Here is a 72,089-nt window from a genome sequence, read left to right as displayed (position 1 = left end):
ATATAACTGAAAGTAAAATGGAGTAGGCACTATAGAAATATTATCCATAAAGATATTTTGTTGTAGAAGCACATATGGTTCAAATATGTCATTATAAAAATAAAGCAAGGTCATGCGACATATTTGCACAATGTTTGACCATGAGAAATAGTGAGGCAAATGTAACTTTTGACATGTGGCTCCAAGTATCAAAATTGGGTGCAAGAGTGAAAATAAATGACAAACTATAAGTATAATTCCTCATAAAATGGAGGAGATTAACATGTAATTTTATTGTGAATTATGAAGTCCAAAATGTCTTCATATTGACCAATGATAACTAAAATGTTGTAAAGACAAAAGGTCACAATGAATGACATCTCAAGAAATAATAAGGTAATTAACTATTTGACAATTAATGGCAATGATTCAACCAACTAGATCAATGTAAACCATAAAACTAGCAATTGCACCTTGGTGTGCAATGGGTATGTCGAAAATATATTGAAAATTAATTTCCAAAATATGTATAAAGAGGAGGGTGGTTGTTAGAAAATAGTGGCATTAGACTTTGTAAATACTTATAATTCAATTAAGATTTATGTTTTGAGGGCGACTATTAATTACCTATTTGGTTTTATTAATGTCTTAGTCTTAGTTTATTACAATAAAGTACATTTCATTTTCATTTGTCTTATATTGATTTTTCCTTCTTTCAACTTCTCTAAAACTTAAAATATATATAATCAAATGGCTTATTTTCTCAAATCATTTAGAAAAAAGTGTCATTTGGTTGAATGAATTTTATGAGTATGATCCATTTGCTTATAGATTTGTTTGTATCAAATTTTGACATAAGAGGTTGAGTAGATTTGTTGATTTACTAATCAAAAATACATCTAGGAATGGTTATGACTTAAAATGTGATGCTAATGCTATCATTTTTGTTGTCATTGATGTCAACATATCATATGCATAGATGTAGATTGGATATTTTTGGTGATATATCAACATATATATTTTACTTGTTTCCCTATGATATGAGGGTTCTAAGTTGTAGTTTGCATGCAATGACACATCCAATGTGCCTAGTTTTTAAAGCACTGTTGTGCATATCTTATGATGATGCAATTCGATAAGACATGTTTCCTTGAGGCATTTTGTCAAATAGCTCCTATACCTTACTTATAAATCCATGTTTTGAATATATGTCTATCAAATCACTCATAGCTAGAACATCTAAGAGAAAGTCAATCCATTATGCTTTGATGGCCAATCATATCCTGCTAAAAATCCCTAATATGGATACAAGCTACAAGAATGTTAGCAAAGGTGAATTGATGATCTTGTCTTAGGAAACTCTATCATTTTTCTTGGTGAGTTTATGAAGAGAATGAAGGGGCAAGGGTTTTTCATTGGCTACACAACACAAATTAGGGCTATATTTCATCCCTCTCTGGGAGGGTTTCTTACTCATACTGGGTAGAACTGCATAATTGAGAGCATGAGCTTGGGGTACCCATGATATGTTGACCTTACTTGCAGAGTAGCCCATAAGAAGGAGATTTGTTGATGACATTTGGAAGGTCAATAGTGAGATGAAGGAAAATGTTTTAAGAGGAGAGGAAGGCATTTGTGAGATATTTTACTCCCTTTGATGTTGGTGTCAACTTAAAATATAGTTGTAGTTGTCTCTGTCTTGCACACATGTATGCAATAAAAATTGAGTTGATCTATATGGAGTGCCAACCTATAAATTTATCCAATAAAAAGTATGTTGACAACCCCGTATATGTCACATGTCTTAATCCATGTGTAGGAATTTATTACGCTGTAAAAAATATTGCTATGGGTCAAGTTTGGATGTAGAGTATTTCAAAGCCCACTCTCACAAAGGGAAAAAAGATTAAAAAGTGATTCGTCGAATATTGGTGGCTTTGTACATTTTAATCATCTTGTAATCCTATATACAAGTCTCAACCATTAATTTTACATTTTAGCTCCTCCCTTCCATATACTAAAGCATAATAAGTTACCCATAAAAGCTACATGAATGGGTCCATTAGACTATGCTTTGTTACTCTAGGTAAAGACTACAAAATGTGCTACACTAGGAGTATTAGGTGAAATATTGGAGTATACCCATATTTAACATGTTGTTGGAAAGGTTGTAATCTTCTTGTAAACAATTCCCATAAATATCATAAATTTGTGACCTTACAACCATTTCCAATATACGAATACATAGCTCTCCATGTTAAGGTATCCCTTTGAAACTTGAATTTCGAACCAAAAAGAAATATTTAGGTGATTCAAGATTAAAGAATCACATGATTGATTAATTTTAGAAGAGACTCAAGCATTTAGAACCTTCTCAAGATTTTAAATTCAATTATAATAGTAATGTCCCATTAAAAACTTAAACAAATTATACAATTAAGGGGTCTCACAAATATTAATACCAACACTTCTTAGGTATAAGTAACTCAGATATTGTAATTTTCTAATACTAACTTTTTAAATATTATTTCTATCGATTCTATTCCTTGATCTTCAAAAGTCATGATTATTCCCTCTTCTTTTGATTATGCACATGACCTTTCTTATATTTCTCTAAACCTTAAACACCATTTTGCTAGCCATAGAAAAACTCATCTTCATTAATTACAATGTCATATACCAAAAGAAACATGGGGTTAAAAAATGATGTTGCGACATTCAAATCTAATATATAAACTTTGCAATATCATACACCAAAAACTTGAGCTACTTTAGTGCCTCTTCCTAACTAAATTCATAAGCAAATGAATACAATATGAAAGAAAATGGTCTGGGATAACATGTTAGGATAACCTTGAATAAAACAAACTATGGTAAGATTGCAATTTAGACAATCTCTAAGGGTGCGGTCCCATGAGGGGGGCTACAAGATCTATTTTTATGGAGTGAGAGGTCCTATGAAGCCAAAAAGGGATTTGCTACAGGATTAATTAGCAACCCCTACATTTTAGAGTACAGATTCGAGCGGGTGGAAAAGGTGGGGGGCTAGAAATTGCTCCACATGCTTAGGCTTTTCTTTTGCCACTTGTCAATCATATACCGATGTTTATTTCTTTATCAATAATTTTTAAAAACATTTTTATTTATTTAGTAGGTGAATGAAATATGTTAAATAAAAACAATTCATGAGTCCACCCGCTTCGATAAATTATGGGGCTTAAACTTTTTAAGAATAAAGGTGTGGTTCCATGGAAGGGGGCTTCCTAAAAACATTTAGCAAGTGTTCTATAGATTTTTTAGGATTATTTTAAAATGGGAGGTCCTATTAATTTTGTAGTGAAGTTATTTTAAAAATGTTTAAACCCCATAATTTATGGAAGTAGTGGTCTCATGAATTATTTTTATTTAACATATTTCATTCACCTACTAAATAAATAAAAATGTTTAAAACTTTACTGATAAAGAAATAGAAATTGATATATGATTGACAAGTGGCAGAAGAAAAACCTAAGCTGGTGGAGCAATTTCTAACCCCCCCCCACCTTTTCCATTCGCTCGAATCTGCACTCTAAAAAGTAGGGGTTGCTATTTTTTAGGAGAAGATTCCAAATAATCCTATAGCAAATCCATTTTTAGCTTCATGGGACCACCCACTCCATAAAAATATATCTTGTAGCTCCCGTCATAGGAACACACCCTAATTCCACTACAAAATTCATGGTGCCTCCCACTTGAAAATAATCCTAAAAAATCTCTAGAGTGCCTGTTGAATTTTTTTAGGAAGCCCCCCTCCATGGGACCGCACCCTAATAGTGAGTTTGGATCATCTGCAAGACCACAAAGTTTATTCAAATTTGATTTACTAGAGTTAGGCTTTCTATCCAAGATTCATCATATGGAATTAAAAAAAAAATATTTGAGGTTCCTATTTCAGTAGTCAATGAACTTAAAAAGACATTCTAAGCCAACAATCAAAGCATTCCACGAGGACATTTTGTCAAACAGTTCAAGTGTCTTTGTTATGCTTCCACATTTTAGAAATATTAAAATGGCAATAGTCTATCGAAGAATTCTTTGAGCCATTTTGTTAAATAATTCACCTACCTTGTCAAAGTTTACACATTTTGTAGACAAATATAACCGACCGCTACAACAAGTGAAAAAATTCCTTTCTAGCATTTGACGATGTCTGTTCATCACACACTAAGCTTCATTCCTAGGCTAAAAGTGCTAAACTGTCAAAGTTGACTTATATTTTTCAAGCTTAATTTCTTCCTTAGTGTGTGATGTTTAAGGGTGGTGATCCATACACTCTCCTTAAGCTCCCTTTTTTCAATAGAATGAGAAAATAATGCAAATTGTATTTGCTTGATATTTTGAGTCAAGGATGGAATAGATCCACTCACAGAGGAAATTGTTGTAATTGTCTTACACATCCCTCCACAAACATCAACCACTTATCTCAGACATGTTGGAATAGATTAATTTCAACATGTGGACATATCATATCACAGATCAAATCCACCATCCAATCTAACAAATTTGATCTATTGACCTAGCTGAGAATTATTGCATACTTATCTTCTCATCTACCATGTAGACCAAGGCTTCAATGTTGATCTTCTCACATTGGTTATAAATATAGTGAAATGGAAACTAGATGTCACTCCTAGTTGAGTCTAATCCATAAAGCTATAAGAGGTTGTTCAAAACAACAATATGTAATGGTGTATGCATTTGTGAAGAGTTGAAGCTCTGTCTAAAGTTTATGTAATGTAATGTGATGTTCAAGTCAATAAAATATATTTCTATGCAGTTGCACATTGGGTTATTTGTTTTTCTACTTTAGTTTTTAATGTCTCTTCCTCCTACAAAACATCAAGTCTCTCTTCTCAACTAAGAAATACCTTCGGCGTAATAAGAAGGAAAGAAAAATATTGGTAGCCCTAAACACAAAGATTTGGTGATGATAAACATTGGCACAAAGATTTGGTGATGATAAACATTGGTTTCAAACCGTTATGCATACAAAATTCACATGTAGTCTATTATTGAGTAAGTTCATATCAATGTTTTGAAAAGTGGACTATAGAAAAATGAAAACAAAAAATCACAAAACATGTCCAATAGATAGAAGTGACAAATCCAATATTCTACAAAATACCCGACAAGAAAAACTTTGGAAGGTTATAAGAAATGGTTGCAAGCTAAATAGTTCACAAAACATTGATTGAACATGTCAAAAATTTATTCATGTTTCAATAGCTGAATAGCTCATGCTAAATGGTCCACAAAATATCAAGTGAAAACTTAAAAGATTTCTCTCTAATTTTAATATTTAGGCTACATAGTCAGCAAAACAGATAATTTAGAAGATCCCATTGAAATTCAAAGAGCTCAGGATATGCAGTCCACAAAATATCAATTGAGAATTTCATAAGCCTCTCAAATTTCAACAATAAAGATTCTTCTAAGCCTGAGATAAGACTCGATATATTATGTATCAATCTATGTTGTTAGAAACAAGAAATGATAAATGACAACGACAACATGACAAAAATAAAAATATAGATAAAAATATGACATATTTTAAAATATTTTATCTATGATAATTTCTTAAAATTTAGCATTATATAAAATATAAACTTTTTTTACATCAGTTTAAAAAAAATCTAAATACTAAATTTCTATCTATTTTAAATTAAATCTGATAATAATAAATTTACTTTTAATAAATAAAAACAATAAAGTTGTTGAAAATTAATCATAATGAATTTCGAACTAAATGTGAAACTCAACTCAACGCCCTGTTGATCTATATGGATGTGCATAAATTTGAAATTTTAATTGACCTCCCTCCATTTGTAAAATTTGAAATTTTTAAGAAGCATGTGCATTTTGTAATTGAATCGGATATTAAACAATGTTGAGTAGAAATTAATGTGTAATTGATTATACCAATAGTTGTAATTTGAATTATTCAAACTGTATGACTGCCCAAAACGGGCTTTTCCCTCGTTGAAACGTGCAAGGGCATTAAGCAATCACGTTTGACAACTAAGGGGAGGTCCCCATGCTACGCTTAATTTGGCTAGCATCGGCTGCTACACATTTTAGGGAATATTTTGTTGAGCAGACGTCCCCATAAAACTACTGAGTTTGCTTGTTTTTGCTACTTATTTTTCTGCTTATCATTTTTAGATATGATTTTGGAAGGAGAGAATTGAAGGGAATATAAAACTGGAGGGAAGAAAAATTGTGGAGACACTTGAATCTTTTTTTAGTATGCAGTTGTTGTTTAACTTCAGCCTTTCCCATTTTCCAATGGCTTAGTTTCAATAGTTAAGCAACAGTTGCACCATTATAATTGGAAGAGATTCCGAATTATCGTTTTGTGCTAAATTAAATATTTTATGGACACACTTTTATGCTTATTTTTAAGCACAAAATAGAGTTAAGCAGCTGCATGGGGACATGGGGTAAGATATCAATAGTCTCTCACTCAAATATGCTAGTACTCATGGTTAAATGTCCTACTAGTCTTTACAAAATGTTCTAATAGTGGTACACAAATGAGCCAATCACCAACCACAAAAGCTAAAAAATAGTCGATTATTAGTACATGTGTGGACAGATACTAGTGCACCTTTTTATTTTGTGGACTGTAGTTGGACCCTGGAGGGTATCTATGACAAAAATAATAGTTATCAAAGCCCCACACCCACCCAACAATTCATTTTTGGGTGAAACTAGTTCCCTTAAGGCACATGCACACATGCACCATTCAAACCTGAGGTGGTCTTGAACCCAAGACCATAGAATAACCCAAGATTTCAAGCTCGACCAATACACAAGATGGATTGGACTATTTGCCCAATTAATGATATTAAAGTATGGAGAAGTAGGACTCGAATCTTATGTAATTTGTTATATTTGCTTATATTTTGGTCCAAAAATTGTATTTCGATGTTTGGGATTGCCTCTAAAAGTTTGTTGTGATTGACATCTCTACATATGAAGTAATCTCTCCGCCTCATTGGTCTGAGACGTTTTGGTCTCTAGCAATTTTTGTAGATGGGCATTTGTACCTGGAAACTAGTGCTTGGGATTTTCAATGTTTGCATATGCAGAATGTCTCTACCCATTCTTTGGTATATCTTCTAGTTCCAAGTTCCAAATCGTATTTAGATGCAAGATTAGCATTTACCTTCCTTTATCTTCTCTATCTCTTTCTCAGTTGATGTTTGTACTTATTGTACTTAAAATATATATTATACCAATGGATAATGTAGTGATGAATTAATGTAATTGAAATCGAGTGAAGTAGACCTCAATGCTATTTGGGTAGGATTGTATTTTACATTTCAAATGAAGTTGATTAGATTTGCTTAAGTTTTGGGCCAAAAATTGTATTTTGGCCTTTTTAAGTTGACTACAAGCGTCTGCATTAATTTCTGTCTTTACCTTGCTAGTCTAAGAATTTTCAATCTCTTGCAATTTTTGTGCATTTGCATTTGCACTTGTAGAGCATCATCTGATTTTTGGCATTTGTGTATGAGGATCGATGTTTGCGTTTGCAAAATGACATTGTTGCTTGTCCTTTGGTGTCTCCACCCAGTTTAGTTTAAACTTTAAATGCTTGGTTCATTACTTGTTCTTGGACGTGGGGTTGTTTTGGCACATTTTTATGATGTTTATGAGTTGAATTAACATGGTTGGCTAATGGTTAAATGGACAAGTGTATGAGGAACATACAAACATTTCATTTGGTGCTTCTAAAATGAACTTAAGTGTATTTAGAGATTGACCTCCCCACGTCCATGAGTAGTTGTGTGTCCTTGATCAACATGAGAAACGTTGGATTTTGAATCAGTTGCAGAGTTTGGTGTCTTGATTCCCTTGAAGGTGTATTAAGATTTCCACTAGTGTGCGACCAATTTTTTCTTCTTGTCAAGCACAATGCTATTGCATGTAATGCATGCTTAAATATAATTTTACATAAAAACATACATGTTTTCTCTTATCTTGAAGGCTCCTTGGTTTGCAAGACCGTCTATCTTCTCTTGAGCGCTTTTGTAGAATGGTGGGGATGCAGGTCAATATCAGCAAAACCAAGGTTATGATTTTCTCTAATAATAAAAAACAGCATCAACATGAATTTTATTACAATGGAAGTGTTCTCGAAGAAGTTGCGGAATATAAATACCTTGGCATCGATTTCAACAAAAAACTAAGCTGGTCTAGCTGCAGGTATAAAAGGACATTAGGTGGATGGAAGGCTTTCTACGCTCTTCAGAATAGGTGCCGTGAAGCGGAGTTGTGAGATTGGAAAACTATTCAAACCTTGTTCGGTCTTCTTGTGCTGCTAGTTGTTCTTTATGGGTGTGAATTATGGGCCAGCAGCACTACTATAGCACAATGGAAACAAATTGAAGGAATCCAAAAGCGCTTGATTACAAGCAAGTTTAAAATTAAAAGCACTGTTCCATATGACATCATGCTAAGTGAAATGGGGGCTACGCCTATCGAGGCACTTGCTATGGTTCACCTTTTAAGCTATCTAAAAAGAATCGAAAAAATGGAAGAGGATAGATGGCCGAAAGTTGTCTTTAGGGACACACTATGTAAGCGAAAAAGGACATGGATGCAACAAAACATCAAGTGGATGGGTAAATGGAATATTCATTTCAATATGTGCCCCACAAATAATAAAGAAATAAAGGTCTTTGTTATGGAGAAATTCTACAAGAGAAATTGGGGAAGCGAGATTGGGAGGAAGAAACTATATTATATAAATGAGTTCAACCCCACTTGTGATCAACTCGAAAAAGTGTACATAGGAGCCAACATTTCTTGGAGAGCTAAAATTCTTATTGCTCAGCTGAGAACCAACTCTCACCAACTTCGTTGTGAGACCGGGCGTTGGAAGAGGCCAAAGGAGGCTTGGGAAGAGAGAATTTGCAGATTTTGCAATTCTGGGAAAGTGGAAACTGAACAACACTTTATTCTAGAATGTGAGGCCTACAAGGATAGCAGGGATAAGTTTGCGGATACTATATGTGATAGTTCTTGGCATAACCTGTTCAACGAAGAGCACATTGAGCAATTGGGGGGGCTCATCATTAGTCTACACAAGAGGCGAACAACGCTACTTAAGTCTGCTTGAGTTGTCTTGCTGTCCCATAGGCTATTTTTAGCCTCGTGGACGTTAAAATTTTATCTATCTATCTATCTACTATATGACACTCTACCTCACTCGTTAGCTATTTATTACGTCGAAGGTATTTAATATATGAAATGCACTAGCTAAGTTTTCAAATCGAAGATTGGTATTTGTTAAAGGACATGCAAGATGATTGCGATGTCCACGATCGTCAATCTTTTGACTTCATTTTTTTACCATAATTGTGAATAGCATTTTACTCCCCTCGCAATTCAAAGCACAACAGAGACATGCAAGATGATCGTGACATCTTGTAGCATTGGATTTCGTTGTTTTTTTTCCAAATATCTATTGCTTGGTGAATTTAAGCCTATTGTTGAACGGATTGCAACTTGTTGACACCCAAACAATACAATTGACAACAAATTATCTTGTCATCATTGAGAAATTGGTTTGGACGGGAAAAATACTTATTATATTAGTGAAATACTTATTATATTAGCAAGATCAACCTGATATGTGATCACTTTCAAAAGACATACTTAGGGGTCAACATTACTTGAAGAGCTAAATTTCTCATTGCATAGCTCAGAACCAACTCTCATCAACTGTGTTGTATGTTGAAAGAGGCCAAAAGAGACTTGGGAAGAGAGAGTTTGCACATTTGCAATTTGGGGAAGGTAAAAACATAACAACACTTCATTTTAGAATGTGATACATATTAGGATAATAAGATCAGATTTGTGAATTTTATATATGAAAGCTCTTGGCACAACTTATTTAGTGAGGATAACATAGAGAAGTTAGGTGGGATCATCATCAATTTGCTAAAAAAAGAACCAAATTACTAAAGTTGGTTTAAGTTAGAAGATTGTCCCATAGGGTATGTTTAGCCCTCTAACTGTTAAAAATCATTCATTTATTTATCACTTCCACTAGGATATCTTAACATTCACATTACCCCCAAATACTCCTTCCTTGCAATAGTTGTCGATTCTATTCTGCCTAAGTCTTTCTCTATTATGATGAACAATCCTAGTCCATTTTGTTAGTAACCAAAGTGCACACCTCAACAATTTTTTCTCTTGAAGAAAACCCTACTAAGGTTAAAACCTCAAAGAGGATGATACCCACTAGATCATTGCACTAATATGAAAATATCATTTTTAGAGGACCTGACCCTGTTAGGAGTCGATACAATATATTTAGTACATCTATCTCTATTAAAAGACAAGTCCTTGTTAAAGGACTGAACCCTTGTTAAAAGCTTCCAATCTTGTTAGGAGTAGATGAGAGAAAAAGCTCACTGCCCGATAGTACTGTTCCATAGAGAGAAGGTTCAACCAAGCTTCAAGAAGACTCATTGTCTGAGATGTGAAGATTAAAGCCACCTTCAAGGATTTACAAATCCAAATGATGAATTGACTAATGACAACATACTTGTTTTAATGGCCCCACTGAAGTATACTAGAAATGATAATAGATTCAACTCATGTCTCTTTTCAAAGTATCTAACAATCCTTAAGCTCTACTCTAATATCTAGCATCAAGACTTGCACAAATTAATCTCACTCTTGTACCATTCCATATATTACAAATGAGGAAATTACTTTCCTTTATACAAGATAAAACCAAGCAATCAGGGCAACTTGTTAGGACTTCTCCAATGCACAAATAAATAAATAAACTCATGCTAAGGCATACACACCTTCTTAGCAAATATACAACAATTACAATTCATAAGATGCATGCCAAGCCAAGATCCATAGTTAATGTGCACCACATCAATTAACATGCTACACCATTCAACTACTAGAGCAATGTTCCACACACTACATGGTAGCAATTAGTCTAGTATGAACCAAATGAGCAACAAATTTGAGACATGCACCAATCCAAGTCTTCTACCATCCTTTATGCTTGCAAACCTTTAAGTCTAACTCATAAACAAGATATACCCAAAATATAACAACTACCTCTAGCATAATTCTCTGTCACTAGCTTGCAACAGATCTTCACCAAATCAACTATAACTCACTCAAATCAATACATAAAGAGCTACGACCATATACATAAAGTCTTACACTAATCCAACAACATAAATCCATGCTCGCATACTCAAGACTAACGTACATTGTCCATAATTAATTGATCAATAGCTTGCAACATACATAATCTAAGTAAAAGGTAAAAAGGTTAGGCCCTCCACTCATTTTGATATGGCATTACGTTATCAAAAGTTGGAAACAAAAGGGAAAGCTTGATTGCAGTTGTCCCTTTATTTAGTTTTCTTGGCTCTTTTAGCCAGTTGTTCTTTCTTGTCTAACATGGTAAGGGACCTATTGTCTATTCTTCTTTTTTACCATGGGGTTTCAGGTGCCCATTCAAAACCTGTATGTGTGGCTAATGAGTACTATGTTATCTACGATGTCACCCTAGTCACTGTGTCTGGTTGGGCGACCTGTTTCACCTTTGGACTGTAGTTTTGTTTGGTTTGGGCTTCTTTGAAAATTTTATGACTTGTAAAGGGTTTCAGGCTCCCTTCAAAACCTATTTTTCTAATAAAAAACATACATAATCTAAGTCAATCTAACCTCATTTTAAACTATAGAAAATATGTTTATCTCAATGACAAATCTTGTGATCAAACCATCATGCCAACAATAATTCCAACTCAACAATCATCTATGATCTCTCCCTTATCTCAACACATTCATCATTGTCAATTTTTTGTAAGTGCTTAAAATTGAAGGCCATTGGCAACCAAGCATATCGTGAAAGGACTATACAACTTGCTAATTTATCCAAATGCGCTCACCATTCACCGCTTGTCAGCCCGGTTGCCCATAACATTCCAAGAAGAGATCTTCGTTATTCCCCATGGGTGTTGATGGCTCCCTTGGTACTTTTCTTCCTAAAGAAATTTGCCATGCTGGGAAGGCCTTTCTTAATAGCTTCATCTTCCCTTTTTTCTTTCATTTTGGTCTTCTTTCTTTTAGAGATTTTTCCTTTGTGTAAAGCTCTAGTCATAGACTAGCTAGGGGAGCGGACCCAATAGTTGAGTGGGGTCCAATAGTCGATCACCCTATCGTGAACATAGAGTCCAATCTTCCAACACATTTTTACTAAATATTGTAATTAATTAATCTATTTGTAAATATATAAAAATTCAAATATTGATAAAAAATATACCAATACTTGAACATGTGGAAACTTATAAATGTTATAGAAAAAATAAATATATGAATTCATTAATGAGTGAAATAAATAACTATTTGTCTCAAATAAAATATCATAGCTATTTCATATACGTGTCACTCAAAACATAATATGCTCAATTAAATAAACATTGATATCTTAGTGTGCAAATACTACTCTTATGTGTACAACTATTGTGGTAGCAATGTATATTTCTAGAGTAAATCATATCAATAATATGTCTCTTCACAAATATAAAAAGTGAATACTAATAGATGCCTTATATTTTCTTATGAAATGTGTCAGATTGTCAAAAACTTTAATTGTTCAACTAATGGTCCCTTTTTGTTGGTTATAGGTTGTATTTTATATAATAATGTGTTATTTTTATAACAACAAATATATTTTTATTGTTGAAGTATTTGTCCTTTTTGTTATATATAAAAGTTAAACATAACACATATTTATGATTAATATAACTATTTGGTCTATTTAAGTTACATATATGTTACATTTCATATAGTTATACAATATTCTATTAACAACAAATGACAATTTTAAATGCAATTATTAGATATTTTTAGATTAAGCTTTGGTCAAATGTTTAAAAAGTCATTTTTTAGACATGTCACTAAGTGCACTATTTTAACGAGTTGTGTGATGAATCATAGCTTCAAACCTTAGTTGTAGGTAGTTCAATGTCCATTTTACATTCCTATTAAAAATGGTGGTCTTACAATATCTCATAACTTTTAGTTGTAGGTAGTTCAATGTCCATTTTATATTTCTTAAAAAAACAAAGATCTTACCATATCCCATATAGCGGCTACATGTTAACCAAGTTAGCCTTCAACCACTGCAAGTTTGTCAAGTTTGTCAAGTTTGTCTCCTTTGCAAAATTCCTCCAAGTCCTTCTCATCTAAAATTCGTCCAGGACCTTCTCGTCTTTTGATAAATGGTCTTTGGCATCACCATCCAAATTTTCTTTGCATAAGACCTCATGATCAATTGCTTGGGTTTCTAAAGCTTTTGAGCCTACCAGTACAAGCTTACCATCCTCTGACATAGATGATGCAACAAGCAAAGGATTAACAACGTTTGTTCCTATCGCCTCACTTTGAGAGGAGGGGTCGAAGATGATTTGTTGCACTTGTTCTTTTAGAATCCAAGTATCGCTAGTTTTGGTCGGAATACGGAATTTGGTTATTGCAAGGTTTCTTTTTCCATAGTGTAAACCATAAAATTTCTCTTCTTCAGTTTCACACTCTATCCAATCCAATTTATGTGCGCTAACACCATGTTCTCATGCTACTGCTTATTACTGTTTTCTGCTTAAAACTAAGCAGTTTTATGTTCTCATGAGACATTAAAATTGTTTTAAAAAGGATCATATAGAATCTTCTCCTGTTAAAGTGGAGCAGCTATTTTGTAGACAATGAAATAAGTTGGGGGAAAATGTGGGGGGCTTAAAATAGGTAGTCGCTGCTTATTAAAAAAACTGCCACGTGTCTTCATAAAATTCTTTCTCCTTTTTGAACTATCAAAATAATTAGTTTAGATTTTTTTAATCTTAAAATCAATAAAAATTGCTGCTTAAAAATCAGCACTAAAATAAGTGGCTGCATGGGCCACTACTTAGCTCCACAAATTTCTCCTATAAAAGTTGAGCAGCCACTGCTAGCTAAAATAAGCTAAGCAGTGGCATGAGAACATGGTGTAAGTGTAGGAATTTCCATCCTTGCCTAAATATAAGAATCGCCTTCAAAATGCCCGTGTCCATAGGGAATGAAATAGGCCAGCCGAAATTTTGTGCAATTATTTTTTAATTTTAGCCTTACAATATTTATACTATTATTTTTTAAAAATTTATTTGTTTATATATTTGTTAACCATTTAAATTTAAATATTCCGACTGTAAAAGGGTGTTTCAGAAGAACTGTCATGTTCTATATATAATTGCTACTAAATTTGTTCACCACCTAAATTTAAATATTGTAATTTTACAGAAGTGTTTCACATGAAAGTTAGTGTTCCAAAAAAAATTGTAAATATATAACTTTAGTTATAGTATAATTAATTTGTAATATAAATACATGGAAATTTTATCTTAAATATTCTATAGAAATATCCCTCGGCCTTTGTTATAATTTTTGTTTGTATAACATAAGATAATAGCAGTTTAGAACTTTCCCGACCAATAACTGTCTGATGAGAAAATTTTGGTTTGAGTTTGTTCAAGTTTACAAGGGCTTCATTAAGTCTTCTAATTTTCATCTAGGTCTTAACATTAAAACATTTTAAAAGTAATGTAATCTATCAGATGATCGTCACCTACGTTCCCATTAAATGAAGTAAATCCTCAGCTTCATCATTTTTTATATATTTTCTTTGGCTCTTGCTTTAAAAATTATTCTGATTTCTACAATGGTTTCGTCTTGGTTCTATGTTTGCTACTGAAAAAAGGAACACGATGACAAGGCTTACCTAGGGACAGCTATTAATGGGAAAGCTAGACTATTGGTGGCACAATTGAGAACAGGTTCTCACCATCTCAGATGTGAGACAAGTAGATGGAACAAGGTCAAAAAAGGAGTGAGAAGAAAGGGCTTGCAAGTTGTGTGAGAAGGGTGCAATTGAGACTAAATGGCACTTTGTCAAGCGGTGCATAACACACGATGTCATCCAGGCTCAATACAAAGTCATCTCAAAGGCCAACAACATGCACAATTTATTTGGGGAGGATATCAACCGAACTGCTAGTTTATTGTCAAGATTCATAGCAGCAGGTCAGACATGACAAGTAATATGGAGTTAGCTTAAGTCTAAAATTCTGCAGTCCCCTAGACTGTTTAGTCTTGTGGACATCAATAAAATTCTTCAATTCAATTCAAGTGGTATATTTATTATGCTTCTCATGGAAACACGGAGGGTTTGATTCTACCAAACGGTTCTCTTGAAGAAGCATAGAGAAGTGTGTTAATTGATATGCCCAGTGTAATCTCCACAAATTCAGTAGTTGGGTTTTTATATTTAAATCTGCAACAATGGCCAACAGAACTACTAGGACATTTATCACTACATGGACCAAGGTTACACAACAATTACCTTTTTTCTTGATCAATTTTTGTATCAAGATGCACGTGTGACCTCCTCCATAAAATTATACACCCTTCTTAGAAGATTGGTGAGATCTCTTCTCCTTTCTTTTTGTTTTCTTTCTTCTGGTAAGTAGAACAGTTCAGGCACTAGCATTGATTCTAGCCAAGGTAAAACCTGTTGCTACAATTACAGTTTGTTTTCGAAGGATGTGTCTTAATGCTGCCTACATATTCTCTCACCCAACGGGTCCTCTTTAATGAACATCACTGCAGAAAGCACATATTAACAAGAAGCGATATCATCGCAATTGCATTGATTCTAGCCAAGGTAAAACATGTTGCTACAATTACAGTTAGTTTTTGAAGGACGTGTCTTAATGCTGCCTACATATTCTCTCACCCAACGGGTCCTACTTAATGAACATCACTGCAGAAAGCACATATTAACAAGAAGCGATATCAAACTGATTCTTTGCGTAATGAGAAAGAAATCTCACAAACTGGAAGAGAACAAAACAAGAGCATTATATACTTAAATATACACTTAGCATAATTCAAAAGGTGCAAACTTTATTCTTTTTCATGCTGGGTCCAGACTTATTTTGAAGGGCAACTCCATTCCAGAAGCCCTTTAGACTTAACGAATAACCCAGAGGCACCTCCAAATATTAGAAAAAATTGTGCCCTTTTATTCATAACAAAAGAGTAAACATCTGATTCATGCATTCTCACTTTCAATTCTTTGATCCATAGAAAACCAAACTCCGAATCAAATTAATTTGAATTCTAACAATTTAAAACAACATCAACATCACCAACAAGAACTCATATAGAAAAGTCCAATAGAAAACCATGAGTTGGGATACAGAGTGCAGATGTTCAAAAGCATTGCAATTGCATGTCCTTTAGCTTGGTAGATCTTGGGTACCATATAATGGGTTTGTGCATGTACTGTGGGGTAAGTTCTCCCTAATGTTGTGGGTTGCCTTACTGCTGGTACTGCTCATTTGACATTATCATTATATCACAACCCTCTAGACATAGCAGGTTTCCAATTCCAAAGGCATTCCTTATTTGCAACATAAGTAGTGTTCTTTATGAAAAAATACTATCACATGAAAAAATACTATCACAAGGTTTTGAGCAAATGATATAATCAATTGAAATTCGAAAATAAAATCTGCACAGAAGCCCATTTGTGAGTGCAGACAAAATCAAGCACTGATAAATATATTTAAGAGAAGTTGATGCATATAGTTTTGTCACCACAAACAATTATGATGTTCCCATTTTGCCTCAGCTATGACAGTGTTAAGGCAACTACACAAGATGGGCATGATAACATTTTCATGCTATAATTTTTCCTCCGAACTTGCTTTGTATTGATTCTCTTTTCAAATCTTGTTAGTAAACTATGCATAGACTTTTGGAATCAAATATTCTTTATATTTAAAATATTAAACCCTGAACTAACATGAAAATGTAAGAGATTTTTAAATAGTTTGACAACATTTATGCAATTAAAATTGGGCTAAAGCAAACTTGCATTATTAGCCATTTGATATTAATGTGGATTTTGGTACAGGCTGAAGATTTATGATACTCAAGAAATGGAAGGCCTAGTGAGCTACACTTAAAACACTCTCGCTACCTACATAGCCTGCTGCCAATAGTTTCTTCCCCAAAAATGTCACCGCTGCCTTTAAACAGGAGAAGAATGTCCTACTAGTGAGCCTGCGTTAAACAAAACTAATCGCCTCAGATCCCCTTCATTTGGATTTACTTTGTATATTTCTAGTACTTGGTTTTGACCTTTACTTCATCATGTGCCATAGCTGCGGTCTCCTGCATCCCCAAGGCCTGGAATAATAAATCTGAAATGTACAGAGAATGTGATAAGCAATCTGATCACTTGATTTAAGTGAGACTCAAAACTATGTACAATTCAATTGAAGGGCCACCTAATATCAGTTAAAAAGTTAGGAACTTATGCATAATTGCACAAAGCTAAGCATTAGGCTATGGCGAGAAATGAAGAAACCATGAAGAATTGCTCAAGAGAATACCCGTGTTCATTAACTTTTGGATCGATGGTGCCAGTGTATACATGAAGCCTGGAAAAAACAAAATAACATTGTAACTGACTATATTAACTCCTCGATTGATCAAAAGTAAAATCAGCTAAAATGTTGCAAACTTACCCAGGAAATTTCTCACTTAGCTTTTGCAAGGCAGGAGGAGAAGCCACTGCAGAAACCTATTTGTGAAACATATATTAATTGGATCCTAAATGGTGGTATCATATTGGTACACAGGACAGACTTCGTGAATTCAAAAACAGTTCAGGCATCTCGAATAGAACTACTTTTCCTTGTTAATAATCAACATAAGCAAGATGCACAAGCTAGGCAGATACCACTCGTATTTTCTTGTGATCGACTCCTCTATCCTTCAACAGATCAATTGCAGCCACAATTGTCCCTCCTGATGTAGTTTTCAAGTTATAAGTGGACCATAATAATGATAATATGTAGAATCAGTCTTAGGATATGCACAAAATTATTAGATGTATACTAGCAGAAAAGTTGCAAGCAGAGATCTGTCAAAAAAACAGTGTGACAAAAAGATATTTCAAAATTAAGCATACCTGTTGCAAGCATTGGATCAACAACAAGTACAAGAGATTCCTTAGGTAATTTATCTGGTAGTCTGATACATAAATAAACATAAAGCAAGATGACTTACTAAACGCACCTGAAAAACATGTGCCTATAGAGAATCATTCACATAAAAAAAACTAATTCATTGATCAAACAGGCAAAGGATATTGACATGTGTTTTCTATCCTTACCATCCATCATTTTATAAACAAGTTTTCAGAAGAACCAACCACCATTCACAAACTACCAGCTACAAATAGAAACTGGTAGAAATAAAAATTATTGGCGAAGTCACAAGCTGCATAAAAATGTTTAAAAATCATTCCCACACTAAGAAATTCTCTTTAGCATCTCTCATATAGTTTATTTACTTTGTGACTTGATCACATGGACAAGCCAGCTCAATGAACTTCCAATGCTTAATGATTGTCCATGTGAAAAGGTTGTGATACAGCTGAGCTCATTGGCTATTATAAATATGTAATCATCTTTGCAATCTCGTGTCTCCAGATAACTTTTACAACAAGCATTCTATACAATATTATATTGTCTTTTAATGGCCATCATAGTCTTTATTAGTTAGTTTCTATTTCTGTCTTTAGTTCATGATTGCTTCTTTTAGAAACATTGTCTTTGTAAATTTATATAAGGAGCTTTCATCTCCTTTGTTTAATACAAAGGACATGCTATCAAAGTAGGTTGGTGGGATTTCATTAAATTTGGTGACTTTTAAAAGAAAAAATTGAGCCTTTTTTGATCTGAAATTTTTTCCATAAATTTGTTTTTCGATTGTGAAACAAAAATCGTCGGAGGTATTTTATGAAATTTTTAGTTTGCCTTCGAAATTTTTTGCTGAAAATTGCAAGCCTAGTTGAGGGTTTTGATTGTGCAATTTCTTAGTTTGAGCAAAAGTCATGGTACTTAGCTTCTGTACTAGATTGTGTTGAGATTTTTACCATCAGCGTTTTGAATCACACAACGTGATCCATCATTAGGATGAAAGAGCAAGCAAGCATGTATTTGCATGTGAGTTGCATAGTCTTGCACATTGCTTGCATGTGCATTTTCATTTTGCTACTTGTAGGTGCTATTTTACCATGCGAAGTCTCATGTTTTGTTGCATAAAGGTTTCTTCGATGGGTTTTAATAAACTTTTCCTTGAAAAAAATCTGATGGGTTTTCATAATTTTCTCCCTTGAAAAAATATCTGATGGATTTTCATAATTTTTTCCCTCAAAAAAACTTTGATTTTTTAATTCGGAAAGTTGTGTAGGACTCCTTTGTAGCTTTATAATTTTTTCCTCAAAAATTATCTAGTGGGTATATAAATTTTTCCTATTTTTAAAAAAATTATATGCTGGGTTTTACCAGCTTTATATTCTCCAACTCCCGTCTCGAATTCTGTTTTATGGTTTTGATCAAATTTTCACCACAAAAATCACGTGTCTTTATTTCTCTTAAAGAATCGTGGCTTTTTGCAATTTGTTTTGGGGCATCATACTCATGTGCAAAGTTTGGAGGGTTCATTGATTCTCCCTCAAAAATGTGCTAGTTGTTCTCAGTGTTTGTCTCTGTATCCAAGGAAAAGTAGCTTTGTTATCCAACATCAGGATGTTTTGCTGATTTTGGGAGGGTTAGTGGCCAACTCATCTTAGTGGCATGCTCGTCTCTATTATTTTCTGGATAGATTTTGGCTACTCTTGGTCATTGACATTTTGCAGATCCAAGGAGGATCTCAGCAGTAATAGAATATTTTGAAGAATTTGTGACCAAAAGATAGAAATTAGACAATGACTATAAAGGGAGGGTATTATAATGTTTCTTTAATAGTCATCTTAGTTAGTATATAGTTTATTAGGTAGTTTCTATTTATGTCTTTAGTTCACAATTGTTTCTTTTAGAAATATCGTCTTTGTAAATCTATATAAAGAGCTCTCATCTCCTTTCTTTAATACAACTACAAAAACATCAATTTACCATAATAGATTCAATTCCATAGAACCATTTATATCCCAAACCAATGTTTTTACAAGCACGATAATATCTCTACCCAATTGCTTGAACTAAGATGTGAAATGGTGTTTAATAGTGCTTGGCTAGTAAAATCCCCACATTGGCTAGTTACCACATCACCTGCTTCTTATAACACAAGATGGTTCAACTTTAATTGATGGACCTTACCTCAAATTGGATTGAAATCAGATTTACATGAAATGTAAGATACCCTATAGTTGCATGAGTTTCGTCTCTTGTTAGTGGTCATAAGCCTTTATGAGACCTGTGTGTTGTGTTAGGAGTTGAGTGTACACATAATTTAGTACTCACATATTTATTATGGGTGTTAGGAATATTACATCATTAGATTCATTATATATTAGCTAAAATAATGTGTCAAGAATTAAAGTAGGGTGTTTGTATTACAAGTTGTTAAAGCCAAAGAAGCAATGAACACAATTATACCCAACTAATTACAAATCATGGAGCTAGCCAATTCCCCCACCCCCCAAAAAAAGTTGACTCAAGTTTTCAATGATTTTTTACATTTAAATGCATTAAATCATGTTAGAATCTCTAAAACTGGCAATTAAGTGAAAATAATTATTACAAAAACTTGGAAAATTCTAGAAAAACTCAAGAATTAACAAATCCCTTAAAGTAGGGCCAAATATAAGAACGGAATAAAAGTCAGTGTGAAATTGATGTGGAAACAATTTGTTATTTTTCCCCTTCGTTTTCTTTTCAATCTTTGGAAAACCCTAAACAAGAGAGGGGAGGAGCAAGTGCCAATTCCAAGATGGAATTAAAGCCAGTGCAAAATCGATGCGGAAACAATTTTTGTTTTGTCCCTTAAATTTCTTTTCAATCTTTGGAAAACTCTAAACAAGAGAAGGGAGGGGAAATGGCAGTAATTGGATTTGAAAGGGCCTCAATCATCCTCAATCACACAAGGCATGTGAGAATGTGTTAAAGTAGTGCATAAATTTTCTCTAAATCTCAGCTTTGATATAACTAGAATTTTCTGCACACCCTGCTATATGGATTCTGATGCAGACAAGTGTATATTTAATATACACTAATTTTTAAACTATAACTATTATGCACTATTATATAAGGAGCGGTTCCCAATAGTTTATAATTGCTATTATGAAGTTTTAATATTAAAATTATTATTGACTATAAATATATATTAATAGATACACTTTGTTGTTGAGGCTGGCACCAAGATTCAAAACCTTGCTGAGCCATCGTGCTTGCAAGCTTTGTGCCTATGCTGGGTTGTTGTGTGAATTTGTGGAGTGTTCGAAACCTTAAAAGGTCGTTGTTTACTAATTTAAAATAATCTAAAATTTATAATGTATATATATTTTTCTATTGCATTTCAACCATATAACAGTACTTCAGAAAGTATATCTAACAGTAGCAACAATATAGGTACTAAACTGCCATCAACCGGGTTTACAAAAAGAAATGAAATGTCCCACCCAATACAAAAATATCAGTCAGCATGGGTGATAGCGGAGAGTTACATTAATGCATCTTAATACAACACAACATGAGATAAAAAAAAGAACAGCAGATAAATTCTTCTTCTTCTTCGCTCCTAGATTCAATTGTGGTGAAGTGAAGAGGGGATGGCATAAACAGGTTTGCAGGGATGTCTCTTTCCTGCTCCTTGGGTTTCCAGCTACCTTCCTTAAGTTTCTAAATGAGCTGGGCCAATGGGATGTTAAATTCATCAACATCTTTCCTCGTAGTATATCCATGGGCAAGGTCTTTCTTTTCCACGAGCCCTTTCCCTTCCTGTAAGATCTTAAGGAAAGTGCTCTCCTTCAACTTGAACACAACAGCAACTTGTATAGCGACATCAGGAAATGTGAGTCTCCTCAGAGACTTAGTAAGAATCCTAGCTCTACCTTGAAAAATATCATTATTCCTAAGTTTCCAAATAAGCCAGAGGATAATAGAGGATAGTATAGAAATAATGTTATGCACAAAAAAAATTGTCATCTTGGACAAAACCAAATAGGCCCCAAACCCCCCAGGCAAAGCTACCCTCTAATTGTGATCCAGCTTTGAGAATATCATTAAACACCGATACTAGCTTGAGCCCATTTTTAGCATAGCTACCCTAAACAAGAGCAAGTGGTTTATCATTATTCTTAAAGATTCCACCACATACAACCTTGTCCACACCAAATGTTGCCTGCCTCAAATCTCTAAATGGATCCAAGAAAAGGTCTAACACTAGTCCAGCTCTTCCATAATGACTTGAATACATTGGACCTTTAGAGACAAAAGATCAAATGTATCCAAGCCACTCCAGAACCGAGCTCGACAAGGATGACCTCTGCAGATCTTACTCCTAATGAGAACTTTCCAGGGCTCACACCCTTCAGCAGCTTTGGCAGTCCACTTTGCCGCTAAGGCAATACCTTGCATCCTAAGATCCTTCAACCCAAATCCATGAACTTCCTTTCTTTTAGTGCATCAATTCAACCTAACAACATGACCAACCTTGCCCCCTCTCCTGTCAGACCAGAGGAAGTCACAGATGATTTTTTGAATGAAGTCAAATTGACCAACATTAAATAACCAAGCTGAGGAAAAATACATTGTGCATGAAGATAATATTTTCTGACAAACTTGTATTCTGCCAGCCAGAGAGAGATAAGAAGATTTCCACTTGTTAAGTTTTGTAGTGACCTCATTAATACATATCCACATATTGTTGATATTAGGCTTGACAGCAAAGGGAATACGTACATATCTGACAACATGATTTGGTCCTCCCTAGCCAATGTTATACTTGTTGCACCATGTTGGAGATTGTCCATCCCATCCTAGTAGGATAGACTTAGAAATAAAAATCGTGTTGCCTGAAGTTGAACAAAAAATGTCTAGTTTTTTCATTAGATGCTCCATGTTTTCTTCCTCTAGAACAAAGAGGATGGTTGTATCATCTGCAAACTGGACATTAGAAATCTCCTCTTGATTTGGAAGAACAGGGCCATGGAACTTGGGGGAAAGCAAATTGTCTCTCAATAGGTAAGGCAGAGAATCAGCAACAATAACAAACAGAATGGGGCCAAAGGACAGCCTTGTTTGATAGATCTAGAGAAATCAAAGTATTCCAATCTAACCCCATTAACTTCCACAACAGCTCTAGCATCTTTCATCAAGGTGGCCACCATGTGGAAAAAGGATTGAGGGAAGGAAGCTAAGAGCATTCAACATCATTAGGATGAAGATTCACTCAACCCTGTCATAAGCTTTTTCATAGTCAATAAAGAAGCATCCCAACATTTTGTCCAAAAGCTCTAGCCCAATCCAATGTTTCCCAGCAAATAATCAAGTTTTTCAGTATGTAGCTCCCTTTTATGAAGCCAGTTAATCTAGGATTAATGACCTTGGGAAGGATATTCTCAACTCTTGCTGACAGAATTTTAGCAAGTATCTTGTAGGTTACGTTGAGGAGAGTGATTGGTCTCCAATCCTTAATGAGTTTTATCCTCTCCTTTGAGAATCAATTTGATAAGACCTGCATTAATCTCCTGCCTTAATGAACCTCTAGATAAGGCAAATTCATACAGGCATTTAAACTCATGGCACACCCAATCTATGTTGACCTTAAAAAATTCAGCTGGTAAGCGATCAGGTCCAAGAGCCTTGTCCTTGGACATGATTTGGATGGCCCTTTTGATTTCTTCTACACTGATAGGAGCATCTAGAAATAAGGAATTTTCTTTTGAGACTCTTCTAGGGATAATAGAACGAATTCTCCTTTCCTCTTTCATTTTGTAGCCATCAACTTCTGATTGCAACAAGGTCTTATAGTAACTTGCAAAGGATCCAAGAATAGCCTCAGGCTTAGTTATGTTTTCACCATCCTCATACAAACACTCAACTTTGTCCTTGGCTTCTTTGGATTTCAAGAACTACAAGAAGAATTTGGATCCTCTGTCCCTCATTTTCAACCAATTAAGTCTTGACCTCACCCTAGCTCCTTGAGCTCTCCTAGACTGCAATTTCCTAAGGTTGTGCCTTGCCCTAGCAAATGACTCTATTGGTTCGTCATTAGAGGGTTGAGATTGAACAAAGACTTCAGCTTCATGTAAAAACGAAATCAGTTTATACTTCTGAGCTCTAGCATCTTTGGCTTTTTTCTTGCCAACTATCTTAAAGAGGTTTTGCCAAGAGTGGAAGTTTTGATTCCACTTGCTCAAAGGGTCATCATGTTGACAAACTAAGGAGTTGTACCACTGGATGATTTTGACTGCAGCGAAAACATCTTGATCCTCAAGGAGAGATGCATTGAGAGCAAAAGAGATGGGCTTAATAGCAGACAGATTAGGGTGCCCAATTATGAAGATATTAGCAGTGATAGGATGATGATCAAAGAGGGAGAAAGGAACAACTTGGACAAGATTATCCCCTCAAGGCTTGGAACAACTAAACATGTATTTATTGTAGTAATTTAGTAAATCTTATCTAATCTACAATAGATCCTTCTGTCACCTTTCTGCTGATTTTACCATGTATACCAGATACTCTCAGACTGATTTTCCATACCAGCTAGGGGATCTATGAGATTAAGTTTACTAATTAGTTTGTTCCAAACATATTGCCCATTGATTTTCCATTCAAATTTGATCCCTCCACACTTATCCTGAGCACTTTCTACCATATTGAAATCTCCGGCTAGGGAGGTTAGGAAGAGCTGAGAGCCACTGGGTACGTCGACTAAACAAATCCCAAATTCAAAGTCACCAAATTGGAAGGAAACCCAAGTCGCTCTATTACATGGAGAGCAACCCCACTACTTAACTGCCTTCTTCCACCTAGGACCTACTAGAATGGAAGAACCGCCTTTGCCTTTAGGATATTTGGTAGAAAAGGCCAAATACACTTCAATGCTATATCAAGCGCAAAGCTTGCAACTTTCACTTCTTGTAGCAACAAGATATCAATTTCTTTCACCCATCTAAGGAAGCTTTTCACAATATTTTCCATCAGAGGATTCTAACCCTCTGACATTCCGTGAAGCTAATTTTGGATTATCCATCATTTGAATTTACTTGTCAATTACCATAGGAGAGTGGAATCCTCTATAGCAATCAGGGAGTTTCTCTCTAGCCAACTTGGAGGACTTAGGGTTACTTTCAAAGTGGTGAGACCTCCCTCTCTTCCTTTTCACCACTTCACCTTTTATGAGCAATAATGGGTCTAACTTTATAGGTTTCTTCTTCTTCCTTTCTTTAATAATAGCTTTAAAAGAAAAATAGCCAGGCTCATCTTGTTTCCTCACATTAGAATCCTCCCCTATTCCCTCTCTTGAGGAAACACCTGCCTACACCTTCTTCTCTTGAGAGAAGTCACCCTCTCGAGGACATTGATCAATGGTTATCAAGGCCCTATTAGAATCAAATTTGAACCGCCACTTGTCTGAAAGGGGAGGCAAGGGAGGAGCTGCTGGAATTACTACCAGAGCATAATCATTTAGCCTCTCTTCAATAAGTCAGCAATCATCTTTTTTTGGTATTTGAGGTTCCCCTAAATCAATGCCATCCTCAACCCCAAGGCAAGCTTGAACAACCTCTGAAGGAGCGACAATTGAAGGAGATGCAGGCAAAACTTTTCCCCTAAATGGGAATAGAAAAGGATTTCATAGCAAATAGTGAGGAAACACGTTTGAGGTGTTGGGCCAACACGTTTGAGGTGTTGGGCCCTTTCTTTGATGCTTTTAAGAGACAATTGTTTTTGAACATTAAGAGGGGTAGAGCAGAGCCCAGAGGGCTTAGGGCCAAGGCCAAAGTCCATATTTTGGGCCTAAGGCAAAATTTCCAATTCTTCCAAATAGGCTTGAGGTTTATGGATCACTGGGTCACTTGAGGTTTTAGAGAATTGGCCTTTTAGGTTATCTAAGGAGGCACAAAGCTTATCAACATCCTTCATCCAATCTTGATTAGCAGGGACCACTTGGGGGAGATTGAGGTCAGAGCACAGGTCAACTACACAAACAAAATATTTGAGCTTCAGGGGTGCTTTAGGAGCAGAAGAGGGTGTCTGAGGAGGGGCTTTCTTCTTTAAAAATTGGACACTCTTTCCTTCTTTGTCCCTCTCTCCTACATAAATAGCAAGCATTAAGTCCTCCCATATAAGATATTTGACAAATGATAGGGTAGTCATCAAGGTCCAAGCAAATGTTATTTGAGGCCTCAATACTAGAGCAAATAAAAAGCAAGACTCTCAAATCCGAGTTAGGGATCAGAGTATTGGAATGATCAAATCTTAAAACCTTGCCAATTGGCTCCAAGAACTGCGGCATGAAATTTCAAACCAATGGAGGGAGTTTGCTAACCGTGACCCATTTTGGGCTTGAGAGGGCCAAAATTTCAACATTAATAGCATCCAAGGACCATGGTAGGGCTCTAAACTCGCAACTACCCATTTTCTAGAACTGTTGTTCCACAATAGCTTTTTGGGATTCAAGGTTAGCAAAAATCAAAATAAACATGCCCTTTTGAACAATCCGACAAAATGAATAATGAAACCCTAATTTTTGCCCCCATAATTTGAGGAGCCAATCATTCAAAAAATTCCTAGATGGAAAATTACTGACATCCATCGCAGCAAAAAAAATAGTGCAATATCTAAGCCTATCTTTCTCCTTACACAACTCTAGCTGCATTTGGCCATTAGGTCTAATTATGAAATTAGGAAGAGCTAGGTTCTTACCTCCAGTTCATTCCACTTGGGCAACAACACCTAGCTGGGACCTGAGAAACTTGGCGTCAACTAAGATGGCTCGAGATCCTTATAACGCCTATTTGAAGGTCGCATTTCTTCCTCCTTGGCTTTGTGTGGCACCTCCTTGTGACTTTTGTCCATGATTTGCAGGTCATTGAGAAACAGTTTTACGAGCACTAGACACGAGAGTGGAAAGGTTTGGAGACGAATTGATTGCAACATTGCTAATGGGTGGGAAATCCTTCGAAGATAAAGAAGCGGAATTAACGACGCCACCAGGAGATGCAAAGGCCATTAATGACCTGTACTGGGAAGTAAAGAGGGCCCTCTTCCCCCTCCAAACTTTCCACTTCACCTCAACTTTTCCATAATGTAAATATTTAATTTTTTATATATAATTAATATATTCAATTTTTAATAAATATATATGATTTTTAATTTTTAATTACTACATTTATTTTATTGTTAACATTTGTCTCCCCCTAAAATAGTGGTTGCAAGCTAGGCATTGCCAAAACTAGTGGCTTGTCAAGCTTTTACTTGAACTAAATAAATGCCTTTTGTTGAATTCCACTCTGTATAAAGGACTAACCAATTGTCATTGTGGTATATAAAGCATTGCAATTGTGAAATATGGTTCCATAAGCTTTCTCAAATATTGAATCACCCTTAAGAAACTCCTTGTCTCAATCACAATGAAAGTCTTGGATCGCTTCAAGATGGCTTCCACTTTTACTAAAACACTAACAGTAGCTAGATCACTGCTTAATAATTTCCATCCCTAATAATTTTATCTCAGTTACTTCATAGAATTAGCTAATATTTGATCTCAAACTTCAACTATTTGGTGATTGCCCTCTTAAAAACTCTGATAGATGTTGATCTCAGATGCTTCATAGCCAACTAATATTTGACCTCAGATTTAAACAATTATTTGGTGAATGCCATTTCAAAAAGTCTGATAAATGTTGAACTTGATCTCACTTCAAAGACTTTACTAATATTTTTGATCTCAGACTTGGATAACTTTTTGGTGACTTCCTCTCAAAATGTTAATTGAATACTCACCTATGTCATCAGCAATATGAATATAAATGACAAAAATCTGTTTTCTATAATTTATGGGTTAAACTCTATTTTATTTTCTCTATATCTCTATGCTATCGAAATGCCCTTGAGTTAAAAATGGGTTGTCTCCTTTTATTATTGTTTTTTATGTTCTTTTGAAAATCCATTTTTTTCCTGAATAATGTCAAAAGCAATGGTGAAGATATATTAATGCTTAGTGCATATGTTGACGATCTTGCCATAATTAAGTAGTAGAGCCCACACTCTTCAACAAGTGAAATCAGATATGTGTGCGACTTTTGACATGACTAATTTGTGCTCCTTACAATTTTGCCTAGTTGACTTCTAGCAACATGACCATCTCATTTTCATTGTTCAAGTGAGAATATACTAAGAGAGTGCGATAGTAGATTACAATTCCTCTTCTACACCTATGGAGGTCTATTTGAAGTTGTCAACCTATGATGATTCATCTCCAACCCATGGATCTCTCAGAAAACAAGGGGGGCAGCCTGATATATCTTCTGTACACTCAACTAGATCTCTACTTTAATATTTGTAAGCTATTGTTCTTGATTTTTCACAAAACTGAAGCTCACTCTTCAACACCAACAATGCACCTTCTATGATATATAAAAGGTACTCTTGACCTTGGCAAAATCTTTTAGGGGACAACAGATTTTTGGATATAAAAGTATGATTCAAAAGGTTGATTCTACACAGTTTTATCTAAAGCATCATACTCTATTCTTAAGGATGATAGAAACATCATTATTCTAATCAATACCCTTCTTGGGGGGAATTCATCTCAAAGACAAGCTTCATGAGAAGTTGAGAACAAACGTTTCAAAGAATACTGCTGATTTGCATTTAAAAATCATGTCAAGATTGTCAAATTATTTCTTCCTCTTCCTGATGATGGAATGAGGAGTGTTATCTAAGACATTGATTGAAAAAAATCTATGCAGTTTTACTAAAAGCACCATAATCTATTCTTATCGCCTATGAAAATATAAAGATTCTAAAGGATATATAGACATTGATTAGGAAGGTTTGGTGGATAATCAACTGTCTACTATTAGATGCATCTTTTCCTTGGATTCATAAGTTGCTTTGTGGCAAAATAAATTTTTGCACATTATGGTTTTACTTGTTATGGTAAATCAATGTTGTAAACATAGAAGATGAAAATGCCTCAGAGAGATTTAGAAAGATGATGTTTCTAAAAGAAATAATCGTGAACTAACGACATAATTAGAAATTACCTAATAAACTAAAGACTAACTAAGATGACCATTATAGAAACATTTAATACTCTCTCTTAATGGTCATCGTCTAATTACCCTTTAAAAGACTATACATGTCTTGCAGTCATTAATTATTAAAATTCAACTATTGTTGAGACCCTCCCCGGATCTGTAGTTTGTCACTAACCAAGAGTAGCCATAATCTGTTTAGAAAAAACAGAGAAGGCTGCCCACTTCTTTGAAATGTTCTGCAAATAGAGACAAGAGTTTGCCACTAACTTTGCCACTGAGATGAGTTTTCCACTAACTTTCCCAAAATCTACAAAAATCATCACAAAATGTCCAACCTAATATTGGAATACAAAGTTTTCCCTCCCTATTACAAGAGACACACACTAAGAACAACTACCATGATTTTGAGGCAAAATCCTCCAATTTTTTGCAGAATAGCACAATGCCCCATAACAGACTGCAAAAAGTCAATATGTTTGAGAAAAAAATTACAACCAAATTACAAATCATCGTTTTTCTAGAAAAAAAAGGTAAAAACTCACAAAGGAACCCCACACAACTTTGTGAATTACAGAATTAAAAAATGATTTTTGACGATAAAATTAAAAAACCAAACAACTAGTAGGCACAAATCTAAGACATCGGTCAACATACAAAACGTCATTTTTGAGGAAAAAAAATGGTAAAACCTTTTTAGGAACCTCTTTGCCCTCCTTGAAAAGAGTAAACCCTTAATTTTTGAGAATAATATTGTAGACCCAAAAAAAAAAATTCAAGGGACAATTATTGAAACCCATCTAAAAGCTTTTAAAGGAAGAAAATTATGAAAACCAATCAGAAATTTTTTAAGGAAAAAAATTATGAAAACCCATTAGAAATTTTTTAAGGTAAAAAATTATAAACACCCAGCAAAGATTTTTTATGGAAAAAAATCATGAAAAACCTGACAAAAAAACTTTAGAGAAAAAATTATGAAACTCCGTCAAAAATGATTAAAGGGAGATAATTTATGAAAAGTGAAAACCCATCAAATAAACTTTCATGTCGTAAAACGCGAGACTTCGAGTGATAAACAACATATACAAACAACACGCAACTCACAAAAAGCACATGCAAGCAACATGCAACCCTTGAAAATCAAAGACTTTTGCTTAAGCTAGGAAATTCAAATCACACAATCAAAATTCATGACCAAGCTTGCAATTTTCAGCAAAAACCTTTGAAGACAAAACACAATATGTTCATAAATTACCTCCAATGGTTCTTATTTAAACAAATCAAAAACAAATTCTAGAAAAAAAATCCAAATCATAAGAGGCTTGAATATTTCTTCAAAAAATCACCAAATTTTAAGAAATCCCATCGACCCACTTTAATACCATGTTATGGTAAAATGATGTTGTACTAAATAGAGGAGCTGAAAGGTCCTTATATTTATTTAGAAAGACAATGTTTCTTAAAAAACAGTCGCAAACTAGAGACAAAAATAGAAACTACCTAATAAACTAACGACTGACTAAGATGACCATTAAAGAAACACTACAATATTCTAATATTATTTTCTTCTAGAACAAAGTTAAAAGCAATTGTAAATACAAGTTGTAAAGCAATTTAATTACATCAAACTTAGGCTGATTTCCCACTCCCTCGGTGATAACCAAGATTTATTGAAGTTTGTGAAGCATACAGCTTCTCATTCTTGCACCAAACAAATTGATCTTGAAGACATTTATCTTTGTTGTTCACATCTCAAGAGCAATCTGCTGACCTAATTATTAAACCTCTTGCTCTTGTTTTCTTCGTTAAATTTCAAGACAAAATTGGGGTTGTTTCTGGTCAGGTCATTAGAGGAAAATACTAAATTATAATTGTGCACGCTTACATAAATATGCTAACAATACATTCCAACTATAAGTTTTATCTTATATTTGTACCTCAGTCTACCACGGTATAATAATTAAATAATGTGGCTAACAAACATCATACAATGCATCATTCCTTTCTCATTCTCATTTAATCATTCAGTGAGATGACATTACTATCAGCAAACCTCTATGGATTACTTGCTTAATGATCAATGACACTTGATGTTTATTGCACCTCTCATTAAGAGTTCAGGTCACTTGTTTGCAGTGCCACAAGCTTTCATATTTCATCACCAGACATCAAATGAAGAAGTTAGTATAAATACTACTACTTTCTAACATGGAATAAACACATACACATGAAGAATATAATCCCATTTGGAAAGACACGCTGGACTTAATTAAGCATAGCATGCCAAATATTGAAAAGGATGATAAAATGCAAACTAAAATACCATTTTTTGAGTAGGATATGCTAAGGAGCCTTCATGGGACCATGAGCCAAGAAAGAACTTTTTTTACACAACAGAACATCATATTTGCCTGCCTTGTGAATATTAGGAGTTTTTAGCTACATGATACAGACAACTATGCAAAAGGATAAAATATACATGAAAGAACCTCAGCTGCATATTGTGCATTTCTTTAGAAACTTCAAATGTAAAACACACAAGCCTTGAAACACCTATCTAGCAATCAGTCACGTATATTAAGGAAGAAAATTGCAAATATATAAATAAAATATAATATTATTAAAATTTTATTTAGTTTAATAAAAGGTCAGAAGGCATGAAGTGAAGACTTGCGACCCCCTCAAACATGAAATACTAAAAAAAGTGGATATGGAGGAAGGATGAAAAAAGAATAGACCATGTGAATAATGAAAGGATGTAATAAAATAAGGAATGTCACTCCTCCAAAAGGAAAAAATTCATTGGGTTGAAGAGTTGACATCTATCTAGCAATCAGTTTTGTACCTGCATATATTAAAGAAGAGAAGAAAATTGCATATCCTACCATAATTAACTCAAAAAATATTATGTAAACTGCATGAAGGAGGCTAAGGACATATGGAAAAATATTGTACACTAATGAAATTAAACTATGTGCTCATTAGAAACGAGCAATATGATCAAGCAGTAATTACAGATGAAACATTAACCTACTTGTTTAAGTACAAGTGTGGCTGAAGAGTTTTCTCATCTCGACTAAACCCTGCAAGGTCAAAGAACAATTACATGAATAGGTTTGATAAAAAAAGGTGAAAAGTCCAATGTAAAATTTAACATATGGTGAAATTGAACTTCTTATGGACACAGTTTAAAAATGGAAAAACCCATATTTGGACCTAGCCTCAATTTTGACAGAAGGGGTAAACTTTATCTGTTATCATACGGACAAAATTATTTTATGACTGCAAAGATGAGATATTGTAAGCTGTTTATGACATCTTGCATAGATTACAAATATATTAACTACATCATTTATGTTCTAGCCAGCAGCCAAGCCAGATATATGAAAAGTTAAAAGATGCCTAACAAAGTACGATTTTTATGCATAAACTATAGAGCTTGTGAAGGAACAAAACCAAAATACTTGATCAATGGATCCAACATTTAAACATAAAAAGAGTTTTTGATTTATGATACAGCCTCTATGTAGACATTGCATGTGCGTGTACACCTCATAAAACTGGATCTAATTTCAAATAATGGAAAGACTTTGATACATACCAATGTGATATGTTTTTGTTGCAGGCAATACGGACGTAGCATACTCTGCCAATACAAGACCAGCCCTCAAAATAGGTACAATCTGCCATCAACCAAGCAATCTTTTTTAGCAAGATGCATCTTTAAACTAGGATAAGACTTAACTCAGTCCAAGTTCTCCGAAAACATCCATACTTCTTTAGGGTAAAATTCAGTCGTTTTTACTGGTATTAGCATACTACAACCTAAAATAATGCTTAATTATGTAAAGCTTGGCATTATCTACTCTATGGAAGTCTTACAACAACTGGCTTGGAGATGAATTGGGCAGTGCTTTGGAATAGTACAAACAATGCCTTTAAGAAGTTCCATCCACTGGTTTTGGTTTCCAATTCTTAAAGGTCAATTGTTTATCACTTGATGCATCTTTGTGCATATTCCAGGCTAAACAAATGCTGAGTATTCTCTTATGCAGAGTTTGATGCTGATTAGAGCCTCGGTTTCCCTTCACACTGTAATGTACACCCCTAAAAGATTTTGGATCTGTTTGCCAAAAAACTCAATCATAACCAACATAAGCTCTGAAAGGTCACTTCTGTATCACTAGTTATACTTTTTGAGAGTGCGAACGAGGGTTTCCTGCTGATGCAATTTTTGATTTGGTACATCGCACTCTTCTTTCAAATGCTTACACTGTTCATGAGTCTATTGCCTTTAGAAACAAAATTAGGAAACGAAAGCATGATGAACAACCAACTACTTCAAATTTGAAGTGCCTGAAGTATTACATGCACTTTCAGGTATATTGCAGCAGTCCAGGTTTACAGTCAAATGCAATCTGAAATTCAGTGTTTGATAGCCATTATGCAAGTCTCCAAAGGCATCAAGCAGGTCAAAGAAACTCTCCACATCAACACCCAACACTCCTGCTTGCTCAGAATGAATTTTCAGCCTACACTACCTGGAAAACCTTATCTACCAAACTGAAACCATGCTCAGAGAGTCTGCAATAATAAAACTGGGCACTAGGTATATAGCTGATTCCCACCAAACTGGCTTGCAAGCAATCCAAATCACTCAAATAAGATGCCAAAAAGTACTTGCCAAGGTCTAGAAACAAAAGACAGCAATAAGGCAGTTTGCTATGGCCAAGGAAAGCATGAAATTAACTTCAGACCCTTAATATCGTCACTCCACAAGGGATATCCAACAGCAAAAACCCTTAAACAACTATCATATCCTAGTGGTCATGCCATGGAAAATTGTATGATTAATCACCCAAAAATTAAAACCCTTCCTAGTTTCTCCCTTTAATGCCGAAAGAAGGTTCTGCAACTAGGGCTTGCCCTAAACCCTCAATTGCACGGGGATCATTAAGAGCATCATGTACAGTTTCAGTTTTCATACTACAATTCCGAAAAGCATGTGAAACCAATGAGTTTCCAATGTGAAATCACCAAACCAGCTAGAGATGATTGTGTACCACCGAAACTAGTGTATTTAACAAGGGTTTTTGTCCTCATTCAATCTCGAAAGAACCTTTTTGTTCATTCCAACATCTTGTAATGTATGAAACTCTCCATGAAGGAATGAGAGCCCAAACTGTTTATAAGGTGTTTTTCTTATTAATTAAATCATGTTGATTTAATTATTAAGTCACTTATTATCTCTTTTACTGCTTAAGCTAAACTTTATGCATATAATAATCAATTATTTTATTAATTATTATTATGCAACCTAGGTTTCCTTTTAGGGTTTTGATCAAATATATTAGATTTGATCTCTCTTGTGATGATAACATTCTATTAAACTATTTCTTTTGCATCAAAATGTCTCCTCTTGTGGATCGTGAACTTTTGGCCTCCGTAGCTTTTTGCTTCTCTCATTCTATAATAGGTTTGCATGCAGGTGTTTCTTGGGAGTTGTGGAATTCATTTTTCCTCAACTCTTACATGGTTTCAGAGCTCCACATCTATATGCCCCTATTCTCTTCATGAGAAATTTTGGGCCTTTCCTCTTCAAATTTGTTGAAGAAATTTTTGAAGCTAAGGCCTTCAAATTTCAAAGGTTTATAAGTATGATTATTGTTGAATTTGGGGGTCGACTTTTTCTAGGCAATTTGTGCACAAACCAACCTCATAGATGTGCTCAAAGCCTAAAAAACCCTATTTCTATATAGAATTTGTCTTTTTTGGCCTTGGCAAACAAGCTGATGTGGAAAAAAAAAATTATTGATTTTTTAAGGGTTTTTTAGTTATAAATAACACAAACAACATTAAAAATGTCACTCTGCCCATGCGCACCAGCATTGTCGTTGTGGCGCCACCCAAGTGAAACATCACCAACGGCCTGCCACCACCCGACTACCCGTGTGCCACTAGGGCGCCATTAAGTTGTTTTCCAACAATTTAAGGTTTTTCACTAGACCTTTTTTGATTTTTCGGCATCAAGATGATTTTTCCTGTAGGTTTTTTCAAGCTAGTTGTTTTTTACGGTACAACCATCAATTTAAGCTACAAATCATTGCATTAACGGCCTTCAAGCCCCTTTTGGAGCACCTCTTCTTTTTTTTGGCCATATCTTGGGCATACAGAGCCATTTTTTGACAAATCTTATATTGTCAAAAAGCTCTTTCTGAGCTCTATCCATTTTTAGAGGTTTGAGGTTTTAATTTTGCTTCTTTGATGGCATACTTTGTTGTCAAGGTTAGTAATTTGTTTTAGCACTCCATGGGACACAACTTGACCATTCAGACTCCGTTTTGCAAAACTTTTTATCATTAGAAAGATGGACACAACTTGACCATTCAGACTCCGTTTTGTGCTCTTTCTAGTGATATGGAAATTTTTGACAAATTCTGCTCCAAGTATAGTTTTTTTTTTTTAGTATTTCTACACTTTGGTGAATATCTTGGATGTTTAAGGTTTGGGAATCTTTTTCATTGAGTGGGGTTACTCGCCTTTGGTTGTTCTTTCTTTTTCCATCCTTTTGTCTCTTCTGATCATTGTGGACATTTTTGTAACCATTTTTTTATGCAACACACTGAGATAAAGTGACACCATGCATTGTATATTTTGGATCTAGCACATCTTGTGCCTTATTGTACATGTACTAAATTATAAAGTGCCATGGGGGGTTGATGTTCACTTTTATTTATCATCTACCTTTGTCAAGTGAGTGTTCCTTCCACGATATTAGCCTCATGATATGTGTTGAGTGATCCTTCCACGACACTATTATATCCTTTATTTGCACCTTTGATGTTCCCGATTCTTCATCATACAATTCTTGTTGACCGTCTATTTCAGTGTACTTATCACCTCTCCCTTGTCCGCATTATGGGGTGGGGATTTCTCGTGTTGGTTTTAATGCTTCCTTGGTTCAATTGATCAGCTCTTCAAGCTTTGGTATTTTATGTCAGGTGTATCTTAGAGTTCATTTGTTTGCCTTCTGATTCAAGTAGTGTCATTTGAGGGCACTCATGCAGTTTATAGTCTTCTCTTCTTGGTCATGTTCTATTTTAGTGGAGGTTCTCCAAATCAACAGTTAATCTTCGACAATGTTTGCAACTTCTTCATGCTTCAATGGTGTTCTTCATGATCATTCCTTTGTTCCTATTTTCTAGGATATTTTCTAGTTTGGAGGCTTCTTCAGTCCTTCACTAGTCTTCACCTCTTGTTTGAGGAACATTTTTCCGATGGGGTTTTCTCTTTTTCTTTGCTTTACAGAGACTCTTTTGTAGTTAGGTACCTAATCAATCCTTTGTTGCAAGGACCCATTTTCTTTTAGTAGTTCTTTCTAGGTTTTTAGCTACTCCCTAAGTTTATCTTAAGAGTGGGTGTTAGAGTAATAAGTTGTTTTTCTTATTAATTAAATCATGTTGATTTACTTATTAATTCCCTTATTATCTCTTTTATTGCTTAAGCTGAACTTTGGGCATATAATAATTTATTTTTTTATTAATTATTATTATGCAACCTAGGTTTCCTTTGAGGGTTTTGATCAGCTATAGTAGATTTGATCTCTCTTGTAATTAGAATATTCTATTGCATTATTTCTTTTGCATAAATCAAAATACCTCTTCTTTTGTGGATTATGAAATTTTGACCTCCATAGCTTTTTGCTTCTCTCCTTTTGTGACAAGTTTGCACACAAGTGATTCTTGGGAGCTATGGAGTTGATTTTTCCTCGACTCTTACACAAACTCCACTTAGCACTTTATTATTTAACATTAATGCAAATAATTTCAAGTCGCCATATAACTCTCATGTATACAATGAAATAATATCAATCACCTTACAAAATTTGCCAAGATACCAGAGATAGAAATTCGATCATGTCAAAACATAACTGAAGCTGAAAGATGATAATTTATGCCCACACAAGCACATACTATAAAATTATAAATAACAATTAAGGACCAAAGAAAAAAAAGCTAGATAAAACCCAAAAAGTTAATGTCATGCAAACGCTTAGTATAACTAGGAGCGTTCTCTAAGGACCAAAGAACACAAATAAAGAAAAATTGGTGTGGTGCAAGCACGCACTTAATATAAATAGCAATGTTCTTTGCAGGCTAAGGAGAACAAACCAAGGAAAATCTGTTCCAAATGAGCAGAGCACTTACTATACATAGTGACTATTGTTGAAACCATTCAAAGTAAGAACTGATCTCATCAAGAACATTGGAACTCTAGCAACACATTTGGAAACCTACAAAAACCTTGAAAACTAGCCAACACTCGTGGAACAAGATGGTGTAAAAATGTAGACATTACAACACCCCCTTTTCTTTGCTCAATTAATAGTACTTTTAAGGAGGCTGACCTTACTTCCACATGAGAGTTTGTAATGTTCCCTTTTTGGGATTGCCCTAATTTTTTCCTTTTGTAATTAGGATTACGTATTATAGTTATCAAATTGCAATTACTCTAATACCACGGTTTTGTCTCCCTTATATTATTTCTCAAAGGTTTGTCTAATTTCTTAAGTTCTAAGAGATTTCTTTCATCTAATTCTTTATTTGATACCAATGTATATGAAAGGATTTGCAAATGTGTATAGTATCAAGTTCTATTCTCCCTTTTATATCTTATGTTTGATGGAGTTGAAACTTTTTATTTTATGCCTCTTGATAAAAATTCATTAAACTTAACAGAATTTTAATCATGTTATATGTAATTTTTTTCTTTTATAATTATAATTGTAATTTTATTTTTGTTCTTTATATTTATATTTTAATATTAATATTTATCATTAAATTCTATTTCGCAAAGGGGACATTCCAAAAATATTGTAAGAAAAATAAACCCTCTGTAAAATATTATACACAGTAAAACAAAAATCTAGATAAGCAATGATAAAATTAAAATAAATGCAGGCAATAATTCTTATTGACCAGTTTCTGACCGTCACAGGCTCTCTTGGATCAACAAATTCAACAGAGGCAACTCCAAGCGGTGATTGGATTTCTCCACTGACAGTAGGCTGCATAAAAAAACAGATATATCAGAGATTATACAAATATGAAATATATAGTATCTATTGTAGCCAGCAATATAATTATCAGAAAGAATGAATTTAAAAGAAACAAACCCAAAACCTCTTCCAAACTAGGTAGTTCACAAGACAAAATGCCATGAAAGAGACAGCCAAATTGAACTTTGCCCAATCAGTGAGTCAGAATAACTCAAAATGCATGCAAAACATCAGGTAAGTACATCACCACCTGAAAGGTTTAGAAGAATGAACAAATCTCTGCCCGTGATGCTTTATTTTTTTGAATTTGTCTAGGACCCTTGTTGCCCTGGTATTTAACTGTTGTAGCATACATTCCAGTCCCATTGGCCTATTCTTTGTCATTCATGGACATTAATAAATAAATAAATTTCTATCTTTCTGGCGAGTGCAACTGCAATCACAATTTATTATGGTCTCCTTATAATTAAAGGCAAGCAAGTTATAGCTAATATAGAAAGATAAAAATGGGCATTTTCATATTCTCAGCAAGTCTTTGTGAAAACCAAAGCAATCAAGATGAGTATACTGAACATGTGTTTGATCTGCTTTGCATATTTTTCACCTTGCCATACCAAGTCCTTCACCCTGTCATGCTAAGTGATGCTCACCCTGTCATGCTAAGTGATGCTCAGGGCTGTGCCCCAGCTATGATCCCATTATAAGTGGTTTCTCTACCCATGGTTTACATAATAGTGAATGGTTTTCTATAGGGAAATACATATAAATAATTGCACAATCATTAGGGTTAGGCACAAACGAGAAATATGTTTTGCACTGTGAAAGGTCAAATTCAATGTTAAATTGTTAGCGATGTTTTTGCTAGATGTTTTCCTGAAAGGTTTTCCCAGATAATTGTCTTATGTGTTGGGTGTGACAATATTTTCATTCTATTACATTTAAAATTCTACTGGGATTGCTTCTACATATAGATTATCAGTATGGTTTCTCTTTAGGGTAAGCCAAAAACTACAGTGATGACCAAAATATAAAGCATGGTAGCAATGTTCGCAACCAAAAACTAGGGTATACTTTCTTTTGTTGTCCTACTAGCACCTTAGTATAACAAAAACATGTCCTAGGGCAAGTCAACAATAAATAACAGGGTGGAGAACTTGTATTCTTGAAAGAGAGGTCACAAGTGAGGGGCGCATCCCATTTGAAGCACAGTTGTGCCTCTTACATAGAAAATGAGATAGTCCCATAGTATTATAAGCCACCTATAGACTCAAAAGCAGATCATGCAGCATCATAGACTAGATCCATTTCCATTTCCATTGCACCAGCCACAACTGACATTCACAATATTACTCTTAATGTGCTCAATCTAGTACATCATATGGTATGTTGCAAGATCAGTTTTTATATTAACAGTGTGATTATTTTGTTTCAGATTCTCAAGTACCAGAAAAAACACTTTCATATGTCTCTTCAGCTGAGTAAACCATGAATGCAAAAAAGAAAACCCAGCATATAGAGATAAATAACAGGACCAATTCCCAAACTCATTTAATCTTCCACCATTCAAAAGGATAAGTATTGCACACTACAATGACTATGCAAAACTAAATGCTTTAATGCTTGCCAAAAACAAATAAAAAGACAAACGGTCTGTGAAGAGAAAATTATGACTACATTCTTTTACAGATCGAGAAAATTATGACTACATGTATTGAACACTGTCTGCGAGGAGTGGACAGAAAGCCATGTCAAAGAAGAGACAGAATATAACTAAACAAGGTTTTATTTTATTCATATTGCAATGCTTAAAAAATGTTTCCAACAAATTTATGCTTGAAATTGCCACCTAAAGACAACTCTTTCTAATGGCACCTCAGATTGCTCAATTATTATCCTCAATGAAGGCCCTTTATTATTTCTTTGGAACTGACTTGTACCCTATAACAAAATTTCCAACATATGCCTTTCCAAGACAAGTATTTCTCAGTAAACATAACAACATTTTTCCTCTTGTATTCAGGGGCACAATTAATTTCATGTGCACTTCATAAAAGATCCATTTTATGCATGACACTTCAAGGGATGTTACAATATCATTTAGTGATCCATTATATATAATGCGAAAAGAAGTAGGGAAACATGTCTTGCTAAGCACAACAATGTAAACTCCAATACACAAAATAACCATTCATATTCAATATCATAAGAGAAGATAAGATAAATTTATTAATATCCAACTAAAGACCAACAAGCAGGTCCAAGGGACTACAAAAGCTAGCCAAAGGAAAGCCAATAGCAAGAGCATCAAACGGTGTCCAAGGAAAGGAACAAAACAACAAAAGCAAAGCAAGGAACCGAAAAGAAAAACTGAGCCATCCCACTAGCAGCCTCGAATCACTAGGAAGAAATCTAGAACCAAACCGAAGGATAGGCCTTATGGCAGGAAGAGATCCCAAGTCGTCATCAACCTCTAGGAAAAATGTGTAGAGGATTTACGAGGATGCACAACCCGGGGGGTAGCCAAAGAAGGATTATGAGGTCACTCGGTTCCCTATACTGGGAAGACCACTATAAAGAATGATTTGATGAGCTGATTTGGGTGTAGTCTCGTGTGGAAACGTTGTTGTAAAGAGTAGTCTTGGAGCCTTAAAGCCCCCTGAAGATAGAGAGTGATGCACCTCTGGTATGTGCATTTGAAAAAGGAAGGGAGAGACTAAGTCAATCTGAACAAACAATAGAACCTCCCTTTTATCTTCTAGTAGATGGGGCAGCAAAAAATGAAGTAAGTCTAAGTCCAAGCCACCCCCATACCACAAAGCTGGCAAGTCCTATCATCACTCAACAACTAATGGTTGGACTGAATGTGGAGCCTATGAGAACCCACTCTGAAAGAGCTAAGAGAGATACATAATACATGCAACCAACTATGAAATAGATATAAGGAGAAAACAATGACCCCATCATGAATATCCAAAAAGTGCTCATTACAAAAAACCATTGTCAAGTTTAACGCCCCCAACCCAAGCCCAAGTAGTGAGGATGTATTGTCTATAAATATCCATCCTGATGTGTCTATTCAACTCCTGACAAGGAGGCAATAGATGAGAAAGGGCACCCAATGAGTGGTAAGGAGGAAGGCAATCAATGTCAATCCTAATAGAACCTAGAAGAGTTGAAGATTGAGAAAACCAACAATGAGACCTCCCTGTGGGGTCCGAACAAGCAATATCCGTCGAGGAGCAGTAAGCAAGGTAGGAATATATGTGGTGTCCTTCTAAAAAGTCCATGAAACACTATAGGCGATGTAGGAACCAAATCAACTCAAAGATGTTACCAAGCTTGAAAGGATGGGCCCCTAAATGTAAATCCTGACAAAACCTAGAGAGTTGAAGCCTAAGCAAACCAACAATGAGACCTCCCCATGGAGACCAAACAAGCAATATCCACTGAGGAGCAGTAAGCAAGGTAGGAATATTTGTGGCATCCTTCTGAGGAGTCCACGAAACATTGTAGGCAATGTAGGAAACAAACCAAGTCAAAGATGGTGCCAAGCTTGAAAGGATGGGCCCCAAACTCCACCTAGACAATACTATGTGGAGTAATCTGCCAACAATAGATAATGAACCAAAGAAAAAGTGTATGAACCCACTCAGCCGAGGCCCAATCAGACTCCAGCAAAGAGGCCCCCCAAACCACAAAGCCCTTGAGCACATTCGGTCTAATCAAAGTGTTCATAAAAGTTGACTTGGACATTGTGTCCTGAAAAAGTGTCTCACAACAAGGGCCAAAGAGCCATACGCTTTGTTGATGTGGGTCGGAGTGCAGGCCTCATACTGAAACAAGGGCAAGAGAACTTGACCCCCAAATACTCGTGGGGCAATAAGATCTTAATCTTCGTACCCTGGAAGAAGTGGAGGCAAGAAGTCGTGAGACCATCGCCCTAGTCTTATCCACGTTCATTGTTAACTATCGTGAGACACAAGATGAAGAAAGGCCATAAAGAAGGTTTTGCAACTCCTCAAGGGAGGAGACCAAGAGGACCACATCATCCACAAAGAGCAAAATAAAGATCAAAACCTAATGCAAGGAGCAATCATCCCTTGGAAGGGAACGTGTCTAAAGACAAGCCTCTAGCTCATCAATGTATAGTCCAAATAATATGGGAGAAAGAGAGAAGCCTTGCTTCACCCCAATGGTGCTTTGAATGAACTCGAAAAGCCCCTGGGGGTTCTAATGCTCTCAACCACTAACTTGTAAAGTCTCATGACGACAATCAAAAGTGTCTTAGAAATCCCAATGTCCTGAGGCGTCTGAAATAGTGTCGTCCTAGGGATAGAATCAAATGCCTTGTGGAAATCCACAAAGCAGCAATAAATCCGCAAGAAAAGATGTTGTGCTTCTACAATAATCGCCCTAAGTGTCATGATGTGGTCTACGGTCTGGAAGTCTGAACAGAAACTAGCTTGTCCCCTAGCCCGAATATGCCTCTAATCCAACTCTCAGGAAAGAAAAGTGTTGTGGTGTAAAGTTTGGAGAACGTGTGTCCAATCATGATGGTCCTTTAGTTGTTGGGATCTGACCTTGACTCAGCCTTGTAAATCGGGTGGATAATGTGTCGAGACCAAGAGGAGGCAGACCCAGTGTAAAACACCCTGCTAAACAACTTTGAAAGGAAGGAACCCAACACCCTAATGCCATACTTGAAGAGTTTCGCTTGGAACCCTTCCTTGCTCGCTACCTTGTTACTACTCAAACACCTGCTTGCCTCACTGATGTTGTTGACCGTGAAAAGGTGGCAGTGAGAGAGAGGGGTAACAACAATGGAAGATAGCCTTAATATGTTGTAAAGGGTGGAGGTGTGGGAGATTAGCAAGTTGAGGTCTAAGGCAATGGAGGGGGTTTGCAAGGGAAAGGGGTGCGCGAAAAGGCCTTAGGGGATTGAATGAGTGAAACCTAAAGGGAATGGCTACGAAGATGAAGGCACGGATTTTAAAGTGGAGGAAGAGGCGACAAGAGTGTTTCTACTACGCAGAGGAAGCTAGATGAAGGGTGGACGTAGCTAACATGGTGTTGTGGAAGGACTTGCAATCATCATCTAACCACTAGTTATGGGTGCAAGTGCTCTTGTAGGCATGCGAGGAGGACCAAGGGATGGAGTGGTGGGGGATAGAGAGGTAGGTTACCTCTCAAATGGACGTGGAAAGGCAATCAAATAAGGTGGAGGTGCTAACTCCAAGGAGGGGCAGGTCAAAGGGGAGGAGTCACTGAGATGCATGGTGAAGAGGTCATGATCCCCAGTGTCGAAACAAAAAAGAGATATGGGGGGAAGTAGAGAAAGGTAGAGGGAGGGGGGAAAGCTAGTGGAGGTGGTGGGCAAGGTTGGGGGGATAGGGGATGCAAGGTGAGGTTGAAGGGGACATGTTTAGCTAAGGGAAAGCGGGTGATGGTAAAGTGGCTAGCAGAGGGAATAAGAGAGGAGCAAGAGAGGGCATAATCCACAACAATCATAGTAAAGCCAACAAGCAAACGAACTGGAGCTAGGGAGGCCTTCCAGGATCACCAAGTCAGAGGACTCAGAATGATGAAGTAAATGATGCTTGTATCTCATAAATGACGCTTGTCAAGTCATCAAAGGATCTATAAAGACCAAATGGGGCCGAGTCTATCTCAATGGTGCACATCGAATCCAAAACTTGGTCGTGGAGGGGAATTTGCATGTGTCTAGTTGTGCATTAAAGTCACCCATAATAATGATGTCCCCCATACCTGAGAAACTGGTGATATTGTCATGCAAGTTTGTGAAAGGATCTCCCTAGATCTATTGTGGAAGCATAGAGAGAAGATGTAGGCAAGAAATAGCAAACGACAACGAAGACATCCCTAAGATGAGCCACCACCTGGCTCACTTGAACCCACATAAATCTAGAAAGGTTGTCAGAGTGAACCATAGATGTCACATGCCAAGGTCGATTACTAACCAAGTAAGTCACACCACTTGACCCCCTAACACCACCAGAACTCTAGACCTCCTCCCTAAAAACTGAGAGCTAGTGGAAACCATGGACCTTGAGGAGCGGTCACATGGGACTCTCATGTGTCTCGATGACAAGGAGAAGGTCAATTGAACCAGAAGTGTCAAGGAGAAAACTTGACATGGACCAAAAGGACCCATTACCATTCCAGATTTTGAAATGCAAGGAACCACCTCTATGTTTCTTCATGGCCAACCATGTTTGTGACCGTCATTGGGTAGCACGTGCTGCCCGAATATCCCAACCTAGAGGGAATGAATCTCTAAACGCTTTGTTTTAGGTTCCTAATGATAGCCCATTTACCCTCATGCCTCGCTGCTGCAACAAGCTCCCAAGAATGTATTAGTTCAGCCACCTGTGATCTAATAAGATCCTCATCCAGATATATCTTCGTGAGTAGAGGAAATAATTTCCTCCAAGCTCTGAGTATCCTTAGGCGATCCGCTGAAGATAAGAAACAAAGAAAAAGGGTGTTATCAAAACCCAGCCAAACTCTGTCCAAATTCAAATCTGAGATATCAAGTTGATTCTTGAAAAAAGGATACAATGCTGTGAGTGGATCTGAGGAAGGAGTAGGGAGGCCTCGAACCTTCAGGTTCAGCCTACAAGCCCTCTGAGTACACTCCTCCAAGAGCTTAGCATGGACCAATTCCTCAGCCCCCAATGGCAGGTGCCACACTGTTAGCACTGTTGCAAACAGAGGCATACATCTGTAATTGTTTTTCAGTCTCGCATTTAAGGGTCTATTGAAGAGACACCAGTTCAGATTGCTTATTTTTTAGCTCAAGGATGTCAGAGTCTTTAACTGAGACTTCTTCGAATAGGGAGAGGTGCTTTTTCAGCTCAGCATTCTCAGAACAGATGAGTCGAGGCTGCTGGTCATAACTTGCAGAGAATTTTTGAGAGTTATGTTATCCGATTCAAGTCATTCAACCCTATCCAAGAGATCTTGCATATCCAATGCAGACTTTGTTGGTATGTAGTTCGTGGGAGAGGTCACAGATGATCAAGACAATCAGCAGTGGCCTCAGCAGAGGAAGAGCCCAGACAGCCACCACCATCGTTGCCCAAGACCTTGGATGATGTCAAAAACACAAACCAACCAGGCTGGGCAGTAGGGAATGAGCACACCAGGGGCAATGCAGAGTGGGAGCAAGGGGCAAGGCAGGAAGCATAGATGCCACACAACGAACTTTCCATATGAAACAAAATGTTAGTGTACAACAACCTTATTTATTATTTTACAATGAGTCTGGGCTAATAATATTTATCGAAGGATGCTGATGTATATAATAGTTTAATGTGTATTTTCAGAAGTTGTTCTCTGGGGGAGAAAAACTGGTTAGATTTGCAATTCCACATAACAAATAATGAAATTAAAACTAGAGGAATCATTCAATGTTTGAAAATAAATGAAAACTGAATTAACCTTTGGAGCATTTGGACTCTTACACAAGAAGAATGTTTATTAGAAAATCCAACTGATGTTTAAAAAATCAATCAACTCACCAACCAATCCCTTGATGCCTCATAAATAAGAAGTCTTCCAAGCTCTGCCATCGCATTTTCTGAAAGACATAACAAGCATCCAAATTGTTATTATAGTGGATCAACATTGAGTTTGTAGCATGAAATACTCCGAGGGTAGAAACAAAACATAGGTAAAATGAAAATATGAGGAAGAACAAACTTTAAACTAAAGGAATCAACAAGAATAAATCTGTTCTTGGTACATCAGACTGTTGATGGTGGTTTAAAGCTACCCTAGCTACAGGGTATGAAAGTTAAAGGCGCTTCAACTGGGAACAAATGACAAAAAGATATGTCAACATCATAGATATGGAAAATATGAGACTCCTGCACATATGAATCTACTAAAATCTGATGCTAAAGGCGATAAACTGGACTCTAGCTAAAAACCAACATGATTAAACATAGGTGCAAAGATATAGTACAAATAAAGAAAAACATCTTAGAAGAGAAAAATCAAACTACAATTTGTCCATAGCAGACAGCAAGATACAAATCAGTATTATCAGTGCAAATAAAATACATAGCATGCAAATTCCTAGATGAGGAAAAAAATTGTTCAAAAATTGGCAATGGTAGAATTAATGAGCTGGAGAAAACACTTTGATTTGTTTGAGAACCCAGCTTAACTAATTGTTTTACATCCATTAAAAGTAAATGGTTTTTTAAAAGCATCAAAAATATAAAAACCAAGATGCAGGAGCAGTGGGGTGTAGGGTTTCATGGCTGGAAGGATGGAAGCTACAGCGCTCATGGCAGAAAGAATTTTTTCAACAAAGAAGATTCGAGCCCTTTAGGAGGTATGATGGTTTGACCTATTGGGGCAACAGAAATGGTAGATGGCAAAAGGGTGGTAGACAAAGTTTGCAGAGAATTCATTGGGAAAAAGTGGGGAATACTGGAGAAGGTCGATGGCAAGATGGGAGTGGGAGGATCAGAAACTTTGGAAATAGAGGCCACCCAGTGCAGCATTTTACATCCTATAACTTGGGAGGAAAGGTGGATTTTGGGAATATTGCTCAACGATTAAGGAAACCACAAGCAATGGAAAACCAGGAAAAGCAGAGGATTGAAGACCCGCTGTAGGAAAGATGCACAGTAGAAAAGATAATATTAGAGCAAAGCTCAATGAGGAGAAGATAAGTTTTTTAGAAAGTAATGCTTTTCTTTCTAAAATGGGGAGGGCCATGGCCCGCAATAGGAAAGCTAAAAAGATGGTGTGATGAAAAGTGGGGAAGGGCTAAAGACTTTAAAACATTGGAAAATGGTTTTTGTATGGTAACGGTGGACATTGCCTAGGATAGGGATTGGATTTTGAATGGAGAACCATATTTTTTGGAAGGCTTTGGCTTTTATATGAAAGCATGGGTTCCAAACATTGACCCAACAAAGGAAATCATAAAACAATTTCCTATCTTGGTGGGGTTGCGAAACCTTCCGCAAGAATATCGGAATGACTACTGTTATCGGTTGATAGGAAATAGGTTGGGAGCCTTTGTGAAAGTTGTGGAAATGGTAGATAAGGAAACCTTCTAAATGTTTCCAAGGATCTACATTATTTGGAATGATTGTCACCCTTTACTAGAAATGATTGAGCTTTTTCAAGATATGGGGGTGTGGAGACAGCCTTTGTCAATAGAGAAAGGACTACTGGTGTGTGAGCACTACTTGAGTGAGGATCATGAATTGGAAAAATGTGGGCAAGAGGGTCGATAGAAGGGTAGGGAGGATGAAAGTCTATTAAACAGGGCAATTGATATGTCTAGAACATGGTTGGGGGTGCAGAAGAAAAAGGAGGAAAACTCAAGAGGCACTGCAACAGAAATGGAATGTATTATGATCTTGAAAGCAAGAGTAAATAACCTACAAGATAGTGAGTGTGGAGGAGGTAGGAAGGTTACGAATGGGCAAGGGGATTGTTTAGGAGAAAAACATTATAAGCAGAATGAGAAATGGTAGGAAGTTATGGAGGCCGAAAAAGGAGCTCAAATATCAGAAGAGGTTGGGGGGAGAAAGGAGTGGATGGACAGTGGATGGATGGGGAAAGGGATATTGAAGACAACTCTTTGCCTGGGGGTTTTAATTTGGAAATGATTAGAAGGGAGGTAAACCAGAACCAAAGAAATGAGGAATGTAGAGGTGAAGCAGGGGGGTGGATTGAGATTTCTTTCGTGTTATGAGGAAGAAGATAATAGGGTTTCCCTAGGAGTGGAAGAAGAAGGGTGTGAGGTAGAAGTCTTTAAAGATATAGAAATCTCCCCAATAAGAAACTCGAAGGGTGGTTTTAGAGATTCTATCTCGGAAGAGAGTTCGGAAGAGGATGATATGAAAAAGGAGGATATACTGAATGAAGACTATATAGAAATCTTCCCAATAAGAAACTTGAAGGGTGGTTCTAGAGATTCTATCTCGGAAGAGAGTTCGGAAGAAGATGATATGAAAAAGGAGGATATATTGAATGAAGACTTCCTAGGCTTGGGAGATGTGATTTCCCTAAAAGAAAAGAGAACCCTATCAAAAATTGAACAAAAGAGTCATAAAATTCAGGTTGGGGGATGTCAATAAAAAGGAAGGACACTAAATGCTTTAATCCCGATAGCAGGAAGTGCGAGGGGCCAAAGTAAACTGAAGACAGGAAGAGGGAAGACCCCCGCCCAAAAGGGATGAAGATCCTTTCTAGGAATGTCAAGGGCTGCAATGCCCTTGAAAAAGTTTGTTTGATCAAGAGAGGCCTTGATCAAGCAAGACGAAACATGGTCCTTATGTAGGAAACAAAGATAAAGATAGAAGATGTTGTAGGAATTAAAAGAAAATTTGGAAAATAGAGGAGTGGGCTGCTATTGTAGGAGCTTCAAGGGGTGTTTGTGTGTTATGGAAAGAAGACTCGGTTAGTGTTGTGATGATGTAGCAAGAAAGTAACTGGCAATGGTTAAAGGTAAGGTCAAAACAACTTGAAGTGAAATTTAATGTGATCAATGTGTATGATCCTATGCAAAGTAGGGACAAAAAAGAATTGTGGAAATCTTTAATAGATGCATTCAAGGCCCTGCAAGATGAGATGACAATGTTAGGAGGTGATTACAATGCCATTCTCTACCCCAGGGAAAAGAAAGGTGGAAGAGGATGGAGAATGGTAAATTAGGAAGCTTTCTCTGCCTTTGTGACAAGAAATGGTATATTGGATATCCCCTTTAAGCAAGGAGAGTTTACATGGACTAATAGAAGAACTATGACAATGTTAGGAGGTGATTACAATGCCATTCTCTACCCTAGGAAAAGAAAGGTGGAAAAGGATGGAGAACAGTAAATCAAGAAGATTTCTTTGCCTTTGTGACAAGAAATGGTCTATTGGATATCCCCTTTAAGCAAGGAGAGTTTACATGGACTAATAGAAGGCCTGGGTTTGTAAATATTGCGGAAAAACTGGATAGAATTCTAATGAGGGGGGATTGGACTCAGGTTGATTGGATGGTGGATGCTGAAATTTTGCCTATACATGGTTTGGACCATTTCCCAATTGGGCTAAGAACCCAGGAAGATTCTTCACCAGATCAATGCCCTTTCAAATTTGAAGCAATGTGGTTGAGGGTAGATGGTTTTAAAGATTTGGTTGAGCAATGGTAGAGAAATGCCCCAAAATTTTCAAGAAATAAAGCCTTTATTGTTTTTAAAAAGTTACAATTTATAAAAGAGAAGCTGAAGGTTTGGAATAGGGAATCCTTCCAAAACATTTTTAGGAAGAAAGTGGAGCTAGAATTTTCTTTAAAAGAATTAAATAATAGAGTGATTCTGCAGGGTATGGGGGAGGACTTTCGGGAAGAGAAAAAGTTGAAAAAGGCATATAAGGAGATTTTATCTAGAGAGAAAGTGTATTGGAGACAGAAATTGAGAGACACATGACTGAAGGAAGGAGATAGAAATACCAAATTTTCTATAATTCAGTTAAAGTCAGAAGAGCTCATTATAGGATTTTCTCTATTGAAAATTCAGAAAGGCATGTGGTGAAGGACCCTACGGAGGTAAAGAGAGAGGTTGTATCCTTTTTTTCAAAATAGGGGAAAATTGGATGCAAAAGGTAGGGATGAAGAGGATGATGTTCTGGATTGTATTCCAAATTGTGTTTTAGATATGCAAAATAGGATGTTGTTTGCAATAGTGGCAAAGGAAGAGGTTAAAAATGCTCTTTGGGGGTTAGGAAAGGATAAAAGTCCTGGGCCTAATGGGTTTACAAGGAGGTTTTTTAGGTTTTTCTAGGATTTTTTGGGAGAAGTTTGGGATGTTGTTGAGGAATCTAGACAAGGGGAATTTGTTTTGAAAGACCTAAACAACACCTTCATAGCACTAGTGCCAAAAAAGGATGCATGTAAGACCTTTGAGGAGTCCAGGCCTATTTCTATATGTAATACTCTTTACAAAATTATTTCAAAAGTAGTTGCAAATAGTTTAAAGAAGATTTTAAATGTTGTGATTTCAAAGGAACAAAGTGGGTTTGCTCTTGGAAGATCCATTTTTAAGGCGTCATAATAGCTCATGAAATGATCCACTCTATTAGAGTAGAGAAGCTAAGTTAAATGATGGTTAAGTGAGATATAAGGAGAGCTTATGATGAAGTTAATAGGGACTTTTCATTGAAGGTTTTGAAAAAGTTTGGCTTCAATGAAAGATGGATAAGATGGGTTGAAGGTTGTATTAGCTCTGCAAGGTTTTTTGTCTTGGTCAATGGAAGTCCACAGGGTTTTTTTGAAATGGGAAAAGGCAAAGACAAGGAGATCCCATATCCCCCTTTCTCTTTATCATTTTATCTAAAGTTTTGGGAAGGCTGATCAGTGGTAAAAGAGTGAGAGGCCAATGGAAAGGTGTAAAAGTGGCTAATGGAGTTGAAGCTGTGTCTCATCTTCAGTTTGTAGATGACACTTTCCTAGCGGGGGATGCTTCAGAGAGAGAGGCCAGGCTGATGAAGAGGACGCTTGAGCTTTATGGTAAAGTTTCAGGACAAAAGATAAATTGGCTAAAATATGAGATTTTCTTCTTTAATACCCCTGAAGTAAAAAATTGGCTATTAGCAGAATCCTAATTATTAAACAAGGGTTACTGTCAAGTAGATATCTAGGGATCTCGTTGTTTCAAGGAAGTAATAAAGGTGAAGTGTGGAAGTGTTTAGCAGAAAAATGTTTTATGAAGATGGAAGGATGGAAGGGGAAGTGGCTCTCGTTGGCGGGAAGAATTCTGATGTTAAAATCAGTGGTGTTTGCTGTCCCAATTTTCTTAATGATGTGTCTAAAAATCCCTAAGAAGGTTATAAGTGGTGTGGAAAAACAAATGCAAAGGTTCTTTTGGAGTGGGATAGGAGAAAGTGACAAAATCCCATTGTTAAGATGGGATAAGATATGTAGGTCGAAAAAGAATAGTGGAGCAAGCCTGAGAGACTGGAATCAAATGAATGTGGCTTTGGGTGCAAAGTTGGTATGGCAAATGGCTTCGGACTCGGAGCAGTTATGGACTAAAATCTTAAAAGCCAAATATTTGGATCGTAATGATGAAACAAGGACCTTAATAGTTCAAAATCCCTTAAAAGGATCTGCTGTATGGAACTTTATTATCTCTTGTCGACATGTTATCACGAAGCACATTTCATGGAAGATTGGAGATGGGGGTCAAGCAAATTTTTGGGAGGACTCTTGGAATGGATATAAGGTTCTAGATGAGGAATGTCAGGATAGAGACCTAAAACAAAAACTATGTGATTTGTGGGGCTTTAAGGTAAGAGACTACTTGATAGAGTTTGATGGATTGTTAGGTAAAACTTGGGGTTGGAAGGATTGGCGGGTGGTGGGCCTTTCTCTTGAACAACAACAATCTCTAAAAAATGTCTTTTCAAAAGGAAAGTATGTTTAATAGAGAGAAATGACATGATTAGGTGGTTTGCTTCTTCCTCGGGTGAGTATTCTGTAAGGTTAGGCTATGATTTGTTGGCTAATAGAGTGGAAGATTGCTTTGAAGCAAGGGATTTATCTTGGCATAAATAGATTTTGTCTAAAACAGGGACTTTCTCTTGGCTAGCTGTTCAAGGCTGAATTCTAACTGGGGAAAGAAGAAAGAGATTAGGGTTTCAAGGTCCAACACAATGTGTGATGTGTGATAAGGAAGAAGAATTTGTGGATCACTTGCTGTTACAGTGTGAAGTGGTAGAGAAATGTTGGAGTCATGTGCAAGGTAAGTTGGGATGGCATGGACCTTGGAGATCCTCTAGAGCAGAGTTTTTTAATCTTGGCCACGAATAAGTAAAAGAAATATGCTTGAAAATGTGTGGAGGATAAGCCCATCAATTGTAATATGGGAGGTGTGGAAAGAGAGAAATAGGAGAATCTTTCAAGAGGTGTCTAAACTTGTGGAAGAGCTCCTAAGAAGGATTGACCATTCCATTGAAGTAGTCAGTGTTGCTATTTTTAGGAAGGCTTAGCTGAAGTGTGTGTTTATGAGAGAAGATAGAGCTATTCAAAGAGAGTGGCTAGGGATTAAAATTAGACAAGCCGGAGCTTTAAGAAGAGATAAATTAAAGAAAGAACACAAAAAAAAGTCAATATGGAAAGCCCTCGAGGAAGGTTGGGTAAAGGTAAACTTTGATGGATTAGTGAAGGGTCATCCTGGTAAATTGGGGGCGGGTTTTATAGTTCGGGATCATTATGGAGAAACTTTGGCCTACAGGACAAATAGAATGGATGGCACAAATAATGAAGCAGAATTCCATGCAGCATTATTGGCAATTTAGTGTGCAAAGAAGGTGGGTTGGGGTAGAGTGATTATGGAAGGAGACTTGATGGTAGTGGTTGAGGCAATTAGAAGAAATCAGATTTCGGCATGGCACTTAGAAAATTTCTTGATAGTAATTAATGAGGAGTTGGAATCTTTGGAAGATTTCAAAATTTGTCATGTGTACAGAGTCTAATGGTGAAGCTGACCAGTTATCAAAATGGGCAACAGATTGTCTGGAGGTGGGAATGGGTGTTTCGAATGGTGTAGCTGTTGGGATGAGATTTATTTTTATTTTTAAAATCTTAAAAATTAGACATTATAAAACAAACAAGTGGAAGGTGTCAACCGAGGTGAAATGTCAAATTGGAGTAATGATGAAAAGATTTGGGCGATTTGAAATCAATGCTCACATAATGAAAAGGGATGGGTTTAACTAAAAAGGACAGAATGATGATGAGTGCTGGGGGAATTGTCAGATCGAAGTGTGTGATCTGAGCAAGGGGGGAGGAGACGTTGCTATAAAACATGGCAGCCAAAAAGGCCTTTTTTAACAAAAAAGAGAAGAAAAAGTGCAGAACTATTTGGATAGTGATAGGCAAGGAAAGCAACAGAGTTAAGGAATTGAGACTACGTTTATTTTTCGGATGGCTAGACAACAGAAAGTGTTGTTTGGCCCTATCCAAAATCACTGACTTCACTTGTTGCTTCTTTATCTGACGCTAGGAGTGATGGAAGTGGTGAAGGGAATGGTTGGAGAGTAAATAAATGTAAAGGTATTCTGTTTTTCTTTAATAATATGAATTTATTTATTTTCTTTAATATTAATCATTATTAGTGAGATATAAATTCCAGTTAAATATTTTCACCACTCTTCACTTAATAAAAGATTAGATACTTGCCAACTATAAGAAACTTTTAAAAAGTCCTTCCAACTCATAGAATTTTAAGTTGTTCAAACATGTATATATACACTCGCCATAAAACATGGCAGCCGAAAAGGCCTTTTTTAACAAAAAAGAGAAGAAAAAGTGCAGAACTATTTGGATAGTGATAGGCAAGGAAAGCAATAGAGTTCAGGAATGGAGACTATGTTTACTTTTCGGATGGCTAGACAGCAAAAAGTGCTGTTTGGCCCTATCCAAAATCACCAACTTCACTTTTTGCTTCTTTGTCTGACAGCAGGAGTGATGGAAGCGGTGACGACAGCAGGAGTGATGGAAGCGGTGACGGGAACAGTTGGAGAGTAAATAAATGTAAAGGTATTTTATTTTTCTTTAATAATATGAATTTATTTATTTTCTTTAATATTAATCATTATTAGTGAAATATAAATTCCAGTTAAATATTTTCACCACTCTTCACTTAATAAAAGATTAGATACTTGCCAACTATAAGAAACTTTTAAAAAGTCCTTCCAACTCATAGAATTTTAAGTTGTTCAAACATGTATATATACACTTGCCATAAAAGAGCATCTTGAACGAACACTCATATGCAATAATTGCGCTCACTAGAGTAGCTATAAAATAAATGTAGACATAGCTACAATGGTTATGGTGTGGGGGTTAGAATTGGCCTTCTCAGAAGAAGAGGTTGAGTGGGTGATGAAAGCGTTGTTTCCAAAAGACTTGATAGTGGGGGTTGAATCCCTGTTAGAGTGGGCATGGCAGGGGAAGGGCTTTAATCATAGTGAACGTTTTGCAGATGAAGTAGAAGGGGAGGCGAGAGGGAAATTTGGTTTTATTTGGTGGCTAACTGGTGTGAATAAGGAGGCTTATAAGGATAAAATCAGACTAGAACAGCTCAAATTGGTGGAGGAGATCCGCTCTTTTCAGGAGAAGGTAGGAAGAAAGGTAAAAGGGTTTCTTGTTCCCCATCCGCACCGTTGTCGCATTGCAGGATGCTGTAAAAGGCGAACGGTGGTGAGGGTAGTTTTTCCGGTGAAGAAGTGGAAGAAAAAAAATGACCAAATTTTGCTTTTTGAAGATGTCCTAAAGGAAAATTGCCCTACAGTTAGGAGTTGTGGAGGTGTAAAGCTTCTGTAAATGGAAATAGGAGATAAAGCTTAAAGCTTCAGTGGATGGTAGGGAGCAGCAGTTAATTATAAATTCAAAGCTGACAGCCATGGCGAATTGCGAAAAGGCTCCAAAAAGTAAGAAAAATTCAGATTTGGGTATGAGCAAAAGAATCGAACTGATCAAGGAAAAAGCCTAGAGCGAGGAAAGATATGCAAGAGCGCGATGAAGGTGACAGTTTCTAAAAGCATTGTGCAGGGCCAATGCAGGTTTTTGTTTCAGTTTGAAACTAGGTCTTTTTTCAGTCTGAATGTTTGTAAAAACAGATATATTAATCTTAGTCCTCAGAAAGGTGGGGAGTAGGCGATGATATCATGTTGGTAAAGTAAATGCTGGATATGTAGTAAATTGTAAGGTGTTTTTAAGTGTGAAGGCTATTTTAAAATTTTAGCCTATCTATGTAACTATGCAAATTTATTAATAAAATATAATCTTTTTACCAACCAAAAAAAATAGTAAATGGTTTTTTATTGCTTGCATTCAATAAATGTCAAGACAAAACAATTCATTGGCATAATAAGATAAGAGTAAATTAAAACACAAAAAAGACATTAAAATGTGAAACAAACATTATCATACAGTTACTCGTAGTCGTAAATCTTTTTATTTTCTAATTTGGGGGAAAAAAATTATAACTTCAAAATCAAAGATGAAAGAGTGTGCCTGGTCTGCTGATGCATACCAGTAGAAAGATTTTACAACAATCAGTAAATTCTTATTATCGATTTTGTGTTGGTTGTTTTTCAGAAGAGTTAATGCACAAGTCAGAATATGCAGGTAGCAACATAGGGCATTCATAATTTTTTAAGTTCTCTATTTCTGGAAGGTTAATACTTCAAAAACTTATCACTATAAGCAAATATGTATTTTTGTCTACTACATAACGACCAAAGAACTCTACAATTCATTTTTGTGTTTGTTGTTCAAGAAAGTTGATCCAGAAGACAATAATTGCATGTAACATCACCCTAGCCTCATATGAAGAATGAGAGAAATAACATAAAGAATCAGGAATTCAAAGTGATTTTCCAAAGGAGAGGAAAGTTGATCTTTTGGTTAAGTTCAAAGCAGTAAAGACCATTTACAGTTTGAGTAATGAAATCATCAATAATAAGATACACTGCAAATGCAAAGTATAAAACATTCGAGTGACTATTTTTATCTGTTGAATTATTTATGGGCAATTAAGAATTTAAGATACTTTCAAAGATTGATAGAACCAAAAAATTCACTAGGTTATATGTAAGAATAAGCTATATATAAAAATTGTCATACACAGATTGTATGTTCACAATATTATTTTCTAACCATACTTGCCAAAATAATTTGCAACATCTCTGACCAATACTAATATTTGATCCCCAAATAAGGGCAGCAAACTCTTCAAGAAGATATTGAAAATCTTCCAGAGGCCAAATGCCAATGCAAAAATACTTCGGATTTAATAAAAGGAAAATGAATTTTATGATGGAATCAATAGACATTACTTACTGAAAATCGGACATGGGCTTAGCTCATTTCGAAGAACAGATACCCAATGCTTGATTAGGGGATGAGGGGGAACAAATACCTGTACATGCAATTTATGGCCATCAAACAGAAGTCAGGATAAAACAATGTACATAAGGTTGAGCGAAAAGCTTGTAATGATGAGACAGAAAATTGCACCACAATAAAAGGCCCTAGAATAGTGTACCAGCATCCTATCCTCCGTAAGATTTTTACTTGCTGTTGTTACCGAACAGTTGACACTGAACCTAGCTTGCTTCGTCTCTTTAATCAGCAAGGCTGAACTTGAAAACTAAAAACATTCAATAAATAGACGTTCATCAAGGAAAAACATTGGAATTGTCCCAGGAGACAAATACAAAGAGGCCTAACTTATCAATGTATTCCAGTTTCTATCAAATAAACCGAATTTTCAAAACCAATATATCACTGTAAAATCTAATAAGCTCCACAAATCATTTTGCAGGCAATCCTTGTACAGAGAATTATAAGATCCCAAACAATTCTTACTTGAACATTCAAACTCTAGAAAAGAACACTAAGTTTCAAACTACTGACAAATTATATTTTTAAAAGCTCTAGAATTGTTTCTGACTGCCACTTAGGTGATCCAAACTGCTCGTTGGATTATTTATCCTTGCCTTGAGAAGCAGTGGTCTCCACTTCTCCGAGTTACTACCCTAGGAAGGGTCTTTACTAAATTTGGTCCTTAACTTCCAAGTGAACTATTTCTCCAGATGCAGAAACTATCATTACCACACAATAGAATGAAATTTGTTGATTCTTCATTTCTTTGACCACGGTATGAATGATATTTCAGTAGTCACTAGAGTGGAAGCATTTGGATCCAGCTCTGTGCTCTGAAGAAGGGGTAAGCATACAGGTAAGGTATCATGCACAGTACTTATGTCATTTAAGTTGTTGAAAACAGACTAACAAAGAACCAAGTCTTAGATAGAGACACAAGCACTCTTATGAATGGGTGTCGGCAATTATATCATATCCCCTCCTGTTTATTGCTGATAATTATTATTGAATATTTAAGAAATACATAAAAATCAACAGCATAGTTTTATTATTACACCAGCAAGGGTTTTGCAAGCAGCCAACAATCAAGATCAGCTCAGGATCTAACTAGAGTGTATACAGCCAATTCAGTTTTATATACACACACACACACATACTAAGCAAAGACCAATCCAAAATTTATGAGTTATCAGATAACCCAGTATAGGAACACAATAAACTGCAGTTTCCTATGTAGTAGAGCTAAAACAGCTGACAATAACAGCTAATAATAAGGTTTTTGAAGTTTTTCTAATTACAAATAGAGGATAATACTCACTTGAGACACATTGACAAACTGAAAACTTCTAATTGGAAACTACTGCTTCAGAAAAATAGAGTAGACTGGGTGGTCTTCTACAATAGACTGTATCCTTGCATGCTGCAAACTTTCTGAGACCATTGTGTTGCAACTAGAATGATGCTAATTCTTATCACCGTACCGCCAGTTACAATTCCTGAATTTCTAAGCAATTCTGGAGCAGGAATCACGGGTAGAATCTTGAGGGTTTCCATCCCTGATATCTGCTTGAGTTGCTCAAGGGAATCATCCTTGAATCTCCTACAATCTTTAGGGTTCTTATCTTTTGGATTGGATAAACATGTATTCAAAATGACAACATGAAGAAATATGCACTGAATGAATGATTCTGCTAGCCTCCACTTGTTTAAATATACTCCTACATCACTAGGGCAGTGACTTCTTGAGTGGCCAGCTCGTGTCACCCCCTTGTTTCTTAATAGTATATTAGATATGACAGGCTGGCGGCCAACTTTTGGCCCATTATTTTAGCATCATATCAGATATGACATGCCATGATAGGTTGGCAACCATATTTTGGCCCAATATTTTAGCAATACATTCTTGAAAGTTTAGCTTTAGTCGAAAAATGTTGAGCATTTGAATATGTTCTCTCTATCTTATACACACGCGCGCGCGCGCGCGCACACACACACACACACATATGATAATATGCATACGTATATATGTACAGATATGTATACATATAGTTTAGACAGATATGATTCAGATCAAGCATATTACTGCTGTTAACGACTCACATTGGGTTCTATCATTTCGACTGCATTGGATTACTTTCAGAATTATTCATCATCTCCGATCAGGGATTGGGTCTTACTTGTATTGCCTTCGATAAGTATTAAGATCATTATTGAACATATTTTCAGGCATGATTAAACCATTGTATGTTTATGGTTAACAAAGCATTAGTTTATGACCATGTAGGGTCACAACTCTTCACAAATATATATAATTGTTCTCATCGGTGGACAAGGCAATATGAAAGACATAACATACTTGCAGTCCTAGGATTAATAAAGAAACATTGCAGATTACAAAATACAATCTTGTCAGCATTCAGCATTCCAGTCACAGCATATCAGAAACATTTTTGAAGGTATCTACCTGTTACATTCAAGAAACTCAAGTAAGTAAAAGTCTGATATAAAACTATTATTATTTCTATCAGAGATCCTATAAAATTAACAATGGTATCAGAGCCATACTGATAAGAAATTTTATTCAGAGCTTATATAAAATTTATATTTTTATTCAGACTTTACCATTTTTTTTTAAATCTTAAAAAATGTTTAACCACATAAGGTTAGAGGATAAATTGGAGGGGGCTTCAAACCATTTTTCATGGAAGATTCGTGTCATGGTAATCCTAAGAGAAATGGGATTAGAAGAATATGTAGAAACAAATAAAACTATTCCAGAAAATGATCAAGACAAAACAACGTGGAAAAGGCACAACAATAAAGCCATGAAAATAATTATAGACTTTGTTAAAGATCATATTCTCCCGTCTATTTCTAGCCTTTCTACAGCATTTGAAATGTTTTCCACTATCAAGAATACATTTGAAATAAATAATACTAGCGGGTTGCTGACATTAAAACAGGATTTATTATATATAAAAATGAACAGTGGGGAAACTATTACTTCCTATTTTCTAAGAATCTTTGAACTAAAAGATCAGCTTGCCACAACTGGAAGTCAAGCTTGCCACAATTGGAAGTCAAGTTGATGATAAAAAACTTGCCACGATTGCCATAAGGGGACTTCCTCTATCTTGGGAAACTTTTATTCGAGGATTAAGCTCTCGACCTAAGCTTCCAAAATTTGAATTACTCAAGAATGAATGCACTCAAGAGGAATCAAGATTAGTTTCAAGGGGGATGAGCCTAAATCAAGAGGGAGACATTCATGCACTTCAAGCAAGTTTCAACAGGAAAGGAAAATTCAATTGAAATAAGAGAGAATCCAACAAACCTTATGAGAAAAGAGATTGGTCAAAAGTGAGATGTTTTAATGCGACAAAATTGGTCACTCTCATAATGTCTACCCTGAACGTAGAAGAATTCAAGCTGCTCTAGCAGAAATAAAAGAAGAAAAGGAGGAAGTAGAAGAAAATCATGCATTTTATATAGCACTCTCCAATGAGTTAAACAAAAATACTTGGATCATAGACAATGGAGCATCTCGACACATAACAAGTTTTAGAGACAAAATCGAAAACTTTTCAAAATGCCACTCTAAAGAGGTAACCATCAAGGATAGCTCCACATGTCCAATTAAAGGTATTGGGTCTTGCTCTATTCAACTAGATTCTGGAATTACTCTTCAACTCAACAATGTTTTATATGTACCTGGAATTAAATGAAATCTAGTTTCTATATCTGGCCTTTCTGATCAAGGATACAAAATCTTTCAAGAAGACAGAGTTCTGTCTTGGCCTAAAAATACTAACATCAAGAAAGCTATCATTATTGGTGTTAGAGATGGGAGTTTATATAAACTCTGTAATCAACAAAATTTTGCACTAAGTCATGAAATGTCAGAGTCTACAGAAATATGGCATAGGAGACTACGTCACCTACATTTCCAAGCATTATCAACAATAGGAAAAATTGTCAAAGGATTACCTAGTCTAAAATCAGATCACTTCGGTGCTTGCAAAGGTTGTGCCCTAGATAAAAATATCAAGAAAATCTTTCCCAAAAATGTTCATAAATCTAAAGCAATTCTTGAACTCATTCACTCTGACCTATGTGGTCCCATGTCTATACCCTCTCTAAATGGGTGCCTCTATTATGTAATCTTTATTGATGATTATTCTAGAACTTGGATCTATTTCCTAAAACAAAAGAAACCTAGCTAAGTACTCTCAAAATTGAAAGAATTCAAAGCTATAGAAGAAAATCAGTCAGGAAAGAAAATCAAAACTTTATGATCAGAAAATGGAGGAGAGTACATCTTTGAAATTTTTAAAGATTTATGCATTACTGTTGGGATTAAAAGGGAGTTTTTTGTACCTCATAATACTCAACATAATAGAGTTGCAGAATGCAAGAATATATCAATTGTTGAATTAGCTAAAACTATGATGCATGATCAAAACCTTCATACTTCATTCTAGGCTGAAGCATCTAATACTGTTGTTTACAGTCAAAATTGATGTCTGCACTCATTCTTAGACAATACCACTCTAGAAGAAGTATTTACAGGCATCAAACCATATCTAAGTCACCTAAGGATATTTGGGTGTCCAGTCTATGTACACATTCCTAAAGAAAAGAGAACAAAGCTAGAACCATCCGGAAACAAAGGAATTCTCATCAGGTGTAGTGAAAACTCCAAAGGCTACAGGGTCTATATCCCAGGTCAAAGAACAATTGAAATCAGTAGGGATGTTAAATTTGAAGAAGATGTCGCCTTCAACCTTTCTAAAAATAATGATGAGATATTCACAGAACCTACCACTGAGACAAATGAAGATCATGAAATACAAAATGACAGGGAGAATGACACTTCATCTCCTATACCTACTTCTAATGATGTTGAAAATAACAACAATAAAAAAAGACCAGTTTGGGCCAAAAAATTCATAGAAGAAAATCATGCTGAACTTGATGAAGTATTAAAGAAAGCAAGAAAACAAGAACTCAGTCTTGTTATGTTGCACTAGTAATAGAACTTATCAAATCAAAACCTTCTAACATTAAAGAAGCCTTATCAAGTCAACCTTGAAAGGAAGCCATGATTGAAGAATACAATTCAATATTAAAAAATGATGTATGGGACATTGTACTTAGACCTAAAAACAAATCAGCAATTTCTTCCAAATGGCTATACAAAATCAAGCATGCACCTGATGGCAACATTGAGAAATACAAAGCTAGATTTGTAGCACGAGGTTTCTCATAGAAGGAAGGTATCAATTATGAGGAAACTTTTGCTCCAATTGCTAGGTATACATCAGTTAGAATTATCTTGGCCATTGTAGCATCTAAAAAATTGGAAGTCCATCAAATGGATGTTAAGATAGCTTTTCTAAATGGTGAAATTGAAGAAAGTGTATATTGAACAACCTGAAGGGTTATATTGAACAACCTGAAGGGTTTATTGCTCACAACAAGAATACTCATGTATGCAAGTTAAAGAAAGCACTATATGGGCTCAAACAAGCTCCAAGAGTGTGGCAGAATAGACAGTTATCTTACAAAGCTAGGGTATTCTAAAAATGAAGCTGATCCTAATCTATATTTCAAAGTAGATGGAAATGATATGATTATTCTGGTGTTATATATTGATGACTTATTAATTGCAGGTGAAGAACATTTAATAAGCAAATCCAAACAATAATTGACAGCTGAATGACTTAGGTCTTCTTCACTACTTAGGACTGGAAATTTGGCAAAAGGGAACTACATCTTTCTAAACCAAGGAAAATATACTATTGATATTCTAACTAAGTTTGGAATGATGGACTGCAGACCAGCTTCTACTCCTATGGAACTTAATCTACATAAACTAAAGGATGACATGGATAAATCTGAACCTGTTGGTCCTACTCTCTACAGACGAATCATTGGCTCATTGATGAATTTAGTAAATACTCGTCTTGACATATGCTATGCTACTAACACCTTGAGTCGATTCATGGTTACACTAAAGAAGATTCACTTGATGGCAGCTAAACATAGTCTAAGATATCTAAGAGGAGCTCTTATTTGATCTATTTAGAGAAGCCTTGAAGCCTACCATCATTCATTGTGATAACTAAAGTTGTATTAATCTATCAGCTAATCTAGTGTTTCACAATCGGTCAAAGTTGTATTAAACTATTAGCTAATCCAGTGTTTCACAATTGGTCAAAGCATATTGAAATTCCCTATCACTACATCAGAGATGTGGTAGATCAAGATATCATTAAACTTCAATACATTAGTACTCATGAATAGACAGCTGATATTTTTACCAAGGCTTTTGCTAAAGTGAAGTTGTTATACTTTAGAAAAAAACTTGGTATGATTAAATTGTAATTTTGAACATTTAATTTAATTTCAATTCATATGTGTTTATGCTTCTATGATTATTGCTTTAGATATGTAATGAAAGGTGACGATCTTTCATGGATATATATATTCAGAAGGTCATCTTTGTAAGGTGACAATCTTACAAATGATAGGCCTGTTATTATGACTGTTGATCCGGATATTTCGGAAGTCATGAATAACAAATTCATTATAATTACTCTAGATATTGTTTCGGACGATAAGAGATCATAATTTATGTTATGATAGTGTTCATAGCATTGTGATTTATGTTATTTGACAAGTCTCTATTTCTTAGAGTGTAGTGTCAAATAAGGTATTATGTGTGGATACACTAATATCTGGATTCTTTATTACTTCTCCCTTGCTAAAGAGGGAGTGTTGAAAGTTTAGCTTCAGTTGAATAATATTGAGCATTTGAATATGTCATCTCTGTATATATATACACATATGATAATATGCATACCCATATATGTACAGATATGTATACATATAGTTTAGACAGATATGATTCAGATCAAGCATATTACTATTGTTACCGATTCACATGGGGTTTTGTATCCATCATCTCTAATTAGGGATCGAGTCTCACTTGTATTGCCTTCGATAAGTATTAAGATCATTATCGAACATATTTTCAAGCATGATTATACCATTGTATGTTTATGGTTAACAAAACATTAGTTTATGACCACGTAGGGTCATGACCCTACGTGGCCAAAGCCCCTACTGGGTCACAACTCTTCACAATTATATATATAATTGTTCTCATTGATGGACAAAGCAATATGAAAGACATAACATACTTGCAGTCCCATGATTAATAAAGAAACATTGCAGATTACAAAATACATTCTTGTCAGCATTCAGCATTCCAATCATAGCATATCAGAAACAATTTTGAAGGCATCTACCTGTTACATTCAAGATGCTCAAGTAAGTAAAAGTCTGATAGAAATCTGCTATTATTTCTATCAGAGATCCTATAAAATTAACATGCATTATATGTGATAAGATGTCATGTTTTTCTGTTTTTCTCAATTCCTTTAATAATTCTTTTATATTTTGGATGCCTATAATATTTCTTTATCCAACTCATCAGGAAGGGGGCCATGACAGAATTCCATTCCTGAAACTGCTTTTCCCCAAGCAATGTAAATTTGGATGCTCAAAGATTTCAACGTGCTCCCAAGCAGCATCTTCTTCAAGAACATTCTTCCATCTCACCAAGTATTCTATAATGCTTTGTTCTTAAGTCCACTCCCTAATGTCCATAAAAGCTTTGGGATCATGAATTAATTTTTCCTCATCATCCAAAGGTGGTAAACTATAGAGGACACATGGTGTTTCCAAACACCCACTTGAGGCATGAAACATGAAACCATTATGAATTTTGCACTCTTCTCACAACTCTAGCTCATAGGCCGCAGCTCTAGTTCTTTGTACGATTATCTATGGCTCATAAGAACATGGTTTGAGTTTTTTTTGCTCCATTTATAAGAAGAGATGACTGCTTGTAAGGCTGCCATCTTAGGAAAACCATGTCTTCTACTTCAAAAGTTCTCTCAATTCTTTATTGATCAGCACCTTCTTTTTGCTGATTATGAGCTTGCTGAAAGTGCTCCTTACAAATCTTCAAAAAGTCTTGACTTGTCTGAGTCAAAACTTTTGACCTTAGCGCCCTGCTAGCTAAAATGACCAAATAAAGAAAGTTGGAGTTCCATATGAATACAAGGTCTTGAAAGGAGACATCAATAAACATGTGTTGGATTGTATTGTAGTACTCCACCAAGTAGAGTAATTTGACCCATACGCTTTGCTGTTCTAAGACATAATTCTTTAAACATCCTTCCACTTGTTTGTTGACTATTTCTGTTTGGCCATCCATCTATGGTTGGTAGCTTGCAAGTGGCATGACAGCAATGCCCAGTAACTGGAATAATTCTTGCTAAAATATACATTAAAATCTTCTGTTACAATCACTAATAACAAGTTCCAAATTTTCCCTAAAGAACAATCTACTACTTGTGATGCCTTTTAATCTGTTGAAATAGGAAAGAAATGTACATATTTTGTTGAACTATTCACCACCACATAAATACAATTCTTAACTTATGCTTTTGGAAGTCCTATGATAAAGTCCATGGATATGCTTTCTGACTTCTATTCGAGGGACAAGGGCTAAAACAAAAAGACTAAAAATGTCTACTCCAATTTGTTCTATTGGCAAATGAACATTCACGTATATGCTTGAGCACTTCTTCCTTCATGCAAGCCTCTCTCAAATGTAGAATCCTAAGCACCCTACTGGGGGAGAACAATGAAATTCTTCAAGGATTTTCTTTCTAACTTCGATTCAGAAATCAAGAAGATTCTTCCCTTATACATCATAAGTCCCATCAACTAAATTAAACATTTCATCACAAAAATTAAAAAGATCTAGAGTATCATTGGAAAAAGTATAATTTGCATATTTAGCTATTAACAAGTCCTTCCAATCATTGGAAAACTCAAAAAATGAACATAAGTTTAGTATCCTACAGAGTGCATTAGCAACTACATTTTTCTTCCTTTGATATATTCAATTTACAAATCATAATAATGCAGCTTACTTAAGATCCTGCTAGTTTAGCAAAATTTTCAAACTATCGTGATTAGTTTCACCATGAACTGTCCATTGACTAAGTATTATCTAGATTTTGCTAGTGCATACATGATGGTGGGCATTTCTCTATCATAAAAGGAGAATCCTCTCTCTAGTTCTTTTAGTTTCTGATCCTCAAAAGCTACAGGGTGATTGTTTTGCATTAGCAATTCAGCACTGCTCCAATTCCTTCTTTGGACACATCATATTCAAGTACATGAGGAAGTGAGCAGTCTTATATTGAAAGTACAAGGCAAGTACTCATTACCTCCTTAAGCTGCTCAAACACCCTTTGCAGTTTGCTATTCAAAGAGAATGGTCCCATTTTTTGAGGGTCAATAATAGGGAAGCCAAGTAAAAAAATTCGCAAATAAATCTTCTATAATAGCTGCAACAACTCAAAGATCCCCCTAATTATGTCAATGTCTAGGAAAACGACCACTAGTGATAGCTTGAAACTTTCACAAGTCCACTTGAACTCCTTGAGCACTAAAAAGTGTTCTAAGTACAAATCAGTCAATCCAAAGGTATACTTGATTCTTTAGCATGCAAGAATCGCTGCTCAAATATCCCAAGTACATCCTCCAGCTATGTTCCTCCCATTTTTTGCTACAATTCAAGATATCATCAAAAAATACTAAAACACTTTTCAGGAGTTGCTCACAAAATATGTGATTCATGCAGGACTAAATGGTGGTGGGACTCACTGGGGAGTATTGGTGAACCCAAATGGTGTGACCAGAAATCTGAAACCTTAATAATCTTCTGCCAACTTAAGCCAAAGGATGCAAAGAACGAGGCTGACAAAAATCAAGGCAACATGGATCTTATATTCCTTATACATTTCTTATAACTAATTTCTTCTTACTGTTAATGCTGATGTCTCGCTACAAATATATTGAAATATAATAATTGACATGGGTAGACAGATGTTTTAATAATATGTCATTTTCTAAGTGCTTGTGCCACCTTCCTTTGGGGGGTTAGCTTCAATACTCAAAGACAACCTTCTTGCTGCTGCGGTTTCAAACCTGGCAGTCACAGTCACCATGACTGAAATATGCCCTGGACCCATGTCATGCAAAGTATGGCAACAAACTGCTTGAAAAACAATGCCAAACAGATTGATTTGTATGAATATATGACATGTAAACCCTATTGAAAAGGATTTGTGTAGGAGGGTAAATATATCATTGAAAATTGGTCAAACTCGCATGCAGTACCACAATTTAATCACAATCTAAACTTGAAGAAATCAGTCAAACTTGTTACCAAAGAGTTTCAAAAACATTGCAATTTTATTGAGGAAAAGATTGGGAACACTAGTGATTCATGATTAAAATTTAATTGCATCTGATCATCTTTTTCTTCTTCCATTTTTGCTTCTTTGTGATAATCTAATACATGAAATCTAATGATCCTATGGAGGACGCATCCTAGATTCTTCTCAGCAGGTGCTGCAGAGAAATATGTACTTTTATCTATGATAGAGGTTGTGGCTCAGCTGCAAGGTTTAAGGATTTTTATGGCTAGTTCATAAAAAATATCAAAGAAAGTACTCCACAATTATGCTGTCAATTGCCAATAAATATCTCTCAAGTTCCAACAAACACCTTGATCTCCATCCCTACCATCCGCTGAAATCTTTCCGCCTAAAAGGTAGCTACTCTATTTAAGCAAAGAATTCTAAAATTTACAGTTGTTGGAACCACCGACCAACCACCCATAACAATAACAGTGGTAGCCTCCTCCAAATGCAATGCTCTAGAAGCGAGACTATCAAACATAACTCGAGGAACTCATGTAAACAATATTTGCACAGGCAGGCACCAGTTGATAGGTCATACACAATATTTTATATTTTTGAGCTAGTAGACATTGAAAGTTATCTCAACTTTAAATATTTGTCATTTTATGGTAATAATGGAAGACAATTGTTGAATCATGGCTAGTTTCAAATGGCCCATTTCTATGAGGAGGTTTACAACTCCAATGAACATTTGAGAAGTATGTGATTCAATGATTACAGGGTAGCTTGAAAAGTGACCAATGTTTACATATTTTAAGAATGCAGTGAGAGCACATCAAACAACTTAAACAGTGCTGCCCACAACCTTACCAAAGATTAACCCAGCAAACAAAATAATCTCCTTCAAGAGATGAACGCCCAAGGAATAGAAGTTCAATGGCAATCAGGGACACTACTAAGTCTTAAGTGAACAACCAAGATTTGGATTACCACAATGCAACGAAGTGGCTTACCATAGTGTGCAAATCTCAAGGCTATGGTATGCCAGTATGAAGCATAACTCAAATCTCTAATATCAACCATTATTTACCCAAAACATACTTCATCAGGTCATAATTCCACTTATTATGTGCCAAAGTGGGAATGTAACAATCTTCCAGCGTGATCCACCATAAACAAATCTTAACAAGATGGTCCAAGCACATCCGACAGAAAGTTAAGAATTTCATTATCTCGCCCAACATTTCCAAATGTTTTAAAAAGGACACCACCAGGCCATGACTCATAAACATGTCTCGGGGCTGTGAACTAACTACATTCTTGCATAACCTGTAGTTACAAATCGTAATTATATAGCCCAAGTACATCTCACACAATTAAAGAGAGTTCATTATCTCAACCAAGATTTACAAATCCTACGTATATGGTCCAACTAGATCTCACACAATTAAAGACAGTCCACGATCTCCCAAGACTGACATCATGATTCTAATAATTATGAATCAAGGAAGGGGAAATCACCGAAATCCAGCATAATTCGATATTAACAAATCTTAATAAGATGGTCCAAGTAAGTTCCATATATTACTGCAGACAATTTTATAATCCCCCCCAGAATTTACCAAGAACCAGAAAGAACTTCATCCCTCCAAAACTTGTTAAGTGACCGCAATCCTACAACGAACCATGCAGACAAATCTCTGTCGTAGGCTCTAAAGTGCATCGCCCAGCAATTAGAGGCAATCTGTAACCAAAATTCTCCCAACTAACTAAAACTCCAACTATAGTGTACCCCCAGAAAAATAAATGGATAATCGCCCAAAATTTACCCAGAACAAAAACTTCATCAAAATTTGGCCAACCAAGGAAAACAAATCTTCAGAGAAATAAACACCATAATCCATCACGTAACATAAAGCAAACACCCAATACAGACCGCTGAACGAACAGCAGATTTTAACTCAATTATGAACCATGAAGCAAAAACAGATGAGTAAACAGTTTTACCTTTGCACAACACTGTTTTTGCAATAGTATACACTGATGCAGAGTACCATTGTGAAGATGCTGCACGGCATTGCTTTTGTGAGATGAAGAAATCTGAGCTTGAACGGGGGAGACTGAGTATATACATCTCAGGGCCATGTTTCTCTGTTGGAATAAAGCAGCTCGTTCATAAATTTGCTATTTCGCCCGCTCCTCAATCTCCTCAATCTACGAGTATGAAATGAAATGATAAGATGGTCGATTGTTTTATTTACTTGGACATTTGACCCCACACTGCGAGTCCAGCCTTAAATTAGATTTGATTCTATTAATAAAATCTGTGCAATGTTGCAAGAAAACGCAGTGTGCGATTATGTAAAACTTGAGTAGAATATTCAAGGAAAATTTGTCCAGATGAATCTCAATCATTTTACCAACTTTTACAGCTCACAAATTTATATTATTTTTCGTTTTTCAAATTCAAGACGAGAGCAACTCAAGGGCAATTGTAAGTCTTGAAAATGATCATTATTTTCAATTTTAATAAGCACTGAAAGGTTATGTCTATTAATTATTATGTGGGAGTTTGTAGCAAGGGTGGAAAGATTATAATGTTTATAAGAAGAATTTTTAATGGGTGATGGGTTTGTTGGTGGGCTTTTAATGAACCAACACAATTTTTGGTGGTCTCCCCTCTTTTTTGTGAAAGGGGTTCTACTTATTAAAGTTCATGTGGTCAATGATCTGCACTTTCATAAGCATGGCATTAAGACTCTCAAAGATTTATTTTTCAGAGCTACTACGAGTCTCTGAACTTGGGAGAATTTACGAGTTCAATTTTGTTTGTCTCGTCCAAATTGGCAAACTTACGACTTAGTGGTTTATGTCCCTCCTCCTCGTATGCTTCACAAGTTGGGTATTCAACCTGTTAAGCCTTGGTGGAAAGATTGGAAATGGTATCCTTATACTCCTCTTTTCAGCTACAAGCCTAAGCTAGGGTATCTTTGGTTGGTGCCACATTTGCCTATGGTCACCATTCTCAACCAGTGTTGACTCTTACAATCGTCCCAAAAATTTTGGAGACTTTATTTTTTCACTATTTGGTCTGTCATTACTGAGCTAAAGATTGCATACTTTTCTTGGTGTATGCTCTTTCAGGGCTTGCGTTAGGTTCTCAACTCAAGCATTTGGAAGTCTCAGATCCCAAATGTCCTTTTTATGGACACCCAAAAATGTTTCTTCATATTTTCTAGTTTTGTCGATGAGCTCATCAATATTGGAGTTGGATTCATGACTTTTTAAGGCATTTTAGACCTGAACCTTTTTCTTGGCATATGGTTATGTTGGGTGATTCGCCTAGAATCACCTTCAAGTTCTGTCAGATATGGCATACTTTCTGGATGGATATTTTATTCACTCTTTGAAAGGATAGGAAAGTTGTTCTTTTCACTCGCAACTTTTTGATTTAAATGTTTCAATGTATACTAAGGCTTGCATATGCAATGATGTGATTATGCAGATACATGTCCAAGCCAACAAGGTAGTGCTCAAGGTGGCTCACCTCCAAGAGCTTTTGCAACATTGAGGTAATGCCCCATCTATGATTGCTAGAGAGTCGTCAGACTCCACTTCTATTGACTGCAATTCATCCTATGGATGTCGTTTTGGTTGTAGTTCATCTAGTCATCACTCACAGATCTTGAGTCTCAAGCACCTCATTGCTCCTCTAGTGGAGGTGATGATGGTTAGCATCACCATTCGACTTCCCATCAAGTTGCGGCTCCAGTTGGTCCCATGTTGCTTCGACTCTTCCTCTTGTTGCTTTTATTGCTTGGCCCACTCCTAATGGTGACTCTTTGTGGCTTGATGCCACCTCTTCCAAGTGGTTCCCTCACCTGACCTTGGCAATTTCACCTTCTAAGACTAAGGAGGAAAAATATAAAAATGGTGATGGATGGTTTATTCTTGATCTACTCACAGATCTCAAAATTGGATTAGAAAAGGATGATCAAATTGACCCACCTCCCTCGATTGATACTACTTTGGTCACCTAAGGTGGTAGTATTTTTGTTTTGATGAATAGTTGTCATTGTCTTTTGGCCATGGGTTGTGTGACTCTTGCAGGGTGATCCTGTATCCCTCAGCTTGTTTTGTGAATATGTACTTTAATATTATCAATTAATAGAGAAGGCCTTACTCATCAAAAAATAACTTATAGGACATTTGGCCACACAATCTTTGTTATAAGTGGTGTTGTTCATTTTCTATGTAGGACGAGGATGAGCTTCTCCAATTTTTCAATAGTTCTATCATTGAAAAGATTATACTACAAACTAGTCGTCAAGACATTAATATAATTGTTCTTGAAGTCATTGTAAGCACCACAATCGAAAATGATGTGTCCAAAAGTGCAAAGAACAAAACCTTTCTCCCCAAGTTTCTTTCAATCATTTCTACCTCCCAGTTTCATATCAAAGTTGATGGCAATTGTTTCTTAAGTTTGCATGAAGTGGAAAATGCTCTTTTAGTAATACATTCTTGCATCTTTAATCTTTTAGTTTCAATAAATACTATGAAGTTCTATGAGTGTTGTTTTTTTGTTTTCTTTTATTGTATTTTTTTGCTACCATGTTTGTAAATATTTTGGGTCTTTTTTTCAAAATGGTCTCAATCTTATGTAAATGTTTAGTTTCCATTGATGTTCAAGATTTGATGGTACAAGACAAAGGACCCCATTCAAGTGTCTCCATAAGTTTGGTCCCAATGTGTTCCATAATGTACATTTAATAAACCACCTCCAATATCATGCTTCCCATTGTGGAGTTCAATGGTGCATGTTGTTGGCTTGAAAAATATACTCTAATAACATGTATTTTGGGGGCGCGGTCTCATTAAAAACAAGCTCAAAGAATGATGACCAAGACTTGGGTTTGACGTGGATATGCAATGTCCTCTTCTTGCACCTTGCTCAGTTTGAATTTTCCATTATTCTATTCTTGGGCTCACAAAAGCTAATAAGAAGACTTAGTGTCCTGAGGTGAGCTCTATCAATTTTTAATGTTTTTCAACAAACCTTTTATTTTTGGCATGTTGTTATTTTTAGTACTTGATAATGACCTTTATTACTCTCCCAAATATATGGTTTTCACTTTGGCACATGGTTGCATCATCTTAAATTGGAAGCATTTCAATTTAGTGATTGTTTAGTTCTCCTTCAATGTATTTGCATTTACACTTGTTCTTTGCACACACATCTCAATTTTCCTTTCTCTTTCCTAGGTGAATTTGAGGTAGGACTTAACATATCCTCCTAGATTTCCACTTCTTTCTTGTGCAAATATCATGGTATGACCTAATCCCAATGGGTCATCCTCCCCTCTCTCATTTCAACCTCATTTTCACATTTGCATCAGTATTTCTTGCTTATATATATGATAAAACTCAACAAAAACTATGCATTTGAGATCTCAAGGGGCCTGCATCCCAAAAAAATCTCAAGGGTGAGGAATGAGGTCACCCCTTAAGCCTATTTCAAATTTTTGGCCTTTCTTGCTCAGTTTTGTCAACTCTTGTGGGGTTTTGTTATTGAATCACTATAAAACAAAATCTTTGGCTTCAATTGGCAATCAAAGGATGAATGATATTGTGTGTGGATTA

At 35.7% G+C, this 72,089-nt stretch overlaps 1 protein-coding gene across 1 annotated transcript; it reads right to left on the bottom strand.

The window, feature by feature from the left end:
• Positions 1-16,862: 16,862 nt before the first annotated feature.
• UPP (uracil phosphoribosyltransferase) lies at positions 16,863-68,670 on the bottom strand. Its single transcript, XM_089795441.1, has 12 exons — positions 68,454-68,670; positions 56,315-56,419; positions 56,110-56,188; positions 45,770-45,828; positions 38,160-38,237; positions 32,772-32,853; positions 32,205-32,253; positions 18,086-18,147; positions 17,855-17,922; positions 17,640-17,695; positions 17,505-17,552; positions 16,863-17,312 (listed from the first exon to the last, which is right to left on the bottom strand). The coding sequence occupies exons 1-12, from the start codon at positions 68,589-68,591 to the stop codon at positions 17,261-17,263; spliced, it is 876 nt and encodes a 291-aa protein (XP_089651567.1). The 5' UTR covers positions 68,592-68,670; the 3' UTR covers positions 16,863-17,260.
• Positions 68,671-72,089: the final 3,419 nt, after the last annotated feature.

Source organism: Cupressus sempervirens, chromosome 8, assembly GCF_028749045.1.
Source record: "Cupressus sempervirens isolate cs-2001-9-10 chromosome 8, ASM2874904v1, whole genome shotgun sequence".
NCBI classification, from domain to species: domain Eukaryota; kingdom Viridiplantae; phylum Streptophyta; class Pinopsida; order Cupressales; family Cupressaceae; genus Cupressus; species Cupressus sempervirens.
Note: the sequence above shows the minus strand (reverse complement) of the source record. Positions and strands in the feature narration are given on the sequence as shown.

Coding starts and splice junctions, on each gene's coding strand:
- UPP (XM_089795441.1), bottom strand. CDS start 68,591: ATGGCCCTGAGATGTATATACTCAGTCTCCCCCGTTCAAGCTCAGATT. Junction 32,854..38,159: donor ATCCAAGAGAGCCTGTGACG/GTCAGAAACTGG, acceptor GGTTGATGGCAG/ATTGTACCTATTTTGAGGGC. Junction 17,553..17,639: donor CTAAGTGAGAAATTTCCTGG/GTAAGTTTGCAA, acceptor TGTTTTTTCCAG/GCTTCATGTATACACTGGCA.